The sequence below is a fragment of the Arvicola amphibius genome, chromosome 4 (assembly GCF_903992535.2).
Source record: "Arvicola amphibius chromosome 4, mArvAmp1.2, whole genome shotgun sequence".
Lineage (NCBI taxonomy): Eukaryota > Metazoa > Chordata > Mammalia > Rodentia > Cricetidae > Arvicola > Arvicola amphibius.
The window spans coordinates 136,456,399-136,527,077 of NC_052050.1; the positions used below are offsets into that span (position 1 = coordinate 136,456,399).

General features: G+C 44.4%; 1 protein-coding gene across 1 annotated transcript; it reads left to right on the top strand.

Annotated features, from left to right (window-relative positions):
* The first annotated feature begins 17,131 nt into the window (after window positions 1-17,131).
* Lonrf1 (LON peptidase N-terminal domain and ring finger 1) lies at window positions 17,132-50,878 on the top strand. Its single transcript, XM_038328756.1, is given in 20 exon segments — window positions 17,132-17,846; window positions 31,335-31,453; window positions 33,264-33,386; window positions 36,325-36,474; window positions 36,961-37,017; window positions 37,019-37,042; window positions 37,044-37,092; window positions 37,095-37,202; window positions 37,304-37,317; window positions 37,320-37,402; window positions 39,009-39,124; window positions 40,978-41,116; window positions 43,453-43,615; window positions 43,716-43,731; window positions 43,734-43,777; window positions 43,779-43,851; window positions 43,854-43,876; window positions 47,166-47,318; window positions 49,472-49,520; window positions 49,523-50,878. Coding segments are annotated over 20 exon segments (2,298 nt in total). The 5' UTR covers window positions 17,132-17,158; the 3' UTR covers window positions 49,630-50,878.
* The last annotated feature ends 19,801 nt before the right edge of the window (window positions 50,879-70,679 follow it).

Consider the following 70,679-nt stretch of genomic DNA (forward strand, 5'->3'; position numbering starts at 1 on the left):
CTGTGCAAAACAAAATTTTCTCTACTTGTCTTGCAGGTATAACCTGCTCTTTTACTAACTTCGCTTTTGGAGTCGATAGGTCCAAGTACCACCCCTCCACCTTTATTTCCTAGTCTTTTCTCCCAGCAATGCCCACAGGCCTGCAGTGGCTGTTAGGAACCTTGCTGTTTGAATCCAGCTTTTCCTTCTTATCAGCTCTTCAGATTTGTATAAGTTACTTAAGGCAATTTTCCCATTTGTAAATATGGATAATGGTACCTGCCTCAAAACCCAGAGTGGATTAACAATCCACACAAGTGTCAGCTGATGACAACTTACCAAATATATTTTTTATTGCTAGCCTATCACATGGACAAGCTACTGAAATATCTGAGTAGATTGCTTCATTATCTTAATACTATTTTTATTATTATTTAAGCAAACACTTGATTTCTAATACTTTCTACAATTTCAATTTATTAAAATTTATTTCAGTAAAGCTCTTATTTCACTGGGAAAATCTGCGATTTAATCACCTCGTTTCATTGCATTTGTGGGGGTGGGGTGCCTGCCCTAGGACTAACAGGGATGGTGGAAGACTCCAGGTCTGGACAGTGTCTTTTGTGTTATATCCGCCCCCTATGAGAGAGACCGTGAAAACAGCACACTGTAACACAGGGACCCACCAGGGACTGTGAGAGTCATGACTTAGAGTACCCAGGATGAGGTGTCTGCGGCTTTTTGCAGAAGATATGACAAGGCTTGCCTGAATAATTCTGCAAGTTGGCAGGAGGGGAACTGCCTCTGGTGCCCTTGAAAAAGAACGTTATTCATGTAGAGGACCTCATCCGTGGGAGCAGAGCAGGGAGGAGAAATTCCACTTAGACTATTCATCTTTTTTTAATTTCACCAAGACTTGGCAGCACATGGTGCTGACCCTTCATTTTAGAAATTTCAATATGTATGCCAACGTAAGACTTTACTATCTTAAAACGCAAACAAGTGCATTTGACTCTCCCAAAGATTACCACAATTTGTTAAAAAGTGTCTCTTTAAGATAAATTCTTTGTGACAGTTAGACTTGATCTTCAACTTGACGCATTTAGAATCATGCTGGAGACGAGCTGCTCGGTCTATCTGTGATGCTGTTTCCAGAGAGACCCACCCTCCATATGGGTGGTACCACCCTGTAGGCTTAGTCCCCAGGATAAGAAGAAGAAAGTGAACCTAGCGCCCTAATTCATCTCTCTACTTCCAGTCTCCAGTGGCAACACAGCCAACCACTTCACACACGTGCAGCCATGATGGATTATATCCACAGATTTTGAGCCAAAATAATTTTTCCTTCCTTAATTACTTTTGTGAGGCATTTTGTCACAGCAAGGGAAGAAGTAACTAAAATACTATGTAAGGCTGGGACTAGACAGGATTAAAAACAAGTTGCGACTGTGGGGCAGTACAAAAATCCCTTTACCTGACATATGTGTGTCATCTGACTCCTGCAGCCTAGTTTCCAGAGTATCGCTGTAGATACAGTCACTGAGGAGTGGAAGGTTTACCTGTGGCCTCAGTGTAGATTTCCTGTCAAATTATCAAAGATTCCGTAATTTTATCAACCACTATCTACTGCTTCCCAGCTCTCCCCTTCTCCATTGTTGTCCACTTTCAAGGCCAATTTTCCAAATGGGTCGTGTGCCAGTGTTCACCCTGAGCCCTGATCTTGGATCATCTCCACCAAAGCACCTGCTATAGTTCCACTGTGTGGCTCCTGGTTCACTTGACTCAGGCCTTGTAGTAGAAGGCTGCTTTTTTGCTTCCAGCTGCTCAGTCATGAAATAATCACACAGAAACTGTATTAATTAAATCACTGCTTGGCCTATTAGCTCTAGCTTCTTATTGGCAAGCTCTTACATCTTAATTCAACCCATTTCTATTAATCTGTGTATCGCCACGTGGCTGTGGCTTACTGGCAAGGTTCTGTCTGGCATCTGTCTCTGGCGGGGTTACATGGCTTCTCCTGGCTCCGCCTTCTTTCTCCCAGCAGTCAGTTAAGTCAGTCCCCCACCACCACCTCACCTAACTCTATTCTGCCTTGTGCAGGCCTAAGACAGTTTCTTTATTAACCAATGGTACTCACAGCATACAGAGGGGAATCCCACATCAAGGCCTACTGTTACTTCAGAACAAAGAAGTACCTGAGATGGTTTAGATCATTACAGTTTAAGAGTCCTTGTGCTAAGTGATACCGTGTGTGCATCAGACGGAAACAGAAGGCAAGTTTCCCTTCTGCTCACCAGCAGAGGGCTATTGCCTCACGTTTCCACCGAAAGTGTTACTGTGGGTGCTTGACTCTTCTCATCTAAAAGACAGCTCTTCTCATTGCCACATACATGTGACTTCCCTGAAGGACTTGTGCCCTTGAATTCTGCTTTCTTCATTTGCTTGCCTTGGTTTTTCATCTTCACAATGTTTTGTTTTCATTTGCTTCCTTAAATCCAAGACCACCTGACATTGAGGTTCCCTTGGCCTCCGCTCTCTGGCTGTATTATTGATAGACTTCAGAGTTACTGTCTCTTTATAGTAACAGATATGGTACCAGTGATCCCCAAACCTTGTCACACTCTTCTCACTGCACAGTGGCCTTCTGGAGAGAGGCCAGTGACACCTTCTGTTAAGGTGAATATATTCTCATAGAACAGAACGTGCTGGAAAGCACCTTTTCCAAATGCCTAAAGACTCTCAGGAGACACATACTGTGGACATGTTGGTTCTACTTTTTCCTCAAGTCACCATGGCTTCCTTGCTGCTGCTATGTGCCCTGTCTTCAGACGTGGGCACCACCATTCCCACACTGCCTGCAGGAATGCCAGATGTGATGTTTGTACTGAGGTTGCCATATTCGCTTGCTGTTCTTTCGTTGGGCACTGGAGGCGCTATAATTAGAAGACAGTGTACACATATACGCAGAGGGCATGTTGACTCAGCACACAAGGTAAGAGACATGATAGGTCGTTATTATTATATATCAGAATATAATTAGAGGATGTAGCCTCACATTAGTAACCCTGAAGGGATGCCTTTTACGGAGTTCTGTGGGCTCTGAATCTAACGCCCATGGTGTTCCCACCTGAGATGGCCTAGGTATAGATATAACCATCCCCCATAATGAACATTAGAGTCTCCCACTGAGGTAATAGAGATTAAGTATCTAAAAAGGACACAGTTTAAAATGAAAAACAGGTGTCCCTCACAGACTGCAACCCTCGTGAGAGGAGCCCTGCACCTTGCCCAGGCAGCATAAAGTGGGCCCTGCTGGCGTGGATGCCTGCAACAGATAGGAGAACTGGTCCTGCCCCCAATCTGGAGTGTGAATGATGCTGATAGCTGCCTCCAATCCTTATGGGGTGGTGTGGGAGAGCCGGTCCTGCAACCCACCTGGGCAAAGAGAGAGCAGGTAGGTGGACCAACGCAGCTACTACCCAGGCCCAGATCCAGGGTTTTGAACTAGCTCACCCCAATATCTGCCCCATTTAAGAACTTGTGGAGCATGTGAAGGGGATGGTCCCACAGAACCAAAACTGCATGACCCAGAGCAACAACAGGATACCTGAGAGAAATCCCCATGGCAATCCATGTGTGCGTGGCAGAAGCCAGAGGCCTTGAACCAGACCAGGGGACTCATTGCAATGAACGTTTGCAAGCAAAGCCATTTGGGCAAAACAATATACTGGGTGACACACCATGACACATCACAGCTTCCACGACGAGACTGCTTTTTTAAAATTCATCCATTTTTATTTTTTATTATTTTTACTTTTAGTTTCTTTAGGGAGGGAGACTGAAAGATAGGGACGGACGGGAGATGAGTGGGATTGGGTACATGGTGTGAACTTCACAAAGAATCAATAAGTTTAAAATAAATGAATAAATAAGTAAATAAATTTTAAAAGTAATGAAGAGCAGGCAAGATGGAATCCATGCTCTAAGAGCTGTGGTTGAATGGCTTCACAGGTGTCCGAAGAAGCAAGCCAGAGAGCTTGCTCTTTGTAGACGTATGGCCCCTTTTTTTGGAGGTGTCACCACCACTTCTGGTACAGCCAGGAGCATATGGCATCAGGTATCATAAGGTTGGGGAGGAGGCTGGAGCTGGAGCTGGCAGATACGAGGCTCAAAGTAACTATGCCCGTGGTACACACATGGATCAGATGGCACCCCCTCTTTTACTGGTATAAAAGCTTAGGAAGATCACTGTGTAGTTGAGGATGGAATACTGACCTTTGCTGGGTGATCACCACAGTTTTCCCATGAGTTAATTTACCAGCAAAGCCCTTTGTATGATTTTACCCACTGGCTAACATAGTAAAAGATTCACTGTCTGTGATATTTATCAGGATAGCTCTCAATAGCTCCTCCACTGCCTCCTATCTACACCTCACAAGCTATCCATGTTCTCCAGATTAGTACATGGGTTCATTTTCTCCAGCCACCTCAGGGGTAGATAGAAAAGGACAGAGATGATGATTGTCCATCTCTAGACCCTTATGCCAGTTAAGAAGTTCCTGACATTGGTATTCAGATTGAGGCCATCAAGGACACAGGGCTGTGGGAGCACAAGAGTATGGCCTGAGATGTAGCACACCCCTGCCTGGGCTTTTCCATGCTCAACCTGGGCCTCAACCCACAGCTCTTTTCCTGTGGGGTTTCCCCTGTCTGTCTGTCTGTCTGTCTATCTATCTATCTATCTATCTATCTATCTATCTATCTATCTATCTATCATCTATCTATCTATCATCTATCTATCTATCTATCTATCTATCATCTATCTATCTATCTATCTATCATCTATCTATCTATCTATCTATCTATCTATCTATCATCTATCTATCTATCTATCTATCTATCTATCTATCATCTATCTATCTATCTATCTATCTATCTATCTATCTATCTATCATCTATCTATCTATCTATCTATCTATCTATCTATCTATCTATCATCTATCTATCTATCTATCATCTATCTATCTATCTATCATCTATCTATGTATCTATGTATCTATCTATCTATCTATCTATCTATCATCTATCTATCTATCTATCTATCTATCTATCTATCTATCTATCATCTATCTATCTATCATCTATCTATCTATCTATCTGTCATCTATCTATCTATCATCTATCTATCTATCATCTATCTATCTATCTATCTATCTATCTATCTATCTATCTATCTATCATCTATCTATGTATCTATCTATCTATCATCTATCTATGTATCTATCTATCTATCATCTATCTATCTGTCATCTATCTATCTATCTATCTATCATCTATCTATGTATCTATCTACCCCTTGTCCATTGTGGTCTAAAGCCATCATCCTGTCCTTTGCTGACCTTAACCTCCTAGTAGCCTCAGTGAAAAGATAGTAGTGCCCCGCCCAGCATCTCTCCACCTATTTAAGAGGAAGCGTGTTTAGTATACTGACACAGATATTAGCTCACCCCTTTGGGGCCCATGGGTGATTTCGCCACCATCTTTCTTAAATAAAAAAAAAATAAACAAATAATTAAAACAAAAGATATTACATGTGGACACACAGAGTTTCATTTTCCTCTAGGAATTTATCTCTAGACCAGGATGCTCATCCAGATTACAGTCTCGGTGAACTGAAAGGGTTTTAGAAATGATCTCGAAACCCCCACATCACACAGCCTTCCAACAACTTCTTTCCTGGGTATACAGAATCGAAGTGGTTTACTGTCATGATTTTCAGTCTTACTTCGTGAACAGTGTCCGATTCACACCGGCGTGGCTGTTGCCGACTTTCGCTGTGCATGTGAGGGCTCTCTGTTCTTTTGCACAGATGCGTCCCACAGGTGGGATTTGAGAATCATAACAAAGCATGCTTCTAGCAGGTTGTTTAGGTAAACAGACACCACAGGTCACTTACTAAACTCATCTATTTCTGGTCTTATTTGAGCTATCTAGCTATATTTGGAGCCAGATAACTTGGCTAGATCAAATTGAGGGGAAAGCAAACACGCAGCTGTTTGGTTACCTCGAATGTACCAAGCTGCCCGGAGAGGCTCTGTCTAAATCTGGAAAGCGTCTTCTGTGGGTGACGCTTGTGTTGAAGGGATAGCGAGCAATGATAAAACAAGGGAACATGAACTTCATGACTCTGCTAAGAGCCAAAGGCGCTTGAGTCAAAGCTAGCCTGGGACTGACTCTGCTCCCAGAAGGCCTCACTTTCCTATAACTGGATTAGAAGTGTTGTCTTCTAAGAAATAAGGCTCTGGCTCAGTGGTCTGGAACTTTCACAAAGATTAGTGACCAGAATTCTGGGAGCTCACATGCACTAGTCATGTGAGAGTGGGAGGGTTCTTTCCAAGCTGGCACATGAGCTGGGATGCATTTCTGTCTTTCATATTGCCATCAGACTACTCTGGTCAAAGCCATTCTGGCTGAAAGACATTGTATTCATTTAACGTGTGTGCTTCTGTTTGGTTTCATAGGAGCCGATGAGGTTAAGTTGAGGCATAAGAATATAGAAACCACAGATGATATCAATCTGTGGACCACCTCACCTCGTGTGTTGTGTGCTCATTGAGAGAAAGGCTGAAGGATTCATGACAGAAATGCACCACTGTCTTCTTGTCTAGCTTTAGTTTTATTACAGTCCTGCTTTTCTTTGCAATGTATCTTTTCTTTATTGTAGCTATCATTCTTAAGCTGGTTCAAAGCCAAAGAGTACAACTTATTCATTTTTGTGATATGTGTCCTACTTAGCTTCAGCTATCAACTCAACACAACCTAGAGTCAACTTGGAAGGCGAAGCTATAATTGCAGGTTTACCTAGATCAGTCTGTGGCCCTCTCTGTCATCTTAATTGATGATTGACCTGGGAGGGTCCAGCCCACAGTGAACAGCACCATCCCTAGGCTGGCAGATCTGGGCTGTATACGAAACCTAGCTTGGCATAGACCTGAGAACAAACCAGTAAGCAACACACACACACACACACACACACACACACACACAGATATAGATATAGAGATAAAGATAGACAGAGACAGAGACAGAGACATAGACATAGACATAGACATAGACATAGACATAGACATAGACATAGACATAGATATAGATATAGTCTCTGCTTTAGTTCCTGTCTCCAGAGTCTGTCTTGAGGTTCCTGCTCCAACTTCCCTCATGGATAGAGTATTATTTGGAAGCATAAGCTAAAAAAAACCCTTTCCTCCCCAAGTTGCTTTTGTTTGTGTTTGTTACAGCAGCAGCAAGCAACCTCAGACACTATGGTATGAGTGTCAGTACCTTCCCCAAACTCTGGTGTTGCACCTTACTCCTGTGACGTGATGAGAGGGCGGGGCTCTTAGGAGGAACTTAGACCATGGCAGTGAAGCCCTTGTGTAACTCTGGTGTTTATGTTGGTTAGTTTGCACGTCCAGTGACAAACGTAACTTAAGTGTGAAAACGTGTCCTTCCCTCTATGGTGTTACCCGGCCCAGAGGGGAAGGCATGGCAGATGAGCAGGTCAACCCACAGTGGCAGGAACTAGTGGTGGCAGGAGTACATGGAAAGAGGGACCTGTCACTTGGAAGCGGGACCAGAAACAGAGTGAGCAGGCTAAAAGCAGTAGTGGATACGACCTCCAAAGGCTCCCTGAGTGATCTACTTCTGCCACCCAGGTGTGACTTCATAACACATTTTTTTTTTTTTTTTTTTTTTTTTTTTGGTTTTTCAAGACAGGGTTTCCCTGTAGTTTCTAGAGCCTGTCCTGGAGCTAGTTCTTGTAGACCAGGTTGGCCTCGAACTCAGAGATCCGCCTGCCTCTGCCTCCTGAGTGCTGGGATTAAAGGCATGCGCCACCACCGCCTGGCCCAGGTGTGACTTCATAAACGCTCCACCAAAGCCAGCTGAGAGTAAGTATCCAAGAACAAGAGCATGCCAGAGATATTGCAAGTGTAAACTGGTCTTCTGGAGGAGGCATGTAGAGCCCCATCTTCCTGTGGTCATGAGGGGACACAGCCAGCAAGATGTCATCTATTAACTGGATAGCCCTCACCAAACAGCAAATTGGTTTATTATTATTGAAAAATTATAATATAGTATATTCTGATCACGGTTCCTCTCCCTCATCTCCTCCCAGATCCTCCCCACCTCCTCTCCCATCCAACTCCTTCTTTATCTGTCCAGAAAACAAACAGACGGATGGAAAAAGCAAACAAACCAGAAGAAAACAAATCAGACAGAATAAAAAAATAAAGAAAAGGACAACAGAGAGAGACAGAGAGACAGAGAGAGATGAGGAAACCAGAAACCAGAAAAGATAACTGAAAGACAAATAGGTTTTTAAAAAGTGCACAACACACTAGGAGACAAAACATCTCTAAAATACCAGTGAGCTCACTTTGTGTTTGCCATCTTCTGCTGGGCCTGCGGCCTCTCTTAATCGTTCTTTGGATACCCAGTAAGACTTGGAGAAAACCTAAGTTTCCTTTGTGAGCAGTGATCAACTAGAGATGGCTTCTGGGTCAGGGGTGGGAGCTTATGTCCAGTGTCTGCCCCAACCCTTCTGCTCAGTGCTGGGACCACATCTGGTTTGCAGACCCTGCACGTGCTGACTTGGTCTCTGAGTTGATATATGCATCAAACCTGCTGCATCCAGAAGACTCTGTTTCCCTGGTGTCCTTCATCCTCGCTGCCTCTTAGAATCTTCCTGCCTTCTCTTCAGCACAGTGTGGGAGGGGATGAGTTTGATGGAGATGTCTCCATTAAGTCTGAGTGTTCCGAGGTCATGCACTCTCTGCACGCGGTCCTGTGGTGGGTCTCTCTTAGTTCTCATCTCCTGCAGGAGGGAGCTCCTCTGATGATGGCTGAGTGAGACACTGATCTATGGGTATAAGCGAATCAGACGTCAAATCTTTAGGGGCTTTGATTTCGGATTTCCCAGCTTCTATAATATGAGCAAGGTATTTATGTTTTTTTTTAAATATTTTTGTTATAGCAGCAGGAGCAGACTGAGACATTTGGTTTCCACGCTAGAAGAAAGAGCTCTTTGTGTTCCTTAATGTCATTTACATTTAAGAGGATTCTCTTTAACTACTTCTGAATAGGAGAAGAGACACAACCTTCTTTTGTCCAAGGCTCTTGAAACAGCGTGGCCTAAAGCATACGCTGGCATGAGTTATCTGGTATGTTCCTCTACTGGCTGTAGCCCTTATCTTGATTCTTGTTTCTTCTGACTTTCTCAACTACTGTTTTAGCTGCTTGTTCTAGCATTAAATTCTTGTCTTGATTCTGATCTCTACATTTTCATCTCTTGGCTATGAACTGCTATAATTTAGCCTTGAATGTACTTTGAAAAGACCATGTGAAACCTTGTTCCCAAGAGTGGTAGGCAGATGAACATTCAAAAGGTAGGGCCTAATGGAATATGTTCAGGTTGTTGGGGGTGTGTCTTTGAAGGAAATTCCAGGTCCCTTGCCCCACCTCCTCCATCTTTGCTTCTTGGGCATGAGGTGAGCCATTGCTCTGCCCTATCCTTCACCATGATAGCTTCCTAACCTATGATGGGCTGGGATCTCCAATTGCTGTAACAATGAAAGTTGACTAACACAGGGACTCTTCTACCTTGTGGAGTCACCAATGCCCTCTCCCATTTGAGCAGTGAATTTGTGGACCGTCTTGGGATGCAGACCACTTGGGCTAACGGGGTCACCGGGGCCTTTATACTTTGTATGCTTGATCTTCTCCCCCATCAAAGTCCCCCAAGCCCTGTTGACCTGCTCCATCTAATCTTTTAGGCAAAACGTATCACCAGGCACTCTCTCCATGTCACTCAGTAGCTTATAAATTGCAATCCTAAACATTTCATGATGTATCCAATAGGCCAGGTTTTTAAAAAGTAATTGTGAGGAAACTGAGAATATGCCAGCAAAATGTGCCCCATGTGCTTCCTCGTCCAAGGGAGGCAGCCCAGCCAGGCTGTACAGTCTTGCGAGTGTGTGCATGAAACAAGACCGTGTGGAATGAAGGCAGCACCAAGGGCATCTCCCAGGACATTCGGGAACTTTCCAGAGGACGTTTACTCAGTGACTTTCACCAAGGCTAATGACTCCTTTTCAAGCAGGCTGATATGGAAACTTTATGTGTAGGTGTGTCTCTTGAATACAGTGACTATCTCGTGTGTCCCGGCTCATCCTTGCCTCCGTTCACACCCATCTTCTCGTTGTGACCACGTCCTCAGCTTCCATGAGAAAAAAACTGACCGGCCAAGCAAACACGTTTCTATATGTAGTCCCGGAGTTCCTTTCTCAATTTTTCAATTTAAAAGAAAAAATCTGGGCAGATCTGAAGATGTAGTCCAGGCTGTCCTCAGACTAACTATCCTCTTGACTTTGCCTCGTGAGCAATTGGATTACAAGAACACACCTTCTTATTCAACTAGTTCTCAATATGCTGTTCTGTGTTTTAGGCACCCAGTAGAGAGTAGAGAGAGACACAGATAAAATCCTCAGTAGAATGCATATTCTTTGGGCAAAGCAATTAAGATAAAAGTATATAGTAACTTGGGGAGAGTTACTAAAGATAAAATAAGAGAAGTAATGGGCAAGGAAGTCACCAGAGGAGGTGGCATCTGTGCAAAAGGCAATAAAAAGAGAGTGGTGTAACTTGGAGGGTGTCCACAGAATATCCCAGGTGAGGGAGACCGAAAAAAAAAAAAACCCTACACAGGCCTTGAGATGTGTGAAGGATGGGGAGACCAGCAGCAGATGAGGTTAGAGACATCAGGAGGGAGGAGCAGATGAGGTTAGAGATATCAAGAGGGGGGAGCAGATCAAGGGCTGACTTTTGGGGCACGGTCATGGCTAGGCGTTTTTTTTCTGAGCAGGAGGCAGAGGCAGTTTTCTGAGGAGTGTGATCTTGGTTCAGACACTTCCAGCTGTCTTGCTTGCGGAGAAGGAAGCGGTGAAAGGCCAGAGGCTGGGGCTGGGTGGAAGGTTCTTGCAGTAGTCTGGGTGAGAGGTACTGCTGGCTGGGGACAGGGAAAGGATAAAAGGAAGATGAAAAGGAATGACATTCTGGATGCAGCTTGAGCGAGAATGGAAAGGAATTTCTGGAAAATCAGTAGGTAGTAATAGAAAGGAAGGAGTTTGGGATACTCTGAGCAATTGTGAACCCTATGGGTACCCCAACAAATCTCAAATCTTCAAGTTTATGCTAATATTCTTAGGAATGTAGAAAGTATTTCAAGATAACGATGCCATTAATAATGTGAAAGTCTTTGCCCAAATTATTAAGGCTTACTTTATTTACATTTTTTCTGAATATAACTTTCTTTATATATGTGTCTGCTGGGGATGTAAAGTGTCTTGTACCTAAACAATGACAAAATTGGTTGTTTGAGTTTAAGACAAAAGACGCTATTGTGGTGGGCCAGGATCTTTATTGGAGTTCTAGGGCAGGGCTGAGGGAAGACTTGACTCAGGATTTATCCTGAAAGTAGAGTCTAGGGATTGTCAGGCTGGCCAGATGGAGAGAGAGAAAGAGATAGAGAGGAATCACTGAGACCGGGTCTGACTCAGCTACTATAACCAAGTAACAGGGATGAGCTAGCTTGTGAACAGGGGTTCTGGATGCCGGGAGTTTGCGGTCGTGATGCCTGCACGGTCGAGTCTCTTCGAGGTTACAGACGGCCAGTTTCTTCCAACATCCCCACATAACAGTGTCAATTCAAAAAGCACAGCTTTTGCCTCAAAGGGAATTAAAAAGTCTGATTCTGTTACCAAATATGAGTGGCCAGGGTCTGAGAACACGTCCTCAGGTTGCCTCAAATCCTAGGTTCTAACATGGTAAGAGTTTCATGAAACAGTTACCATATGAGAACAAAGGAAGCTATGAATCAGGGCACTTTTAAAACACATAGCTGGACACATTTTGTAGACAGATTACGGGAAACAAGAGATCTCGACTATAGAACTATAGGACTCAGATGCTATCTGGTGATATCCTTAGCTTTTATGTTGGTGAAAGCTAGGGGTCTGTACATTCCAAAAGGGCTTCCCTAACAGTTATGAGGATTTTACATTATATACAGGAGTGGCAATAAATGGCCACTGGGGTTTAAGGTAGCCCACGATAATTTGGATTTAAATCTGCAACATTCAAACTCTCCACAATCATTGAAATTTTAGTCAGTCAATAAGACTTGTAGGCTAGTTAATGGAGGTGTCCTTCTATCTCCAGCATTGGAGCAATAACAACAACAATAGTAATACTAGCAGTTAACAATAGGAAGAGACTGCGCAAGCTCTTGGGCCGCCTATAAAAGTTCTGTCACTTATGAGGGCTCTACTGTCACGTACCAGTGACTTCCCAAACTCCCCACACCGTCACACAGAAGGCTATACTCCACCTGAATTTTAAGAAAATGCCTTCAAGACACACCTGGAAGAAAGGGGAACAGTAGGTGTTCCAGGATGTTACTTCCAAAAAATAGGTTCTTAGTGTTAACAGGGACACAGAGCATTCGATGACATCTTCTTTTTGTGTGCCGGCTCATTTAAAAGTTATCTATCGATGCCTTACTCATGCCAGAGACTCATCAGTGAAAAGGTGGGCAGAAATCCCAGATCCCAAGAGGCTTGTGCCCTAGGGGGCAGTGTGTGTGTGTGTGTGTGTGTGTGTGTGTGTGTGTGTGTGTGTCTGTGTGTGTGCATATGTTGTATGAGAGTGTGTGTTGTGTTCATATAATAGTAATAAGGAGGTGTGTGTTCAGATGATGATGATACTAAGGAGGTGTGTGTGTGTGTGTGTGTGTGTGTGTGTGTGTGTGTGTTCAGGTGATAATGGTACTAAGGAGGCAGAGAATTACCCCGGGGACTCATGGGTAGTTAGTTCTTAGAATTTAACTAGCATATGAGGTTCATCTCTGGGCTTATTTCTTTTGAAGAGCCCAACACACCCATTTGAATATAATGAAATGGAGTAGCGATTAGGTACCTACTGCTCCCGGAGTCTTTGGAAGAGTTAGGGCAAGTGCTCTTTGCAGGGATAACAAGCATTTCAGTTGTGTGGTAAAGTGGTCCTCAGAGAGGACCACATTTAGCGTGAGTGGTAAAACGGTCCTCAGACAGTTGCCACCGCAAGCCAAGGGGTTTAGACGTCTGCTCAGGATCACCTCTATTTAACCTGCTCAGGTTGTCCTCATTAGGGCTTTTGCTTAGAACATCATCGCAGCGATCATATACTGTATTTTTAGCATCTTATATAAACTTCCTTACAAATGCCTATTACATAACAGGCCCCCCTCCCCCCAGGCTTGTCTCCAGCCTCTCCCAGATTTATAGTGGGGGCAAGCAGCTGTGTTGGGGTTAGGGGATCTCTGGCCAGTGGCTGCATAACGCTCATGTCCCCGAGGCTCATCCCACCTGCTCTGAGCAGAGCTGAGGGTGCAGCAATAACATACAGCTCTCAAAATATGGTCCCCTCCCTTCCAGCCCTTTCCTTCTGTTCCGTTTGCATCAGGTGTCATGCTGCTGTGTTCCTGAGCTTGGGAAACCCTGTTCCCCGTGCCATTGCTCTCACACGAGCCTCTCCAACAAGGCTCCAGGGGTAGAAGGCAACCCAGAGCCACTTTTAGTTTGTCCTCTGTGCAGATGGCAAATAGGAGGCCAGTGAAGCCGATGACCTCCTCCCACAACCCAGGGAACACAGCACTAAGGTGTCTGGATTCCCTTCCCTAGAGGACTTCGAAGGGTCAAGCCAGAGGTCTCTCAGTTCTGCTTACATATATAATGAATGAGACTTAGAAGAAGTTGGGTTTTGAATAGGTGTTTCACCTATAGAACCACTATGGGATATGGGCTTGATTATATGAAACTTTATGGTTGAGTTTTCAGTGAATTAGCTAGATTCTAACTGCTAGAATGTTATTAACCTGAACCAGGAGATGGACTCTGTGTGTGTGTGTGTGTGTGTGTGTGTATGTATGTATGTATGTATGTAGTTAGGGCAGGTGTGTATATATGATGAATGTATATGTGTGTAAGGACTGCCTTAGTATATATTATACCTTTGTGTTATAGTCCCCCCACCCCCCCGTCCATGTGTCTTTCAAGTTTAAACTCTACTGTCTTCCTTTTTAACGACAATGTGAAAAACAAACGGTAAATTTATCGACTGGGCACACAGGAGGTTCAAATGCCCTTCTGCTGAAATGTGTGCAAGAAAAGCATTGTGTCAATGTTATTCTCAACATTCTAAGTATATCAGGAAAAGTCTTGGGGTGCGGCAGTGGGCAGGAGGGATAAGTATGGAATGATGGTGATAAGCATTTTCCAAATTAGGAAACAGATACGCTTTTCTTCTGACTCTCTTACATAACTGGTCTATTTTAGAAGACAACACACACACACACACACACACACACACACACACACACACACACAAAACCCTGAAATGAAATACAAATCTCCTGACTTTACTACTTCCTTAGCAAAGAATGAGAAAAGTCAGTAGTGCTCAAGGGAAGAAAGGAACGAGCTCTCAAAGCCCTCAGCCGCCTCCTGCCCAGACGCTGGCTTGCAGGGCTCCTCCTTTCTCATCACAGCCTGCTGGATGAGTCAGAGACCAAAGGCTAGGTTTTAGAAAATGAATGAAGCCACTAATTTCTCTCTCCTTCGAGTTTAAGAGGCAGCTGCCTCAAGGGGCAAACCCTTTTTGCTGGTACAGAAAGACAGAAGAATGACCTATTACAAAACCAGTGGTTACTGTGTTCAGGCTTCCTGATTCACGGGGAAGCTGAACTGCATACAAAGGCCACAGTGGAAGCACAGCCTCTTACATAAATAAGTTACATAAATGAGAGAGAACAGGTTATGTAAATGTATAAACCAGCAAACATGAATTATAACCATTCACAAATGCCACGGAGAACAGGATGTGGCTCCTCCTACGGTCCCCTCCCCCCAGCCTTATCATAATTGTGCCACTTCATGTCATGCCAGCATCAGGTGTATCTGTCACATTCGTTAGGGAAAGGAGCTCCAAAGGACAGAGGGATTCTTCATCTTATTTTCTGAAGCACCCATTTTCCTGTTGAGAGAAATCTCGTAACAAACCCGATTTAAACTGTATCTGGAAAGGAATACATGTTTATCAGTTTATCGTACTTTGTCTAATCATGAATGCACTTAACAAAATGTTTGCTAGGACACATTTTGAAAACTACAGGGGACAAGAATGAAGACTAAAAGTGAATTGTGTGTGTGTGTGTGTGTGTGTGTGTGTGTGTGTGTGTGGTTTGCTATACTGGTTAGATTTTTAACTCTTAAGTGAATATCTAGGCATCTAACTAAAGTCATTGTTCTGCCTGGGCTGTGGTTCCATCCTTGGGGGCTTCCCTAGCAGGCAGGAGTCGTGGGCTCCATCCCAGAGCTACACAAATAAGGTAAACACAATTGCTCTGCCTGTTGTAACTCAGATTTAAGGCTCTGCTCATGAATGCTTCCCCTGTGCTCCCACCACAGATGATGAGGACGTGCTCCTTGCCTGACTGCAGCTTTCTTCAGAGCAATAGGAAAGTCTTTGCATTAGGGAGAGAGCAGAAGCCTGAGACTTTCTTAACCCTTCTTTTTTTAACCCTTCTTTCTCTGCCTCTTTCTTCCTGTGCCCACTATCGTTTCTGAAGACAAAGTTTGTTTATTGTGGAGTAGGAAGACACTTAGGAACCTTCATTACCTGGTCTGTGTAAACGAGCGGCTATCATTAATTGTTACCTAATTTCAGGCAGCATGATCATCGACTTGCTTTATTTTGAAAATCGCAAGTAAAAATTGTCAAAGGAAGGCAGCAGTTTATTAAACATTGTGTATGATACTAGCACAGGGAGAAGATCTTAAAATTTCTTTATAAATATGACAGCGTGGGATTTTTGTACAAATGTTTCTCTTCCTGTTACCAAGTATCTGAAAGAGAACCAAAAGCCTCAAATCCCTTCCTACATTAACAATCCAGTACCCTGTAATCAAATCTATAAATATTTCCATTGAGAGTATTAAACTCGCCGCTGTCACATTTAAAGGAACTAACCCATTATATAGGAGCCAAACCATCTTCTGTCGACAAAGCTGCAGACGGCTTGCATTGTAGTGACCTGGTCTCTGTCACTGGGAAAGTATTTTTTCCCCCGTTTTCTCATTAGAAAGAACTTTAAGCCACTGTGAATTAGTGTGTATATGTAGGATTTGGAACGCACCTGAGGAACTTGGGGACTTTGACTCTCTAAGTGCATCTGTTGGTCTGTCTTACAGTTTAATGGGTTTGGGTGTATTGCACTTTTTAAATTTAAAGGTCGTACACCAAGTACCTGGCTTCATTTAGGACAGTTCACTTCTGTCCTTCGTATTCTTAAAGAACTTTCACCACAAGTCAGCACTAACCTAGCACCAGGAGAAACTGCCTGCTGGGAGGAAGCGGCCTCAGGACGTGGAGTGTGTGTGTGTGTGTGTCTTAAGTTGGCCGATTTCAGATTGGAGTCCCAAAGTCATCGCACCATGCACTCGTTGTCCTTCTGCTTGTTCTTGCCACCTTTAACCCAGGGCATCCAGAGTCACCTAAGGCTTCCTACTACCGCCAGGAGGGGCCGAGGTCCCTACTCAGGTGCAGCAGGTTTGTATCCACAGTACTGCGGGTGCGCAGACGCCCACCATATAGGCCTGGGGACTGGCTGCGACTACAGGAGGTGTCAACCGGGCAGGCCGCCCGGCAAACTACGGGCTTTGTTCAGTCACGAGCCAAGCCCTCCTTGTCAGAGAAGCCAATTAGATCCCTGCTGGGGATCATCTGATCTCTCGTCCCACTCCAGGAGGGGCTCAGAAAGGGCGGGACCGGTGGGCCCGCTCCCGGGAACTGGGCGGCCAGCAGCGCGTCAGGAGGCCGAGCTCCGCAGACAAGGCCCGCCCCGCTCGGCCTCGCCCCGCCCCGCCCCGCATGCCCAAATCCCGCCCCCGGGGGCTCCCCGGGCGCGCGCCGCCCCGCCATGTCCGCGCGCCACGCCCCCCTGCTCGCCGGCCGCGTGCGGAGCCGCGCGCCCCGGAGGTTCCCGGACCGTGGCGGCGGGCGGCGGTGGCGGAGCAGCCCTGCGCGGGCCATGTCTTCTCCGGCCGTGGCGAGGGCGTCCCCGGGCGGGAATCGGGAGGCGGCCGGAGGACCGCGGAGCCGGAACGGGCCGTGGGAAGTGGGCGGCGGCGGCGGCGAGCGGCTGGAGCGCGCGGGCGCGGAGCCGGGACGCTGGGAGCTGCTGCTCCGCCGGGGCGAGCTGCTGGCTCTGGGCGGCCACCTGAAGGGAGCGCTGGAGGCGTTCGCGGCCGCGCTCCGCCGCGGGGCCCCGGCCAGGCCCGAGCGCCTCGGGTCGCTAGTGGACTGCTTGGTGTTCAGCTACCGGCTCCGCCACGGGCTGCGCTGGAGCGCGACTCCCGCGGCGGGCGCGGCCGGGCTGCTCAGCTGCCTGGGCTGCCGGGGCTTCCTGAGCGAGCCGGTGACCGTGCCGTGCGGCCACAGCTACTGCCGCCGTTGCCTGCGAAGGGAACTGCGCGCCCGCTGCCGCCTGTGCCGGGACCGCCTGCCGCCCGCCGCAGCCGCCGAGGGGACCCCACGGCCGCCGCCCCTGGCCGCCGCCATCGCCGACTTCCGAACCAGCGTCGTGCTCAACCACCTGGCGGAGAAGTGGTTCCCGGGCCAGCGCGAACGCGCGCGGGCGGCCGGCCGCCTTGGGGAGCTGCTTCATCAAGGGCGCTACCGAGAGGCCCTGGCCGCCGCCTGCGACGCCCTGCGAGCAGGTGACGCGGGGCTGCGGTGCGGGGCCGGGCAAGCGGGGATCGCGCGTGTGGGAGGGGGCGGCGCCCCGGGGTGCTTCGGTCACGGTGGGGATCGCCTGGGAGCCGCAAGTGACGCGGCGCGGGGAGGGGCGCGGACGCGAGTTTCTTTCGTGTGCGCGCGCCGAGCGGGGACCCGGGCCCCGGAGCCTGGGCGCGGGGAGGACGGGTGGGTGGGGGCCGCGGGCTTCCCGCTGCGCGGTGTCCGGGAACCCCAGCCGGGGTGGGGCAAGCATCGCCCGGACGAGGCGGGGCTCGGGGGTACCGCGTTTACCTTGGTCTTACACTAAAGTCACTGGGGCAATTGGAAGCCGCGGGAGGGCAGAATTGCATAAGCTGGGTGGGGGGGCGTTGTGTAACGGGTGACGTTCGGTGGGCGTGGCGGGAGCTCGGCGCGGGCACCGGCACCCAGAGGCCCAGCGGAGGCCGGCCCGGAGTTGGTAGCCGGCTGCCCCCGAGGTGGTCAGTCAACTCTTACCTGAAAGCGCCGGCACGACCGCCTGTTCCTGGAACCGCCACCTGCCTATCTCAGATCCAGCTTCCATAGACTCTGGGTGTGCTCCCACGTACCCCTGGTGTTGGTGGAGAGGTAGCCTCCCATCAAGAGTTTGCCTTACACACAGTAGACCCGAGAAGGGAAGCTTTCTCCGTCTTTTGTTTATATTTTCGTCTCCAAGAAGCTTTATCCTGTCTCCTGGTTAACGTTTTTCTTAAGATGGCTTTAGGCTGCGAAAAAGGGTCATGCAAACTTAGTAAAACCAAGAGTTCCTCTTTAGATACTTGAATTCGGTTATTCTCTACCGGACCAGGGGGCCGGTTGCGGAGACTTACTTCCTGGGTATTTTACATCAGGGGACCTTATCTAGAGAAGCACCTAGAGATAAACATCCAGAGACACCTTTGGGTGGGCACCCCTTGTGGGGGTCGTGTCAGTCAGTACACACATCTAGTAACCCTTCCAAGGATGCTGTTAAACAGCTCCTAGACTCACAGCCTCCTACATGAAGGACTGATCAGGCCTAAATGTTAAGAGTGTCATCGTTGGTCACCTGCTCTTGGGCATGCTTTGTGTCTGTTGCCCGATAGGAGAAATTACTTATGGGAATAGTCACCAGGAAATCAGTGACACTGGAAGTAGGAACTGATTTTAGGTTTTAGGTGAGTTATAAACATTGTAACAGAAAGTATCGTCTGTGAGTCTTTTAGTCTTATCGAGCAGGTGACAGTAGCTTCAGTCATATCCCTGGAGCACAAATGGGGCACGGTTTCATTTTCTTCCAGTATCTTCATGAGGAGGAGGCGCTAATAAACTAGAGTGATAAACCCAGAACAAAAGAAAGCTTTGGAAGCTACAGTTCTGGTGGGGATGACTCTAGCCAGCTGGGTGAATAAAGTCAAGTGGGGAAGCTGGCCTCACCTTCCCAATCATCAGTAACAGGCTGTGGTCTGACCTTAATGAGGAAGCAGAACTAGGACAGGTGACTTGTCCAGAGTCACCTTGGTGGTGGGTCTGTGCAGCCTATACAAGCCACTACCTGTCTCTATAGTTCTCCCAACAGAAATTTTAATGTACATTTCCAGTGAAGGGTTTTTGTTATCTGTATATAATTGAGAACAAAACTTGAAGCAATATTTGCCTCTAGCATCTGAGTTAGTTATTTGATCTAAGTTAATTCAGGTCCTATTATGGGAGACTAGTAAGTACATTTTCTAAGTAGGAACTAACTTAACATCCTGTGCCCAGTATTGATTCTAGGGCTTAGACCATGATGTTATCTTTAATAGGAAAAGCTGTGAATGCCGAACTTGTTCCCAAATTTTACAGACTGCATGTAAGATTGCCTACAAGCTGTGTAACCACACTTTTGCATGACTAGAACTCAGGTCTCTTCCCTTTTGCTTTCTTAGCTTATTGGCTTATTAATTTTTTTCTTATTTGTAAGCTTGCCAAAAATCAGTAATTCTACACTGGCATATGTATCTCAATAGTACTAAGGAGAATAGTAACTTGTATCTTTTGAATTCTTTGTGTGCGATAAAGGGAAAACAGACAAAATATATTTTAGTTGGTAGATGGCAAATTTGTAGGTTTCATAATTTATGGGCATTAATAAGAGTAGGCGTATAGCTCTGGGTAGCTGCTTGCCTGGCATGTGTACTATGCTGCTGTGCATTCCTGGCCTGCAAAACAAACAGCCCACCACAGTTTGGAAGCTACTAGCCTCGCAAGTCTGCCCGTATAGTTTGTCAGAGTTGACTCTTTTGAAGTTGGTGAGGTAGCTAGGTAAACATTTGAAATGCATTTATAATTGTCCAACTGTAGTTATTAATGGTACTGTCAACATTGATAATTAAAAAAATCCCTTGCTGTAATTTTTCATGTTTCTTAAAATGACACAAATACTATTAGAAAAAAAAATCCAGTCTGCAGTTGGCCCACACACTACCAAACTTCTCCCCGTCGACAGAAAAAGAAAGCTTGGAAACTCTTGCCAAAATCAGAAGTCCCATTGAGATTACATAAGGTTCTGTTGCATTGAAATATATTTAGATAACATTTAATCCATTGATCTTTTGGTATTAACTCTCAGATGTTTCATAACTTTCTTCTTAGTATTCAGGGAGCTTATGTAAAAGTCTTTCCTGCACTGAATCTTTATACTCAAGTCTTTTGAGCTGATCCCACTGTGGAGCGCTGCTGGGTTTTTATACTGGCCTCCCCCCCCCTTCTGTGTTCCCCACTCTCCAAATGACACTAACAGCAGTGTAATTGATGATTTGAACTGGCTTTTAAAAAGTTGTGTGTGTGTGTGATGTGTGTGTGTGTGTGTGTGTATGCGCACGCGCGCGTGCATGCTTTTATTTAGCTTGTTTAAGGAAAGGAGACTTTTTGAGCTTTTTGATGTTTTCATCCATTTACTTTATTGCATGCGCACACATGGATGCTGTGGTGTGCATGTGGAAGCCAGAGGACAACTTGTAGGAATCTCCTCTCTTCCACGCTGAACCTGGGACTGGCTTGGCAGCAAAGCCTTTACAAGATGAGTTGTCTCACCTGCCCAGACTTTTGTCTTTAGTATTAATTATATAGTTCTTGACTGTCGGTAGCTTTATATGTTTAAGTGGGTCCTACAGAGAACCTTCCGAAGGAAGTTGAGACCTCTGAAGGTAAAGAAGTTTTATGGCTGGCGACCAAGCTCTGCACGCTGGAAGCAGGCTACCTGGCAGAGCCCCCGTACAGCCTCCACATACTGTGGGACCTGGGTGTGTGGCCTGACCTCTCTGTGCTCTGGTTTCCTTGTCTAAAGCGTGAGCCGCTGTGAGAATTAACTGAGTGGAAACACGTGAGCTGTTTCAAAAAGTGCTGCAGACAGTAAACTCCCAGAAAACCATAGATAGTTTGACAACATGAATGCTTTGTTATGGTTGGGAGAACTAGCTGAAACTGAAACCTAAGCCTTGTGCTTTCAAGCTCAATTCCAGTTTCTATATACATTATTACCAAGGAAAGGTTAGATCCTGATTGTAGATTGTATGTGTCAGTTAGTAGCTGCTGCGCTATCAGTTTGAGGGGAAGATACTACAGAGTTTTAGTTATAAAAAGATTGGTCAAATCAAATACATTCTGAATATGTTTAAAGAGAATGTAAAGGGGTTTTGCAGTCTACCACACTTCAGCCAGTTTAAAATGAATTTATATCCCCATGGCACAAAGAACCTACCATGGTCAGGTATGTGCATCTCATAACTCAGAATATCTTCATTTCCATCATCTTAGCTGAAGCCCATGAAATCCATGCCAGTGGGAAGGCAAGCATCTAGCTAACAGGCTGGGGAACCAGAGCCCGAGTTTTTTTTTTGTTGTTGTTGTTGTTGTTTTTTTTTTTTTTTTTTTTGGTTTTTCGAGACAGGGTTTCTCTGCAGTTTTTTTAGAGCCTGTCCTGGACCTAGCTCTTGTAGACCAGGCTGGCCTCGAACTCACAGAGATCCGCCTGCCTCTGCCTCCTGAGTGCTGGGATTAAAGGCGTGCGCCACCACCGCCCGGCTTAGAGCCCGAGTTTTAGATGACTTATAGTCAGGTAAGAACTGAACAGAAAGGAAGTGACTTGACTCTGAAAATGGAGTAGATGAAAGCGTTGGCATATAAGGGATATTAACTCTTCCTGTTGTTCATTCAACAAGTGTTGACCGAGCGTCTTTGATGTGTCAGGAATATATATGTTTTAGGTTCTGAAATTAAGGTAAAGAACAAAATAAAGCCCCTGTCATTATTGTTTTTTTTTAATTGTAGCAAAATAATATGTATTCAAAATATTAAAAAATTGAACTTATTAATTATTAAATTATAATGAGCTGATACTCTAGTAATTTAGTTAATGGAGGGCTCGAAAGGTCTTTACAGTGTAGTGTCACTAAAAAGCCTGATTATAGTAGCAGTCTTATAGTAGCAGTCTTTTTGTTGTAGAAGATGGAAAAACCTGATCCTATAAATATCTTTGGAGTGTCCTGTTTTAAATAGTACTTTCCATATTTTGCCTGTCTTTTAGTCATGAAATAATGCAGAGTATACCAAAACATTGTTGCCTTGGATTAATAGTTATTTGTACCGTAACTTTTTGTCAAAATTGTTTCTATTTCATTTAAAATAGCATTATTTTAGAGATTGGTTATTATCTGTTATATGCATCAGTGTGACCAGTGCCTTCAGAAGAGATGTCAGGTGCTCTAGAACTGGAGCTACAGGCAACTATGAGCTGCCCGGTATGGGTGCTGGGACTCGAACCTGAATTCTCTGCAAAAGCAGCAAGTGCGCTTCTTAACTGCTGAGCCGTCTCTCCATCCTCCTCAAGTAACGTTTCAGATGATGTTGTATAACTATATCCCATTTCTTTTATTGCGAGGTGTTTTTCAGAATTGGAATTGAGTTGTCATGGAAGATTAATTCCCTCAGAGCACTCGAGTAAGTGAGGCAGCAGCATTCTTTAACTCGTCTTTTCCCCGACTCTCGCGGGACAGCTGTAGGTCCAGTCTACATTACTGATCCCTAGAGACGTTTCTCATCTAGTCCGGGATTTATTTGGGCAAATGACAAGGTGGGATATCCTGTTCTAAAACACGCATGGAGCGTAATCCACTGCTTTTGTGACATTCTGAAATTGTTGCGGTGTCGTCACTGCTTGAGTACTTGTGTGCAGACCCATCTAGGATATCTTTCTTTCCTTCACATGTTATTTTATTCAGATTTATTAGATTTATTCAGCATTGTATACTATGCTGGCCTTGAACTCCCAGAGATCCTCCTGCCTCTGCCTCCTGGGTGCTGCCCCCACCATGCCCTCCAGTGTAACTATTTTATAGAGAAGCACTTTCTAGGTGGGGAAACGCAGAATCCGAGAGATAAACTGTCTGAAGGCAATCTGACCCCACATCTTGGGATCCACATATCAGTTGGGATCTTTCTTCTGTGACTACTCAAAGAGTGATAGAAAAGTTTGTATTTCTTGTTAATCATTGGCTATTTTGATAGTTTGATATATAAATAAGAAAGAAATATTAAGGCCATCAATGAGGACATGTTGTGCATACATAGAATGTAGAAACTTAATGGCGGGAGTCGTGTATCACATACAGGTGGGTCTTTAGCCTGTTTCGTTGTATTTTGTGTACATACCTAAGTGGAATAGCCTACACAGCTAGGTGAGATTTAAATTCTACAGAATCTCCATCAGAATGCAGATCTCCTTTTTATTGAAATGTCCAATTTAATGTGGCATAAGATGTTGAGGGTAGGGCATTATCTCCCCATTATATGGCTTCATGAATCTTTACCTCAAAATAAATATGATTGGTAAAACTGACTCAGAGTTTTATCTGACTATGCTTTAACACTTTGTTCTCCTTGAAAAATAATTCAACACTAGTTTAATCCACAGGGGAAAATGTATAGATAGGGACTGGCCAGTGGGCCCAGCTGTGATCTATTGAAAAACTTCTGAAATCTTAGGACAAAGTAGCATGCTTAGATTTTGAACTGTGTGTTTAATTAGAGTTTTAAAAATCATTGAAACCTTTTATAGACTATATACTTTGGAGGTAAATAGTATGATCTATCTAGGGATAGATGTAACCAGTAAGTTTTCTCAAAATGCTAATAAAATGAATCACTGCTAAGCATATTTTCTGATTACCAGAATGTGCATAACCTTTCCAACTTGAATGTTTTGTCTCAAACACTCTGAAATGATACATTTACAAGAGATTTCTTTCCGTATAATAGATAATATATTTTATATTTAAAATACTTATTCCATAATACAGCTAATCTGTACGATTCACCCATCCCAAGCCGTCTGAAATTGTTAAGAATTGTGGCACTTTCTATTATGTAAGTCCTTTTCATAAAAACCGCAGATGGGGCTGGGAAAATGAATCGATAAGTACCGTGCTCGCTGCACAAGGATGGAGGCCTGAGTTCTGTGCCCGGCACCCGTGGAGAAAGCTGAGCAGCTTAGTTTATAGCTGTAGACCCAAGGCTGGGGAGGAAGAAGGAAACTGCTTAGTTTTTGCTGACTAGCCAGTCTAGCTGATTTGGTGAGCTCCAGGTTCAGTGAGAGATTGTTAAAATTCAGACACGTGGGTGGATGAGTTGGTGGGGGTGGGGGGTGGATGGTTGGGTGGCTGGATGAGTGGGTGGGTGGATGGTTGGCGGATGGTTGGTGGATGGGTGGATGTTTGGTGGATGAGTGGGTGGATGGTTGGTGGATGGGTGGATGGATGAGTGGGTGGGTAGATGTTTGGTGGATGGGTGGGTGGTTGGTGGTGGTGGGTGGGTGGGTGGGTGGTTGGCTAGATGGACAGATGATGGGTGGATGGATGGATGGACGGATTTCAGTATTGAGAGGTTATTGGTGTAATCAAACTAGAACCACAGTTCTCATTTCTGTATGAAACTAGATGTGGGTTTTAAAATTTGTATAAAGAAACGTGGAACTTTGTAAAGCTATTCTTTATAGATTTTCAAAAATAATTCAGACCAATTTAGTCATAGGGCCTGAAATGGCCATTTAATAATATTGCTGGGTTTTGACACACACCCCGAGGTGGCAGGCACTCTCTTTACTAGTCTCTATATGGTTTCCATCGTCATGACTCCTGTCTTCATTGAAGAAACCCTCTCTGCCTCCATATAGACTCATGCTTATTGTAATACATGATCGGGTCACAGCTGACTTGCCTATCTCCTCGGAAGGGTGAGAATTTTCCCTGGCCATGCTGTGACGTTGGTGTACCTGGCTGTACTATGATGGAGGTATATTTGGCACCATGGGGAATTTGAAGACTGATTAACCTGAAAATCACGAAACTCCTAGCTGGTGCACATGTGGATTCCCAAATTCCTACCATGTGACTGCTTAGAATCCTTCGTTTGTTTCCTGGAGGAAAGACTAACTGAGTTATGGGTGATGATGGAGACATGTAACCCTTAGCCCGTCAGTGCTGCTGGAACAGGAGCTTGTCTGTCACTAGGTCACTAGTTTCCTGGTTGCCCAGAGTACCACCTGCCCCCTCTGTCGCCTCCATCCCAGCTTGCTCTCCTTTCTTGGGATGAAGGTTGCAGCCAATGCACCTTAGTTTTGTTTTTTGATGGTTATTTAGAGGTGATGTGGAGTGAAATGGTGTGTGTGTGTGTGTGTGTGTGTGTGTTGAGGTAGTTTCTTTCTGTATCATGTAGGCTAACCTTGAACTCATTTAGTATAGGCTGACCTCAAGTTCCCCATTCTGCCTCAGCCTCCCCACATGCTGAAGTTAATAACATGCACTGCCCTTCCCAGCTTAATTCCTAATTTTCTTTATTTTTCCATTTCTCTATGCATTTTAGAACTTTTGTAGTACGGCAAAAAAAATCTTTCAGATGGGTTAAAGAAACAACTATAAGATTCCTGCTAATGTTGTGGGTCTCTGAAGACAGACACAACGATGAGGAACCATGGCTAGAGAACTCCTTCAGCCCATGTCGTGCGTGGGCAGCTCGCCTAGTTTCTTTAGCTGTGCAGCAGAGTTTAGCTGTCTAATGAGGACAGTACCAAGTGCAAGAGGAAATGAGAACTTGACCTAGGAGTTCAGATGGGTCAGGTCTTAGTGTTTCCCGTAGGTCACAAAGCACCGTCGGAGCTGGATCCACAGAGTAAAAGTGATGGAGAGAGCACTTATCTCCAAATGGAGCCGCTTTCAAATGCTGTGCACATACAGTGAAGGACCACAAACAGTGTAGCACGCCACATCTTCCATGCGACAGTCCTGTGCTAATTTCTCATTACTAGCAGCGTAGAGGTAAATGGTAAGAACGCTGAATTGAGAATCTTGAGTCTGTCATTCCCAGCCTGGGCAAGTGACATGTATTACAACTAGGGTCTCATGCGTGCTGGGCAAGTCCTACAGCACCAAGCTTTGCCCCCAGCCCTCTTCACTTTTTATTTTGACAGGCCTCCCTAAGTTACCTAGGCAGGCCTTGAATTTGAGATCGTCGTGGTTCTGTTTCCCTAGTAGCTGATATTACAGGCCTGAGCCCCCAGGTCCAGTCTCATAAGAGTGCACTTCAGTGGTGGTGTCATGTCTCACTAGGTGCAAGCGTGAGGGCTTGAGTTGGAATCTCTAGTAGAAGACTCAAGTAGAACTGGATGCAGCACCGTGTGTCTGTAATCCTAGCATTTCTATAGTGGAAACAAGAGAAACCCTCTCTTTAGGAAGAAGCTGAGAACTTGATGTTTGAGCTTGTCCTCTGACTTTCACATGGGTGCTGTGATATGTATACACCTGTTCTAATGCACACAATTCTTTTTAAGTTTTAAAAGTGCAGTCATAGGTAATGAAGTAAAAGATATTTGTCATTTGCCCCAGATGACAGCGAGTAGGGGCCATCCTAATGGTATTCTGTAGCAAGGCAGACTCCAGTGGGAAGCATCCTGGGAGGAGGTTGGAGCTGAGTCATGTTGGATGGAAAAGTCATCCGAAGAAGAGGGCTCTGTAAGGGATAGAATAACGAGGAAGGAAGACTGAGCAAAGGGAGGAGTTAGGACAGAGAATGTCATCCACAGAGCAGTCCTCTCTAGTTGGAAATTGAAATGGGGGAGGGGGTGATAATAAGACGAAAGACCGCAAGAGGCAGGGCCCTCGGCAACACCTCTGTCTTGTGGATGGCAAAGACAGGGTGAATGAAGCTAGTGGCAGGAGAAAGCTGGCTTTTGTAGTAACCCTGTAGAGAGTCTAGAAGCCTAACTTAGGTCTACGGGCAGAATTGGAAGAGAGAAGAGAGACTTGGCAACGCTGAGAATAGCTTTGATTTGGGGAGTCGGCGGTATCACCGGTATCACTAATAGAACAGTGAGAGTCCTTCTTGATGGCGAGCAAGCTGATTTGAGGATAGCAATAGCAGGTGGATGGAAGTACGACTGTGGAGTTAGGCTGGAAATTCAAGACTGGGGGCACAGACCCTAGAGGTAGATAATGACAAAGACTAGATCCGTGCCTGGTCCTGGCAGGAAGCAGCTGGGTTATGTCAGAGTTCAGGACCACCACACCTCTTTATTTATTTATTTTTGGCCAGGTCTCACTATGTAGCCCTAGAATTTAGCAGGTAGACCAGGCTAGCCTCTAATTCCAGGTCTTCTAGACTCCCAAATGTTGAGGCGACAGGCGTACGACACCACACCAGGCTGAAAGAGCCACAGCAGTTGTCCTCAGTGTGGTTAGCCCGAACCATGCCATCCCAGTGCCTCGCTGTTGAACAGAGTGCATACATCGTGTGCCAGGCGTGTACTCGGTGCCATGGGCCCTGCAGTAGTGGACTAAGGTGCCTCTGTGATGTCACAGGTGATAAAGCCCTTTGTTTACACTGGGGTGTTCAAGTGCAGAGAGCAGGTGGTTCATCATGGTTGACTTTCAGACTTGGGTTGATGGTATAGCCTGTGCAGATTGCTATTTTCTGTTGGCTTTCTTGAAAGTTTCTCTGGAGAGTGAACATTCTGTGTGTTTGAGTATCCAAAGGGCCTGAAGTGGTGTGCTTGGCTCCCTTGTAGAATTGAGTATGGGACATGAGCAAGTGGGGTGGGCCGCTCTCTTCAGAACTGATGGAAGCGTAAATGCTCGAGTCATTTAGAATAATTATTCCATTAACATTCGACCTACAAGGAGCTGGGCAGTGTTTTAAATTCTGAGCTCTTATTCGAAGTACACCCACTTCTTAGGGCTGGGTTTGGGGACTTACGCAACTGAGTGTTTGTAGAGAAGATGTGGCCCCCTTTCCACTTTTGACAGAGTGAGGACAGCTTCTGCTCTTGTTTTATAATGGCGTTTGTTTATGCATGGTGACTAGGAGGGCCTGGCACTGGGTGACTTCATGGTGGTGGCAAACTAGGGCTGACTGCACTATACATGACACCAACCAGAACCATCTCTGGCTGGAAACAGGCTAGCTATACCCCTCTAGCCCCACCCCCGTGTTCCAGTAGTATCTACCATCTGGACCCCATGTGCAAAACCCTCACCAGCTTCCCCAAACTGCCAGCAGCTGGAGACCAAGTGCTCATGGGAGCAGGAGGAAGCCGCTTCACATTCCAGTCCTAGCAGGTGGATGGGAAGATCTGAGTGTGTACCATGTGCCAAGCGTGTGATAACTTGATGTAAACATGTGGAAGTAGAAGAAGCCCACCAAGGGGTCCAAAGACAGAGTAGGCTGTGCGTCCGCTGTGAACTCCTAGATGGGTCTCTGCCCGCTGAGACAGCTGGAAGCCCCTGATCTGTGATGAACATCCCACTTCCTGGATGCTGAGACTTTGCTACTCGCTCTCTGACCGTGATAGCCACACAGTCTGTTACCCAGTCAGTGCTGCTGGTGTGCTTCCTCTTTAGTTGTAAGGTGCCCAGAGGCAGGTGGAGTGTAATGGATGGAGCTTGAGCACTCACAGATTCAAACTGTGTGCTAGGACCTCTCTAGTTCTTGGTTGATTCATCACTGGGCTTTTTAAATTTCTACACAGTTTTGTTCGGAGATCTGTTTTAAGTTAATGCTCTAAGAAGAAACATGGAATTTTTGTCATGTCTTTTTCAAAGTACTTTTCTCAGGTCTTTCAGAATTGCATGCCCCAAGTTTGGGTCATAGTTGCCCTTTCTTCCAACTCCTCCAAGATCCCCTTCTCCCTCTTTTGTGTCCTGTTTTCTTCTTCCACCCACCAAATGCCATCATGTGGCGCATGGAGTCATGGATGTGTGACCTTACACTGGAACATGGTTGACCTACCCTTGGCAGCAGTCTTAAAAAAAAAAAAAATGGGTTCTTGTCTGCCAGCAGCCAGTAGCTGCCAAGCTCATCCTCCGCTGGGGAGGGGCTTCATGGCCACCTCCTCCCTCCTTCCTGGCTTTGCTCTGGCTTGAGGATGTGGGGCTTGTGCATGCTGTCACCACCATTGTGAGCTCATATGCGCAGCTACCATTTCTTACTATTTAGGAAGTATTTCTCATGAAAATATTAATTCAAAGTTTTTCACTGATGTAGAATTGAGGGAACAATATCATTCCAGTTCTAAAGCCTGCTGCAAAAACTTAAAAGTGCCTAATTGAGTTGTTAAAGTGGGGGCTATCTGTAGAAAACATTGACTTAAAAACTAGAGTAAACCAGGAGTGGGCTATCGGGTTTTATTAAATGTATTTTTGGAGGCATTAAGAGACACTATGTCCTTTTTACAACAAATGATTTATTTTATTAACATAAGGTTTTGAAGGCTCAAAATGAATAGTTTTAAAAGAAGGCTCAGCTGAACTTCATCAATAATTTATTAAATTTTTGCTTAGATTTCAACTGACAGTTTGTCTGCCTGTAGTACTTAATTACAGTATTAGAAGAGGACAGCTAAGTGACTGATTTCTAAGGCCATTGGATAAGTTTGGTTTCTCAGGCATACGCATAGAGGGAGTGAAGGAAACAGTGGTAACTTCCAGGAGCTCTTGAAACTAGATGTGTGTATTTAGGTACAAGTCCTGCTGTGGCTGGGAATGAAAGATTTGACCACAACATAATTCTTTCAGTCCATTCCCTTTAGGGTCCGAACACTCAACACTCTCATAAGACAAACCTTGGCCACTTCCCCATGCCTGTGCAGCTTTTGTCTGAAGTGGTTTTGTTTGTTTTTATAAACCGTAATTTACAAATTCAAGTTTTGGGGATGAGGAATATAATTCTATTTTAATTGATAAAGTCTCAAAAAATAGGCAAGTTTTCTAAACAGGTAAGACATGACTTGAAAATCTTTAGAGGCTACTTTTTTGGGGGGAAAGTAGGTTTCTTTCTTTTCTTTTTGGTTTTTCGAGGCAAGGTTTCCTTGTGTAAAAGCCCTGGCTATCTTGGATTCACTTTGTAGAACAGGCCAACCTTGAACTCACAGATATCTGCCTGCCTCTGCCTCCCAAGTGCTGGGATTAAAGACGTGCCAGCTAAAAGTAGTCTTCTTACAAGTAATTTTTTTTTCACAAAAACATTTTCAATAGTCATAATTATAATTTTCACCAATAAGATAATCTTATGATAAGACTTCTGTTCAACTTTTGACATAAGAAGTGTGTTGCAAGAATGCTATAGTTGGCTTAAAAACTTTAATTTGGTAGTTATTGGCTTAGGAATCAGAAATAATTTTTTTCTTTTTATTGATTTTTGTTGAGCTCTACATATTTCTCTGCTCCCCTCCTTGTTTCTCCCCTCCCCTTCAGCCCTCTCCCAATGTCCCCGTGCTCCCAATTTACTCACGAGATCTTGTCTTTTTTTACTTCCCATGTAAATTAGATCTATGTATGTCTCTCTTAAGGTTGTCATTGTTGTCTAGGTTCTCTGGGATTGTGATTTGTAGGCTGATTTTCTTTGCTTTATGTTTAAAACACTTATAAGTGAGCACGTGTGATAATTGTCTTTCTGGGTCTGGGTTACTCAAAATGATGTTTTCTAGCTCCATCTATTTGCCTGCAAAATTCAAGATATCATTTTTTCTGCTGTGTAGTACTCCATTGTGTAAATGTACTAATTTTCCTTATCCATTCTTCAGTTGAGGGGCATTTAGGTTGTTTCCAGGTTCTGGCTATGACAAAACAATGCTGCTATGAACATAGTTGAGCACACTTCCTTGTGGCACGATTGAGCATCCTCTGGATATATACCCAAAAGTGGTATTGCTGGGCCTTGAGGAAGGCTGTTTACTAATTTTCTGAGAAATCGCCACACTGACTTCCAAAGGGACTGAGCTTGCATTCCCACCAGCAATGCAGGAGTGTTCCCTTTACCCCACAACCTCTCCAGCATAAGTTGTCATCAGTGTTTTTGATCTTGGCCATTCTTATGACAATATTTTGCGGATTAGCATAGTAATCTTTCTTAAATAACCAGATCCTTGTGAACTGTTTTTTTTTCAGAACCTAGCGACCTGACTCTCAAGATCTACAGAGCAGAGTCCTATGCTGGCCTCCAGGAGTTCAAAGCGGCCATCGAGGATCTAAACGCGGTTCTCTTTCAGCTTCCCAACTGGCCCGAGGTAAAGCGACTTCACATCTGCATGGGTTTCAAAGTGCAGCTCTGAGGGACTTCAGTTAGAGCAACAGGTCTTAGCACAATGGGTGGTTGGCCTCAGATGAAATACATAGTTTGGAGCTAAGTCAGTGATATGTTTGCCAAACAAACTTAAAGGCCTGACTGAGTTCAAGCGTCAGAACCCATATGTAAAAACCAGCTGTCTTGGCACAGGTTAATAATCCAAGAGCCAGGGAGGCAGAGACAGGCAGAGCCCTGGGGCTCACAAGGTGGTACCTGGAGGGTGCCAGAGGTTGACCTTTGGCCTCCGTGCATACCTGCCTACACAAGACCACATATACACAAAAGAAAATTATTTTTGAAAAGAAATATATAGCGTCCTAGAAATTTAGGTAAGATAAATATTTTAAGTCAATTTTCTTATCAGAAAACAAATTGTCAAAAAACTCAAAACCTTTCTTAAGTAAATTACAAGTGTTTCATGACACAGAAAAATACTATGCAAGGTTTTTAGTAAAAATTTCAACTTGCTGTATTGTAAGATGGATTCAAGCTTGACTCCTCAAAAGAGTTTGTAATGTGAAGAGCATGGTCCTTGAAGCTGGGAGATGCTGTGATGTGATAGAGTTGCAGTGGGGTGACTGGACAGCGAATTTATACAAATTGGCCATGCCTGGATAGATTTTAGAAGGACCGAGGGAGGTGTATAAGATGTGATCCATTTACCTATTCTCCTGATTTGCTCTCCCGGTCATTCACACAAGACAAATAGCATTAAGACTTAAAGGGAACAATCTCTGGTATTTTCATTGAAATGGTGTAATAAGAAGTATAGTTTTCATGCTGGAGAGATGGCCCAGTGGTTAAGAGCACTGACTGCTCTTCCAGAGGACCTGGATTTAATTCCCAACATCCATGTGGCAGCTCAGAATTTTCTGTGGCTCCATTTCTAGGGTATTGATGCCCTCTTCTGGCTTCCATAGGCACCAGGCATGTGTCTGCTACACACACATACTGTAAGCTGAATTCCATATACATAAAATAACCCAAAATTATTTTTTGAAAAGAAGTGTGATTTTCTTCACGAGTTGAGATAATAGCTAAGAATGGATGTGAACAGTGTTTAGGTTCCTTTAATGCTGCTTAGTTCTTGTGATCCTGTGACTTGTAAGACCACTTCCTTTTGACCACATAAGATGTTTCCAAGCAGCATGCTGTGGAAGAACCCACACACTGAATCTTTGCAGAATCCATGTGGTTTCTAGGACTCACCTATTGTAATAGGACTCGAATTCATATAATGGAGGAAAGTAAGACAGGACAAGGATTCTGATGAGGCTGTGTCTATAAGTACTTTCTTAAGGCAGAGGAAAGAGAAGATACATTCTGTAGTTTCCAGCACCCATGGAAGGCAGTTCACATAACCTGTTAACTCTAGTTCTTGGGGATTCAAGTGCCCTCTTCTGGCCTCCTCGATCACCTGTGTATACACACACACACACACACACGCACGCACGCACGCACGCACGCACGCACGAACGCACAAATAAAAGATGAATAAGTCTTTACATCTGTAATCTCTCCAGTGAAGATGTATCTGGTCTTGAGAGGCACTCACTGCTATGAACATCGGTCCATTCATTTTGAGGCCTCAGTTTCCCCACTAGCATTTCTTCGGAGTAGCACATAGGCTTTCCCCATGCTTTGTCCTCTCAGTTGTAGAATCCACATGTCTGAGAATCCTTTGTTTGTTTCCTGGGTTGTTTTGGCCAAGAGTTCCATGCATAAAGTTTGGTGTGTGTGCTTTGTTGAAGGTCTACTTCCGGAAGGGGAAGGTTCTGCAGGACGCGGGGTTCCTGGGCGATGCTTTACAGCTCTTCCTCCAGTGCTTAGCCCTTGATGAAGATTTCGCGCCCGCAAAGCTACAAGTGGAAAAGGTAATGCAGTACGTTTGCCAATCATCTGTCGCCTAAGCCAGGATGACACCCTCTAGGGTCTTTATAAAACAGCGAGGCAAGGGACTCAGGGAGGAATCTTATCTGAGGAGCAGTGGGACAAGCACGGTTTTATCTTCAGATACTGAGTTCTTGATGAAACCAACGAATGTCATTCACAGGTATTTCAGTGTAGTAGCTTAGCTTACTTAATACAGATGCTTCCAAATGTAGGTTCAACATCCCTCATTTGAAAATCACACGCCTGACACTTTGGGGATGGAATGCCGTGCCTTGTGTGAAAAAGTTCACACTTGATCTTGTGTGACTGATTAGTCACACTCACACACAAAGCACAAGAGCCCTGAAAACATGACACAGAGTTACTGCCAATGCGTGCAAGGTGCTGACGGACAAGTTTTGTATTTAGACTTGTGTAAGTACAGGCATAGACTGCCCTGTAACGGTTGACATGGCTGTTATTTTAGTAGACAGTGGGGACTGGGAGGAGTGGAGAGTGAGAGACGAGAGTTCCCTGATCAAATGACTTCAGAGGGAAGACCGGATCAAACCACGTTAGACAGATGTCATCATGGGAAAAAAAGGCAAAAAAAAATTAGCTCTAGTCAAACTGACAGAGCATATGAGAAGAGAGGGTCTTTGGAAAATTCTTTGAGAAAAATCCCCTGATTTAGAATCTAGCCATGTGACCTCAGTGCTCACAAAACATGCCATGTCACTTGTCCTTTGTGGTGTTAAGAGTGTGGCCTTTCATAAGGATTCCCCTAGGTCTGTGTCAAGTACAAGGGGCCCTGAGCCCCATCTCACAGAATCAGCATCCCTGGAATTGGGGAAATAGTTTATCAGGCCAGTTTGGAAGCTTTGTATACCCTGAACTAGGAGAATTTTGAGATTTTTTTCTCCATCCTCTCCTCCCTTAAGAATCCAGCCAGCAGCGAGGTGCGCACATACCTTCTAGCCCAGCATCTTCACAGACCTTGTTCTCTGACCCCATGTCTGTTGCCATTAGCTCCTGGTGAGACTACAGACACTTAAGGAGCTTGAACCTTGCACCTTCCATGCTGGTAGGCATCCTCCTCATTGACAAGGATAGTCTATACACCGTGGAGTACTGTGCATACAAAGTAGGTAATGTCCAGTTCAGTGAGAGTTTAGGAACGGACACAGCAGTGTGACAGCACCCTCCCCGTCCAGGCTTTTCCCAGCATCCCAGAGCAGTCAGTCCCTACCCCATGCTCCCAAGGAAACTGCCATTGGGATTTCTGTCCCCGCGGGAGAACTCTGCTTATTCTAGAATTTTGTGTGAGGCATGTGATGTATACTCTGGGTTTCCATTTGCTTACATACTCTATGTGGGAAGCTTTTGTTTTTGACCCACGTGTCCCATTACATGAGCACACCACAGTGTGTGGTTTTCAGTTGGTAGCCATCTTCATTTGCTTTGTTTCCGTGGTACTCTTTTGGAGGTGGTGGCGGCGGTCGCGGTGTTTGTTTTACTGTTGTTTCAAAGCATTTCATTGCAAATACCTGGGAGAGGAGTTGTTGAGCTCTAGGGTAGAGGTGTGTTTAATGTTTTCTTTTTTTTTAATTAGAGGAACTATAAATGTGTATGTGTATAGATTTTTTTGATGTTTTAGTTTTTCAGTATTAGGGCTCACACTGAGAGTGTTAGTGCCACGTGAGAGCTCCTTACCAGTGAGCTTCATCTCCAGGCTCTACATGGGTTTCTATTAAGTGGATATTGTTTGCGTGCCTGCAGAAGACTTGCTTTATGTTACATGAGGAACGGGCGGCTTGTCGTCCCAGCTGATCTGCTAACTTACACCTGAAATAACCACACTGAAACTGTATTCATTTAAACACTGCCTGGCTTATTATCTCTAGTCTCTTACTGGCTAACTCTCACATATTAGTTTAACCCATCTCCATTAATGTGTTTTGCCACTTGACTGTGGCTTACCGGTCAGGCAGGAGAACCATGGCGTCTGCCACACTGCCCTTCTTCCCAGCATTTAGTTCAGTCTACTCCACCTATCTAAGTTCTTCCCTATCAAAAGGCCAAGACAGTTTCTTTATTCAATCAATGAAAGCAATAAATAGACAGAGGAACCTCCTACACCAGCTCTATTCACACTGTGTATATTTCCTTACACTGATTTGTGGATAACAAATTCTGTGTGTTTGAGCGATGGTACACCCAAGAAACCTAACCCTGCTGCACATAGAAATATGACATTTTATAAAACGCCTTTTTCTCTCAGCCAGGCATTCCCTCCATCTGAAAAACCTGTTTATTTATGTGAGTGACTGGCATGTATTGCTCACTGAAGTTTCTGTCATGCAGACAGCTTCATTTGAACTCCTGGCTGTCGCAGGGCAGCTCTTTGCTCCCAAGCAAGTGACCAGCAGTGCAGGCTGCCATATGGGTAGCTGGTCAGTGACAGGCTAAGTCCAGTGTAAACATGGGGACCTTTAGCGTTTTGTGCTTGAGTCCAGGTTCCTTGATTCACACAACACCACAGTAGTCAAGCTCCAACCTGAAAACACACTAGTGTGGACACCTCGGTCTGTCTGACGGCATCAGGCTCACTGATAGACTAGTTTCTGCTTCTCATAAAATCCCTTCCTTTATCATCCTTATGTAAAAAGCCAGCCTTTCCGTTGAATGCCTTCTGGGCCACTTTATGTCTTCCTTTCTTGCAAAGGTTTGACTCCCGCTCATTTTTTTCTTGAAGTGCTATTATCCCTGCTGAGACATACCTTGGTTTGAGAAACTTTAAAATATGTTTATTTTTTCCCCGATCACTAAAAATAATGCCTGCTGCTGCAAACACCTCCCAGAATTTGAATAGGTAATTTTGTTGTCATCTTCAGCAGATAGTATATATTTTCTGTTATACTTTTATATTATTTCTTACAGATTTTGTGTGACTTACTGTCACCTGACAACTTAAAGGAAGGCCTGAAGGAGTCTTCCTGGAGTTCCCTACCGTGTATTAAAAACAAACCTTTTGGTTTTCCTTCAGTAGTGGAAGAACCTCACTCTCCTGGTGAGCTCAGCCTGAAGCAGGTAAGGGGTGGAAAAGATGACAGTTTGCTCTGTACCCCCAGCCTCCTTACAGCTAAGACCCCACTTTCTCGTGGTCAAGCATTAAGACCTGCTTAAGCGTGTGTTGCCTATCTAGTTATAGGATCTTGTCTGCAGCTGCTGACTTATACTAAAGCTTGGTATGTAAAATGTTTTCTCTTTGACAACCATTGTAGGCCACTTAACTGTCAGAGAATGGACAGTGTTTTAGCAGACACAGGTGGCTGTACATATTTTATTCTCTTCTCGGAGCATCTGTCTCCCCTAGCACCACTGCCTTACGCCTCACTGTGACATCAGCAGCTTGATGTCTGAGGCCGTGTAAACACTGACAGAAGTTATTTCCCTGCCCAGTATTAGAACTAAAAAGTTTTATTAAATGAGTTAAGAGCTCACTTCCATGTTTCTTCTGGCCAAGAAGAGTAAAGGGCAAAGAAGAGAGTTACCTTTGTTTATTGTGTTCTGTAGACGGGAGAACGGCCAGAGAACGCCCCAGAGCCTGTCAAAGGGAGTTTAAATCGTGCCTCAGTCAGCACAAGCCATCAATACCCGCAGCAGTGCCTGCCAGAGAAGATGGTTTAAAGCGCGTGTCCTCGGAGCCTTGCTGTCCGCTCAGGGAAGCGGTGTTCTGCTGAAAAGGAAGTTGTCTCTCTTAGAGCAGGATGTGCTTATTAACGAAGATGGGAGGAGCAAGCTTAAGAAGCAAGGTGGTGAGGCTTCCTTCCTCCTCTCCTCCCCGTAAAGTACTGACTCAGAATGGCCTTCGAGCCTTTTCCCTAAGTAGTAAAACCCTGTCTGTTTCTCTGAATAGAATCTCCCAGTGAAGACTGTGTGTGTTTTCGTTAGCTTATGGTGACATCCCAGAAGAATTAATAGATGTCTCAGATTTTGAATGTTCTCTCTGTATGAGGTAAGTGTATCACATTTTTTAAGATTACTGTATTGATAGACATGTCAAATAGGTAAAGGTAATGTTGGGTAAGATAAAGTCGTGATGTTGGTTAAAAGATCTGAGGTAGAATTTTTACTCCTAGGTTTAGCTTTTTACACCTTTGAGGAAAGAGATCTCTGAATCTCAGATTTCCAAGTTTGGACAGTGAGGCAGTGTTTGCACAGCCTGTACCTCAGTGTACCTCTGGTTGGTCAACTAGAAAAAGAGTGTGGGGAATTGTAATGTTCTGAGATTTTAGTAAGAATACAAATTATGTATTTTATGTATTGTCCTTCTCATAGTAACCATCAAGTCCTCTTAAAATAGCATGGAATAAGATTTCCATTATGTAAATATTTATGATTCTGACCATTAGAATCATTTGAAAGGACTTCTCTCATTTCCATGAATTATGGTAGACTCGAGGGTTCACAGCCTGTCCAAGGCCTGGAACTGGCCATACTAAGAAGAGGATAAGAATCTGTAAGCTCCTCTGCAGGTTGAACCTCATTTCCTTATCCAAGGATGACACCAGATGATTTCTAAAGTATATACAAATCTGGCAATACACTGGGAAAGCCAGAGGGTTATTTTATGAAACAATTATAGAATAAATACAGTTTTTCTGTACTGAGAGTCATATCTGATATTACATTCTGGTCCTTCCTCAGTCATGTTTATTATGTTTTCCTTTTGTGAAGCAGGATCTCACTGTGTAGCCTGTGCTGACTTTGAACTCATGATTGCTCTACATCATCTTCTAGAGTGCTAGGTTAAAATAATTGGGATTAGGACTGGGAGATGGCTCAGAGGTTAAGTAAGAGCACTGCTCTTCCAAAGGTCCTGAGTTCAATTCCCAGTACCCACGTGGTGACTCACAACCATCTTTAATGAGATCTGGGACCTTTTTCAGGCAAACAGGCATATAGGCCAGAGGGAGAACACTATATAATTAATAAATAAATAAATAAATAAATCTTTAAAAAAAAAAGATTGGGCTTAAATACCTGCTCCTCCATGCCAAGCTAGGTCCTTCTTTCCCTGAATTAAATTTGAAGTTACTATGCAAAGTGAGTTCATCGTGGCGTCTTCATACTTGTGTCTGTACAGTTTGCTTAGAACATCCTTTTTTTAGTTTATTTTACGAAGCAAGACCTTTATCAAACTATGAAGGACCATTTTTAATGAGTCTGTATAAAAATCTGATGACCATCAATGGCGTACTTCATTTATTTATTTATTTTTTAACTGTCTTTGACATCTGCATTTACTTTGAGTTTGCTTTCAAGGCTCAGTTTGGATTGGCCACGCTCAAGTGTTTGGTGGCCACTGGTGTCCATCTAGTGGTTGCTGCAGTAGTCAGCACAGTTCTGGGCCCCTGGAGCATGCTTCTGTTGATGACCATCTGTCAGGAGGTTAAGGAAAGCACAGTATACTTAGCACTGCCCTCTTCCTCCTCCCCTGACCCCTAGCTTGGCCTCCTTCCTCCTCTAGTAGAGATGTGTGTTGCGGTCCATTATTAACAGACGCTTTTCCAATGTGAAGGCTCATGGCGTGAAAGCTAACATGCTTTTTTCGATTTCAGGTTGTTTTTTGAGCCAGTAACAACCCCTTGTGGACATTCATTCTGTAAGAATTGTCTTGAGCGCTGTTTAGACCACACGCCATATTGTCCCCTCTGCAAAGAGAAGATTAAAAGAGGTTCGTGTGCATTTGTATCTGTTTATTAGCCTTAAGTTTGACAAGCTTGGTTTGGTTTCTGTTTAGCCACAAAAAGTGGATTTCATTTTCAAAGTGACGTGTGTTATACATTCTGCTCTGACTAAGTACACACTGCTTATTACCCATGTACTGACTGGTTTTGTGTGTCTGTTTGACACAAGCTAGAGTCATCAGAGAGGAAGAAGCCTCAGTGAGGAAATGCCTCAACTGAAATGACATCCAGCTGTAAGGCCTTTTCTCAAATTAGTGATCAAGGGGGAGGCCCCAGCCCATGTTGGGGTGCTGCCATCCCTGGGCTGCGGGTCCTGGGTTCTATAAGAAAGCAGGCTGAGCAAGCCAGGGGAGCAAGCCCAGTAAGCAGATCCTCTTCATGGCTTCTGCATCAGCTCCTGCCTCCATGATCTTGCCCTGTTGAGTTCCTGTCCTGACTTCCTTCAGTATGGACAACAATGTGAAGTTTAAGTCAAATAAATCCTTGCTTCCCCAACATGGTTTTTTGGTCATGGTGTTTGGTCACAGCAGTGGGAACCCTGACTAGGACACCCATGTTGTTTAGGAAAAGAGAAATTGAGAGTGGGAAGAGATTAAAGGCTAAGCCTGTTCAGTTGCCTGGTCAGGGGAGGGAAATTCTGCTGGCCTGCATCTCACCCAGACTGGGGGCCTGTTCCAGAGCCCCCATCAACCTGGAGCAACTGTCTTGTACAGCTTCTGCGTGTAGAAATGGCCGAGCTTTCCTATCCAGTTAGTGGCCACTGAAGCACTTAACTTGGTGGCTCGGGTGGCTGAGGGACTTGTTTTCATTTGTTTTTGAACTAAAACCTGAGGCCTGGTGGCCAGTGCTTATTGCACCGGGCAGAGCAGCTCTAAGCAGGGGTGGGGTAGAAGAAAGCAGGAAGCACCCCCTTGTCTCAGAGCCGGAGGTCAGCACTAGCACCCCTGGGATGGGAAAGGTGGCCAGTTCCCTGGCCCCCCTCTCCATCAGGATCAGCAAAGTGGGCAACTGCAGTGGGAGCACCCATGGGAGCATGCCTCCCTGTGTCCCTGTACAGAGAAAAGCACCCTCCACAGTGAACTCAGACATGGATAAAACCTTTTTGAATGTAGTTATTTTCTGTATAAAAAATACCTGTGTGGAAAACACAGTGGCATGTGTTGCTACATTGATATGTATCTTACGTAGCAAGCTGGTATGTTGAAAACAGACACAAGCACATATATGTACACCACAACACACACCTGTACACACACCCCCATATACAGTGTTTGCAGTCAAGCAATCTAAGAAGGGTACACCAATTATAACAGGCTTCTTGTGTTTCGAGATAAACTATGCTAACTATGCTATTTTCCCAGAGTTTAGATAATCTGTATTATAGTTGCTCTTATTTTCAAGTTACCTGCTCAATACGTTGCTTTCATTTAGAAATATTTTGTCTTTGTTGACAAAATGACTGTAAATGACTGTAGCTATTTGACAGCTGAGTTCTTGGGAGGTGAGCCACTGCATCCGTGGCTATATTTTCATAGCACTCCTAAGAACCACTGTGGACTCGTCTAGTCCTGTGGCTGCTGCACGTATTTGGACTCCTCCCAGGGCCGTAGGACACTATTCATCAGCTGTCAGAAAGGAGCTTGGTTCTAGCTGTGTCTCCCAGTCTTTCGCACTGGAGCAGAGGCCCAGGCAGGTTTCTTGTGCTAACTGCACGAACGCAGGGCTCCCCTCACTGATTAAATGCAGTCAGAATCGAGTATGTCAGTTCATACCAGAGGCTTTGATCTCTGTTACTCTTGCCTGCTTTATACAGTAGATAAGCATCTGCTGGAGTGTGAAGTAATTCTGTTCTTTCAGTATCTAGCGGACAGGAGGTACTGTGTCACCCAGCTGTTGGAAGAGTTAATAGTGAAGTATCTTCCGGACGAGCTGTCTGAGAGGAAGAAAATCTATGATGAAGAAACGGCTGAGCTCTCACAGTAAGTGTTCTTATTAAATTAGCTGAGATTATGAAAACAGCAAGAGACCCCTTCCTGAGTGAGCAGGATTCAGCCAGTCAGTCTTGCACAAAGATGTATCGTAACCAACTATTGATCAGGGTTCCTGCCTGAGTAGATGGGATCGAGGAAGCGCGATCAGGAGAGTCCAGGTGTTCTGTGGAGAGTCAATGATGCAGCTCTGGACTGAAGCAGTGTTGGAGGTATGCAGAGATTTCCTACCCTGACAGCAGATGGGAACTGGTTTCCCACATCCCAGAGCAGGAGGAACATCTGCCCACATTAGCAGGCATGTTAAAGGGCTAGAGCCGTGGTTCTCACCCTTTCTAATGCTGAGACCCTTTAATACAGTTCCTTGTGTGGTGGTGGCCCCAATTATACAATTGCTTTTGTTTGATAATTTCTTAACTGTAACTTTGCTACTGTTATGAATCATAATGTAGGCTATCCGTGTTTTCCAATGGTCTTAGGCGACCCTGTAAAGGGTTATTGACTCTCAAAGGGATCATAACCCACAGGCTGAGAACCACTGGGAAGCCTTTGGGATCAAACCCTTAGTAGAGATAGCAGCAGGCAGAGCATGCAGGTTGACAGAGGAGGAGGAAACATCCAGAGGCGACTCTGGGGTGTCGCAGCTGTGCCCACTGCCGTGGACCCACATGATGCTGGGTTACACTTGCCCACTCTGCTGCCATGCACTCTTTCTTTCTTGTTCTCTTCCCCCTTTCCTGAACATATTTGCTGTTTTGATCTTGGATCTTTTAATTTCTTGCTGGATTTTTAATTTCTTAACTGTTTCCTTCACTTCTCTTAACTGAACACTGAAGAACTCTGCTATTTTGTGTGTTGTTATACTGAGCAACTGTTGCTTCTATTGTTTTTCAAAACACAAGTAGACAATGCTGGATTTCTCAGTCTTAAAACAGAAGGAATTATGCGTGTGCCCTGTATTTTCCCAAGTGTGCCCATGGAAGTCTTCCCAGGCTAGTGCTCTCAGCATAAACGCTCCTAGCTCCTCTTTTACAGCCCGTCAGTTATTTGTTCTCCCCCACGAAGCTGATGTTTTATTGGTGAGTTTATGATAGAAGATATGAGATGAAAAATCTGCCTCCTTTTGATACTCAGCAAGAAGCCTAGATTAGAGAGCTGAGGTAACACTGCAGAATCTGGAGCAGAGTAGCGCAGCCAGCCGCCCTCAGGAGAAGAAGTCAGCAAGTGGAAAGCTTGATGAGCGGGGTGGCGAGAAGCTGGGGACAATCCGTGCTTGCTAGCAGGGCTGTTTTACTTAACTGGGCTTTCCTGTTGAGCATCGCGTGTCCGTCCTTAGGTCATTATTGATCCACGTGCAGCAATATGTAGGGAGTGGGAAGGAAGGCAAGCTTGTAGGCCATGGAAATGCACCCTCCATGGACCGTACCAAAGCAGACACTTACTTCAGCAGGCACGGACCATGCTGGCTGCATATATCCCTTTCTCCTCTCCCACAGTGCCGTCCACACTGTAAGTCAGTGCAGCCCTGGGCCTCCTGGTGGGCAGCATGGCCCTCCATTTTTCGCCATTCCATGCTTGCCCCATACTCTATGGTCTCCTCCTCTAGCTGCCAGCTTCCAGCCACTCTCCACAGTGCTGCTGGTGACTATCCCTTTCTGCGTCTAAAGGCTTTCTAAAAGGACAAGACCTGAGTCCAAAGAAAAAATGAACATTTCCTACCTAAAAAAACCTGTGGAGCCAGGCACTTAGATGTGCATCTCTTTTTCCACTGCCCCTACAAGGCCAGGCTTTCTCAGCCTTGCCACCCAGGCATTGCCCTTTGCCCTCTACTGTTCACAGTCTGGGAGAAAAAAGGTGAACCGTCATCTAAGTTACCTGACAGAACATTATTTTATCTATTACCCTTCTGTTGATAGCTTGAAAACACCGTGCTTAAGAATTTTTGCTCCACTTAGGAACAAATTTTCTCTTCTCGATTGTCTGGGATAAAAGCTATAACTCTGTCCTATGTTGGAAGTATTTTGAAACAAGTTCTTCATGCACAATGTTAGTTATGATAAATTTCTTTTGGATTCTTAAAATAGTTAGTTTCTATATGGTCCCCACTGTTTTAGGGTTTAAGGCTTATGACTAAGAGGAACAAGGATACGGTAGTGTGCACTTGAGAAGGGGAGCTGCCTCCTGTTCTAGCCCGGAGTGGAGGACACATACTGAAAATAGATCTTGCTGTTGTTTTTGTATCCATTTTTTTTTTTTTTTACTGTCGTAAGCCTGATATATTTTTGCCATTTGATTTAGCCTATAACAATGAAACTTCTTTCTTTCAGCTTGACAAAGAATGTCCCAATATTTGTTTGCACTATGGCCTATCCCACTGTGCCTTGCCCTCTCCATGTATTTGAACCCAGATACAGGCTCATGATTCGAAGAAGTATACAGACTGGAACCAAGCAGTTCGGGATGTGTGTCAGTGATACACAAAACAGGTAGGCAGACTCTTTGTGACCTTTGACATCTTTTTTACACTGGATCTTTCTTTGTGTCTAGATGAGGCTGCACACACTTTGCTCAAACACTGGCTTTCTTTTAGTTTGCAGATTATGGTTGTAGTTACAAATTCGAAATGTGCATTTCTTACCTGACGGAAGGTCCTGTGGTCGACACGGTTGGAGGAAAGCGTTCAGAGTCTTAAAGAGAGGAATTGAAAGATGGATACTGCACTGCAGACATGAGTATCTGGAAGATGTTAAGGTATTGAAAATGTTCTTTCTCAGGTTGTGTCTGGGCTCCGCATCCTAGGGCTTGGTACTTACATGTAGGGGAGGTTTTCTAGGCACAGGAACCAGTTCTTCTAAGTCACCATTGCTGCTTTTAAGGATTAGCTCCAGTTGCCTTTCCTTATCTTAATCTTGAGTCAACTGCTCATTCAGGAGAACATGGGGATGAGAATATACAGCCTCCTCAGGTCCCAGGCATCCCTGGCAGTACTGTGTTCACAGGAACCACTTAACAGTAGCAGTTGACTAAATTGAACTTCTAGCTCATCCAAGTTTTAAGTTTGTCTTTACCTTATTTTATTTGATTCATTAATAATTAAAATTATTATCATTCATGGTTTAAAATTTAATGTGAAAGTAAACACAAAATTCTTTCATGGTTGCACTGTGTGTTGGGATTTTTCCTATGTCAAAAACAATCTTAATTTTAAAAATAAATACAACCGGATACTAGTTTAAAGCAGTAGGATGTCCTAGAGAAGACTTTGCCAGTGTCTGTGTGCTGCTGATAGCTTTCCTAAGGAAGGTTATAGTGACCGACACCTTTCTACCCGGTCGATGTGGCCTCTCAGTGTTGTCAGGACCTAGTTTACCCAACTGGAATTGTATCAGGTTGAAGCAGTTTCTATGGGAAAGGCAGGGTAAAACATAGGTCTTACATTGTCACTGTTCGCTGATGTGTTTCGGCCTTCACTCCAGTCGACATTTCTTGACTGTTGGGCTTGGACACCCGCACAGAGTCCATGGAGTTTTCACAGTTAGCATCTAGGGAGAGGAAGTGAGCGCACTTCGTTGGCCAGGGATCTAGGATGTGTAACAAAAGTGATTGACAGCTGACTGACTCCAAATGCTGTGTCTTGTCCTTGCACCATGCTGACGGCCTCTCTGGTGACAGGCATGACTGGCCTGGTGTTGCCCCTTCTCTCTTAGAAAGATGCCGTGTGGGAGGAGGCAGAGGCAGGCAGGTCTCTGAGTCTGAGGCCGGCCTGGTCTACAGAGTGAGTTTCAGGACAGGTGGGGCTACATACACCCCGTCTCAAACAAAAATAAATGTTATGGGGAGATACTTTGCTCTGTCAGTTAGGGAAGAATATTGAATGAATTGAAAATTGATTGATAATCCTTGTCTTCGTATGCTTGGCTGACGGAATTGTTTACAAAAGACAGTGTTTTTGTAAAACTTTGAGCCTATTTTAATTTTAGATAAATTTGGTATAATGACATATCACATTTTATGAAAAAGTCCCTTGCGTGTATAACTGAATGTATATGGCTGAAAGGCTCATATCTAGGAGAGTAACGTATTAGAAGTGTGTTTAGAAACTGCTGCCATGTTTTAGAGACAGGGCTCTTGGTCTTTGGCCATAACGAATGTCTAGGGATTCTTTTTACCCTTTCATATGTTTTGTGGCTTTTTGCATTTGTTTTTGTCTGTTCTGTTCTGAAGATCTCATTTTATTATTTACCTTTTCTTTTTGTGGTAGTAATTCTATTTCTGTAATGTCTAATGAAATGTTAAGCTCTATTTAATTGTTGTAGGCAATGTCCTTAACCTTAAAAAAAAAGCTTGTTTTTGAATTTCTGTTTGCCTCTTGGCTGGTTTTGTTTTTGTCTCAGACACAAAGCTCTCCATACCATTTTAACATTTTAAGCACAGCTCATGGATATATTGGTCATGAAAATCATGACCGATTTTAATGCTGAGTTTCAAGTTTTAGTTTAGTTTCTTCGGAAGTCAAACGAGTGGCCTTTTATGTCTTGTGTCTTGTATTTTAAAACCTCCCTGAGTCCCTTTGTTGTCTTGTGTTAGTCATCCTTGAGACTTGAAAGTTTGAGTCATTCTGCTTTTTAAAAAATATTCCATCCATCCATCCATCCACCCATCCATCCACCCATCCATCCATCCATCCATCCATCCATCCATCCATCCACCCATCCATCCACCCATCCATCCATCCATCCACCCATCCATCCATCCACCATCCATCCATCCATCCCATCCATCCATCCACCCATCCATCCTCCACCCACCCATCCATCCACCCACACCATCCATCCACCCACCCATCCACCCACCCATCCAGTCCACCCACCCATCCAGCCACCCATCCATGCCAGTCGCACCCATATCCATCCATCCATCCATCCATCACCCATCCATCCATCCACCCATCCACCCATCCATCCATCCACCCATCCATCCATCCATCCATCCATCCACCCATCCATCCACCCACCCACCCATCCATCCATCCATCCATCCACCCATCCATCCACCCACCCACCCACCCATCCATCCATCCATCCATCCACCCCATCCATCCACCCACCCACCCCCATCCATCCATCCATCCATCCATCCATCCATCCATCCATCCATCCATCCATCCAGTGTGGGGACAGGGCCACTCATGTGCCATGGTGCTCATGTGAGGTTCAGAGGACGACTTTTAGAAGTCCGTTCTCCTTTTCACCGTGTGGGTCCCCAGCCAGGTTGTCAGTTTCTGCAGCATGCCCCTTTACCCAGCAGACTGTCTTGCTGTTTGTTCGGATGAATTAATGTGCCATAACAGCCCATCCAGGCACACAGCCAGTGGGACAGGAGCGCGGTAGAGCCTATAAAAATGCATGAGTTCCTTGACTGTCCACCTGTGCTCTGTGAGTCTCCTGGCTAGAAGATGCCTTTCACTTCACAGTCACCATCTGGGCTCTAAAGGGTTCATGGAGGAGTTCATGGAGGGACCTACAGCTTTTATGGAAGAAGCTGAAAATTGTATACTCTGTTCTCTGCCTTTTGGTTTGCCAATTTTGGGGCAAGTATTTTTGCTGCTTTTTGTTTCTGTGTTTTGACCCAGTTCTCTGGTTAAAGATGTGTTTATGGCTGCCCTCCTAATACTGCTTTCTGCCATGTGGTTTGTACCTTAGGTGACCCATTTTTCTTCTTATTGAAGTAACTATTTTATTCTAAATCTATGCAGCCCTTCAAACCAGAACTCATTGTCCACCATACTTGGTTCTTCTCAGGCTGTCGATCAGGCTGCTGCCTGCTCTCGGTGGAGATCAGGCAATGCTCTGCCCGGTGACCTCCCAATAGGACTCTATAGGGTGGAAAACACCAGCTGTTATTGCATGCGGCTGTCACGCTGACAGTCCAGCGCTGCTGTGGACATTCCTCCGTTCATCGGCGCTTTTTCGTGTTCTGTGTGGTTGATGATAAGGGCTGGGAAACTGGACCCAGAGATCTTACCAGCCATTCTTTCTAGATTGAGAATGGAGATGAAATCCAGAGTCTGAGAGAGCTTCATGACTTGGTATACTCGCAAGCCTGTAGCTGGTTTCAGAATTTAAGAGACAGATTTCGAAGCCAAATCCTTCAACACTTTGGATCAATGCCTGAGAGGGAGGAAAACCTCCAGGTAAGATGTTGCTCTACTGACGGTCTTACTTTTTCATAGACCCAATAACTTTACACATTTCCTTGTGTTATTTTCTTTGATCCCATCTTTCGAATTACGAGTACATTCTCTAGAGCAATGATACCTGCTACATGCAAGGATGCCTCGAGGAAAGGGGCACGGGGCTGGGGGGAGGGCTTGTGTGAGGATTTCTAGAGGGATGCGGGCTTTCAGATGGAACACTGGCCTCCATTAAACTGTGACTGTGAAGCCACTGTACCTGCAAGCTATCAACTGCCACTTTGACCATCGAGAAATGTATGGTTTTCCCATCTTTTAGAAACTCTGCTCACCTCTCCTTTTATCCTTATGTCCTTTTCACCGCTTCAAGTCCCTCTTGTCTGTCTGTGTTTGACATTTCTGTTATCATAACTATCGTTCTTGGGGTCCACTCAAGTACTGGGGTTGATGTAAAGCTGAACCTAACTAGTAATGTGGTTCAGTTACCCTCCGTGCGTGGAGCTCTGTAGGAGCAATTGCAGACACCATGAGGAGTTCCCTACCTTGGGGAATCCAGCCACAGACCCACGAGGAACCAGTGTTAGGCACAGCCTTTTGAGTTGAATCAGCATAGTTATGGCTAGAAGATAATAATGCCACAGTAGAATAGATGTAAACATCTGAAGATCAAACAATAATAGATCCCCTTGTGAGGCACCATCTCTCCTTCCATTCTTCAAAGGTTGGTCTGAGCCTGTCAAATCCCAGTGGTTTTCTCTTCATCTGAGGACAGGACCCATGCTGTGTTTAGTGTTATGCCATGTCTTTGCCCATTTTTGGTGTTGAATCTGGCTAAACAGTATAGAAATGGCTCTTATAAGACAAAGTAGAAAAGTACATTTAAAATCTTTAGAAAGTAACTTTTTTGAAAATCTGGTGGTATTCCCCATTGCCCTCACTTCTGTCCTGTAGTTCAGTCACTGCCACTGGTTTCCACTAATGATACTTTAGGAGCCAGGGAAACAAGGCAGCCACTGAGTGGAGTCCAGGAATGAGAGCGCTGTACGATGCACAGTTAATACAGCTGCAGGAGACTGGAGGAGAGAAGGTCAGCGGGAACGACACCAGAGGTCACACAGCATGTCACAGTGATTCATCTGGAATGGCAAAGCACCGGGCTTCACACACTTGTGAGGAAAGTGCTACAGCTTGAGGACCCAGGGAGTGCCCATTGTCCATCAGCATCAGCCGAGTGGGTGGTTTTCTAGAATCCTCTGGAGTGCCGCCCCTTACATACACACTTTGGAAGAGTTTCCAGTTTTGGCATGTGCTAAGAGTGCCATTGGCCTGGTTGAGTCTAAGCTGGGATATGTGGAGGATAAGGTTTCTGGGAAGTGTTGTCTGGGATGTAGAAGGACACAGACATGAGCCAGGTTGAGAGCAGCCAGTGAGTGAGCCGTCCCGTCTGCACTGTCACGGTTCCTGTTCTGAGAGTCGGTGTTTGTCTCGTTGCTTTGTGAAACACCAGCACAGTGAGCGGTAGGGAGGGCTCTCAAATCCTGTTGCTTAAATTTGTTGTCTTGGTGGCTGCTCCTGAAATGGACCAGGAACTGCCTTGCCAGAGACATGTTAATCTTTCAAATTGGGAAAGCCAAGTTTTTTCTTTCTTTTTCAGGATTCTAATTTTGAATAAAAATTTCAAGTATCAATTAACATCCTGCAGTGCTTTAAATACCAAGGTTTGGCACCGTGAGGCATTTGGCAGTACTGGAGACATTGGTGACTGTTGGATGGAGAGGTGCTGGTTGATGTCTAGTGGGCGGAAGTCACAGAGACCTGCCGAAGGACTGCAGAGTCAGGACTGTGACACTCCAAAGGGTGCCCAGGCCCCAAGTGGCAGCAACCTGAGGCCCCGAGCCTGACCTTGCAGTGATAAAGGAAACCGTTTGACTGCAGAGTCAGGGCTGGATTAAAATCCTGACTCTATAGCATGGGAGCTGAGAGACCATGGGTTGATTACATCACAGTTCCCAGCTTCAGTTCCTCAGTGTCTGTGGGCTTAATAATCCCCTGCTTTATATGATGAAGACCACTTGGTAACACCTAGCATGGTTACTTTGTAGTGTTTACCTATTATATTTTCTTAACACTATGAACTGTTTGGTTGGTTTTAGGCGACCCCCAATGGGCCTGCGTGGTGTTGGTGGCTGCTGGCAGTCCTTCCTGAGACCCTCGGTATCAGCTCTCCGTACTGTCAATGAAGTCTCTGGAAGAGCGGCTAACAAAGATACAGCATATCCTGACTTACTTTTCTAGAGACCAATCTAAGTAACGAACTGCTTGGATCTTCCTTAGCTTGCTCTTAGCCCCAAAGCTGAGAGCAGTTGGATCTCATTTTAAAGTCACCCTAATCTGGCTCCGTCGATGGCCAGATTGTCCGCTGCCTTTGCACACCCAGTGCTGGTGTAGGAATTAAGGAAACTCTTTTCTTCTTCAACCTCCTGAATCTTGTGGATCTGCAAATGAGGTAACCTTCCACTGGGTCCTGGACCACTAAGGACTTGCACAGAAAGCACACACTGAATGTGTGCTAAACCTCTACGTTTGATGAGTTGCACTATGTACCCTATTCTAATTGAGCTAAGTACTCTTGTGTGTGGATGCTGCGTGCGTGCGTGTGGTGCGTGCCGCCTGTGTGAATGGGCAAGCGTGCGTGCATATGTGTGTTTGTATGGGTAGTGTGTGGCTTTTACTCTCTGGCTTAATAAATTTTAAAAGACAAAAAAAGACCATAGAGAGTGAACTTGCTGAGGGTCCTCTGTTGCCCACGTTTACAACGGTAGTCCTAGGAGTTTTCGCAGATCGAACTTGCCTCAGATTTCTTTGTCCTGATGCTTCTATTTGCACAAGTATATAAACTATGGTACAGAGAATCATTTTTTTTTGTTGTTGGAAATCCTGCTCTTGCTGAACTGTCTTGGCCATTGACTCTGACACAGTTTCTTATTTATGTAAATACTTGCATCCCCGTGGCCGACAGGCAGGGATGTAGAATCTAGAGCCAGTCTCCAGGGACAGCTGCAGACCTGACATGGTACTGTGCATCCATTCATAAAACACTTAAAACTGTGAAAATATGGTTTACATTACAATGTACATAAAGGTAGATGGAGAACTCGGTTCACCCAGTTAGCTTGTACATTCTAGGGGGCTTTTCACATTAACTGCCCGTCTCCGTCATTTAGAGTCTTGACATGATAACTTGTATTTAAGGAATTAGGTAGTGTATAAATCCGTCAAGGATCTGGGGGAGGAGGAGCTTAATGTAGAGCTAAGCTTGTAAGGTTTGTTTTGTTTTTACTCTGGTCTTGGTGCCAATGTTAGTTATGCCTTATTCATATCACAGTTAGAGTACCGTGCTGTGACATGGTTATATCCGTGCTGCCCTACCCTTTGGTAATTATTTGTTGCAGATTTGTGACTGTCTCTATTAACTTTCTTTTATGTAAGTAATTTGTACAAGTTTCTTAAAATTTTTGCTTTTGCTTATTTAATTTTGAATAAAAGCTAAATTCATAATACTTTTTCCTTTAAATTGTAAAGTGATATAAAAAAATCAATACAGGGACCAAGCTATATATATAGTAGAACATACGTGTTTGGTTTCCTGTTTTGTGGCATGAGGCTTAAGTTGTAGTTTTTTTTTTTTTTTGTTTTGTTTTGTTTTGTTTGTTGGTGGGAAGTGGGGGTGGTGTTTTTGAGACAGGGTGTCTCTACATAGCTCTGGCTGTCTTGGAGCTCACTGTGTAGACCACATTGGCCTTGAACTCACAAAGATCCAATTGCCTCTGTCTCTGAGTGTTGGGATTTAAAGGCGTCGGCTACTGCTCCAGCAAGATTGTGGTTTTAAAACACTTTATAAACAAGAATTGATGTCATGAGGCTTCAGATCCAACAGCCTTTGTCTAAAGTATTGTTTTTTAACCTTAAAAAAAAGTCCCTATAGGATAAAGATAATTCTTTTTAATACGCAAAAAAACTGTCATAATGAATTATTAAAATTTAAAATTTTAAAGATAAAATTCTGTCTACATTCTTCCCCATCAAGACTCCTCTTTGTTGTACCACGCTTGGCCATTTTTGTCCCCAGGTCCTTAAGATTCCCCAATACTGCATTTGGTTTTGTTTGCAGATGAGATTTCACTGTGGCCCAGGCAGATTTTCAGACCGCTGCTCTCCTGGCCCAGACTCCAAACTGCTGGAATTACAGGTTCACATCCCCATGCCTGTAAACCACACCTTCTGGGTTGGCTGCACTCTGCAGGAAAGACTTAAAAGCCCCCATTCAGACCCACAGTTAACAGGGACAAACATCCCCAGCATCTGTTGGTACAGGTCTATAACTCAGCTGCTCTGGAGGCTGAAGCAGGAAGATTTTGAGTTTAGGCCAATGTGTGCAACTTAGCCTCTGTTTGAAAAATAGCATGAGCCAGGCCCTGGCTTTGATCCCTGGCACCATTAACAAAGAAGAACATTCACAGAAAGCTTGCCAATGAATGGATAATAAATTACCCAGTGCTACTTATTAATAGTTCTTTTATCATTACTAGTACTTTATCAATAGTTTTGGATTATTAAAAACTTCTTGTAATTAAAAATACTGCTAAGTGCTACTAAATGGGAATGTGTGTAAATGGTCTTACCTCTATGTTTCTCAAAACACCAGACAGTTGAAAGTAGTCTCCTGGTGTTGATTTCACATAATGGTGTACATTGTGCTACACACGAAGGTGGGCTTTGAATGGTTTCTATATATGTATGCATATATACACCAGTGGAAGTGTGTGGCCTTGTCTATCATTATTCTGATTTTGTGGCAGATGCTCTATGGCCGTTTATAGACTTTTTTAAGTCTAACTTTGTTCTTTTTTTTTCTTATATATTCTATATATCTATCAAAAGGAAAGCAACGAATCAAATTGCCTTATCACTTTAGGGTGCTTATGTAACATCATAGGTATATATTTTTAGCTAAAGTGTCTAGGATGCTGCTTTTTACTCCTGTCTTCGGTTTATTCTTCTAGGTCTGACTCAGCTGCTCAGACCAGGGGACGATGAATGCCACAGCAATTCTCCTTGTATTTTTGCTCCCGAGACTTGTGGGAGTACGAGGATTTGTTCACAACCCCCACTGGGGCTCCCCCAACTGCTCCAGCAGTTCAGACAGCTTTAGGGGTCAAAGACTGACCTCTGAGCAGAGCTGAAATAAGTGCTTACGCACTGATTGTGGGGACAGTCATCTGCCATCTCATCACTCAGGATCACAGGTTCAAGGATGACCTGGGCTACATAGTGAGGACTCTGTTTTAGAAGGGAAGAAAAAAAGGTTCCAGTTGAGGAAGGGAGATTATGGATGAGCAAATCGCTGCCTTCTCCCCAGATTTAAATAATGCAAAGGAAAGCCATGAAGGCTGCATATGATATCAGAGCCCTCAAAAACTGGCATGTGCTTTTGAAGAATATCTAGGTCTAAGTGAAAGCTGGCGTGTTTGGCCAGAGGAAATCATGGCTTTGCAGAAATGGAGAACCAACTGTAGGCCAAGTGCACATAGCTCAGGGACCCCCGCTCTCCCGTCACACACATTCTCTCTCAGAGATGATCTTGGCAAACATACTTAGGGAGGGGAGGTGTGAATTTGAACTTGTCCCCCACCCTGGCTGTGCTGTAGACAGAAACAGCAGTTGTTGTCAGGCCAAAGTATTGAATGTTGGGCCGGAGAAGATTCGCCATACCTTGCGTAGCTACTGATCTCCTGTGGGATCAAGAACCGTGACTCGGAGATAAGTTACTAGACGAGACCTCACATTGGGCGGTATGTTCCCAAATGTTCCATGGTCAGCATAGCTAGACTACCTCCACTGGACCAGCAACCCCACATGGCTTATCTCCAGCAACGATGAGCGACAAGCAAAGCCTCGACGTTTAAAGATAATGAAGAAGACAGCAAGGTGCTGCGATCAGGGGTCGCAATCCTCCCAAATGTGGGAGAACCAAGAAAGCTTCTCAATCTCTGCCACCATTAGGGACTTCGGTAACATTCAACCAATGAATTAATCAAAGCGAAGCCTGTCGTTGAGCCAAATAGAAGGCTGAATGCAGATAATGAATCCAGTGGAGGATGGGGCGAACGCCTTTCCCGTTACAGATGTAGACTTCAAGAGATTGAGAATAGGGGTGTGAAGGACAACCGACACGATCAATCGGTAGAGGAAATTTAATGCCTGGCTGGCTAAGTTTCTTACTGTAGGAAGGAAAGAGAAAAGTAACTTCCCATGAGTCGTGTTGAAACTACTGCAACATTCTATCTGCGTTCTTAGGGACCAGATCCATCCACACAGTCAACCGAAGACTGCACATAACAGATAAACAGAAGACAAACAATAGTGATATGTCACCTAGCATTGACCAGTGATGAGTGACAGGCCCAAGGGCACAAATTTAAGAACATGCGTTTTCTGCATAAGCCAATGTTAATATGACAGTCTTGAAAAAATTGTCAGGGTTGGTGAGACAGTTCAGCAAAGGCACTAGCCACCAGGTTTGCTGACCTGACTTCAATCCCCAGAACCCATGTGGCAGGGGAAGAGAACTAACTCCCATACGTTATCCTCTGACTGCCACATACATGCTTTGGCGCATGCACACATACACACACACACACACACACACACACACAATTATAAATCAGTAAACATTTAAAAATTGTGGTGTTTCATCGCAGCAATAGTAACCCTAAGACGTGGGCATCACAATTGCTCTCAGAAAAATCCTGTAAGGAAGGTGTTCAAATACAGCTGAGGAGCCAGAGTGTTGAGTATAGTGATTATCTAACTGCCTGAGGATTGTAGAACTGCCAAGTGGTCGGGGAAGCTTTGAGTCCAGGCAGCCTCGATGTGCCTTGCTGCCACATCAAGTAATCAGATGGGAGTGAAGGTTCCAAGTGATCAGTGGCATAGGCTTTACATGTGAAGGGTGCATTCTGCAGTTATGGAATTAGGTCATGTTTGTGAACTCTATTGGGAAAGGCTCGAGACACATGCACCCCTGTATTTTGGGAAGCAGGATAAATTGATACGCTCTTTAAACAGCAATAGTTCATAAATGTATCAAGATCATCAAAATGTCCATACTCTGGAGCCAGTAGAATTTGGGTGGGGTTGAAGTAATTTAAAAGTAAATAAGCCACATGCATGATAGGTGGAATATTTTTCAGTGGCTCTAGAACAGCAAAGACAGAAATAACCAACACTTAATTTAAATAGCAAAGAGAAACTTTAGTATTCAGTCGGGGGACTAATGAACAAAAACGTGTGATTTAATTTGTTGTTATACCATGGTTACCCTGCAGCATGTAACACATGGAGATTAGAAGATGGGATGCAAACCGAAATGTAAGGATTATTCTTGTGTAATTTGGCTTCTCTGTAAGAAGCCTTATGAAGGTAACCGGAAGCTAAGATGGAGACTGTCGTGTCTGAGTCTGCATTGTGGTCACTGATGAGTTCACTGTCGTTGAGGTATGTCACAACTAGATGGCTAAGAACTGAATGCCTATATGCCCGAAACAGTGACTTTGGTGTCATGGCTCAGTAATAGGATATATGAAGAGAAGTCAGTCTGAAGACATTATAACAATGAGGATGCTGAACTTTGGAGGCCAGGACATTCTTACAGTTAAAATGTAGATGATTAACAGAATATTAAAAATAAAATGAACTGACTTTGTAGTATGGCATTTTTACTACCTAATTGTCATCAGACCTATAGACTTCCATAAGATTCTAAAGATTTTTATAATGCTAGCTGTCCTGGAACTCATTCTGTAGACCAGGCTGGCCTTGAACTCAGAGATCTACCTGCCTCTACTTTCCAAGTGCTGGGATTAGAGGTGTGCACCACCACCGTCTGGTGAAATGCTGTAACTCTTAAGTGGCTGTATGTCAGAGGACGTCACTTCCTGTTTCAGGAAAGGTACTGAGAATCAGGTTCCACTCCCAGATTCCCCCTTTTCAAAATAAGAGTTGAAGACAAATACAATGAAAATCTGCAACAGAACCAGCAGTATCTGAAACAAGAGGCAACTTTGGCTGCTGTAGGCAAGTCTGCCAGATGACGCTCTGGAGATGGTTCCTTTGAACATTAAACAGCTGTGTACTATAGGGCGGGAATACAGAGGAACCGGATATGGAGAAAGTGACACATATAATCTGGGATTTAAGAGGGGGAATCTTGGCTTTGGTTTGCAGCACTTTACTCCTAGGAATCACTGGGGAAGTCCAGGATTTACCCTCACAGGTAAATGACAGCAGGACAGAAGAGCATGCTGGGAAGGTTCCAATAGTTACTAGGCAGCAACACCCTCAGCTTTGGTTTTCCTGACATCCAAGATGCTGGCGCTTCTCTGGGCTTAGCTTGCAGCAGTTACTAAAGTCTCCACGAGTGAGTGAGCTCTGTCTGGAGTTGGATAAGAAGTGGAGAGATTTGAGTTGCATTTGAGTTTTGCGTTTTGTTTACATGTCTCAGAAACAACTCTTGCTGTCTTAGGAATCTGTAGTCAGGATGCAAAGTAGTGCTCCTTCACACTGCCACCTTAGAGCATCATGTTGAGATGATGATTTTGTCCACATGAGAGGCTATATGTAGGATACGCCCTGTTTGTGTGAAGATCTATAACCAAATTTTCCATACTGTGCATAGGTGACAGGGTAATTAATTGAAATGTTTGTATCCCTCACTACTGAGTGGCTGCACGCTCATAATTTATATAGCCATGGTGAAGCTTTCTGGAAGTAGATATCTTAGTTTTACATTTCTGGCCTCTGGAAGTAGCCTGGCATGATACAGGGAGACCGTAATGGTAGCTGTTCTGTTTCTTGTTAAAACTGAGCCAGGTGGTGATTAATTAACCAATGACATCATCAGATAGATAGAAGACACACCTACATCATTTCCCCTTTTTCTGTTTAAACAAAAAAGAAAAGCTTTCACTTTAACATAGTAAAATTACATATAACAAAACAGTTATCAAGCAAGAACACACAACTTTAATCCCAGCACTAGGGGGCAGAGTGGATCTCTGAGTTCAAGGCTAGCCTGCTCTACAGAATGAGTTCCAGAACAGCCAGGGCTACACAGAGAAGTCCTGTCTCAGAAAACAACAGTCATCCACCACCATCACCACCACCACCACCATCATCACCATCATCATCATCACCACCCCCACCATCATCATCATCATCATAACCACCATCACCACCACCATCCTCACCATCATCTAAGCAATTGAAAGATTTTGGGGAAGGTTTGAAATGATGAGAGAAACAAGGGCTATGCATTAGTGATGAAAAAAACTGTTTCTGAGATCTGGGTTCTTAGGAGAAAGCGGAACCCTTTGTGTCACGCAGGGGCGTTTCTTGATTAACAAGCCATTAGAGAGTGGTGGCTGAGAGTATAACCAAGTAGACGGGGACCACAGGTTGCAATATTCCACTTTGTTTCCTGTGCCTCACACCCCAAGAATAGTGTAGAAGCAACAGTCTCCCCAGGCCTGAGCTTGTTTATTTTGATGTGAATAGTTATTACATTTGAGCCCTGCCACCCGCAAACCCTGGGTGGGGTGGAGGAGAATCAGCACAAGTAATATGTGTGGAAGTCAAAAATCAACTTCCATGAGTCTGTTCTCTTTCTCCACCATGTGGAACTCCAAGATTAAATCAGGTCTCAAGACTTGGCAAATGCCTTTCCCTGCTCGCCCATCATACCACCCCCAAAGTTTTGTGGTTTGTCTTTGTCTTTTGAAGGAAAGAAGTGTTTGCCTCGGCTCACAGCTCAGATGAACACAGTCTCTCGGGGTGGGGTAGGCCTAGCAGCAGAGTCTGGTCTGTATCACCAAGCAGAAAACAGAGGCATTCCAAAGACTTGCTTTATTTATATTAAGTGTTAAGGACTGAACCTAGGACTTTATCGGCTAAATATACTCTCTACTACTGAGATCTGTCTTCCCCCCCACCCCCGAAGACCTGGATTTTAGAAACCTAACAACTTTGTGGTAGGAGAAGGCAAACATTTATAAAATGATAGGAGTTGATTCCCTCCCCCACACCCAACAATCCCACCACGGTGTAAATTCAGAGTCAGCATTTGATGTTTTGTTAAGATGAAACGATGGGAATGTTTGGTTCACACCTGAGTTTGGGTCCCGAGGCTCAGATCCTCTGTAGTTATGTTCAGGAGCCAAGGGAAGGGGAGCAAAGGAGCTGGATCAGAGTGGCAGGGGGTGGGGTGGTGGGCACCTCAAGAGGTTATTAGACAGCAGGAACCAGGAAGTCTCCTGGCTGGTGGAGCAACAGAAGATCAACGGGATCAAGGATTCTAGCATAAGCTGGGATCTCAAACCTGGGAGAGAAAACCAAAGCAGTGCTGGCTTGCAGAAGATAGCGGATATGTGATCCTAGCCATTTTCCAGCCTAAAAGATTGTTTTTCAAAGCTAAAAGTATTTTTGTGATAGATAAGATACACCCTGGAACTTGTCATCACGTGGAAGAGGCAGGAGGTCAGCAAGGAAGGTTGCTTGGGAGTTTGCTTGTTTCCTCCTCAGGGAACCAGAGATAATGAAGAACGCTAGGACCCAAATCCCTCACAGAGGCCTTAGGGATCCGCCACTCTGCACCTTCCATTGTGATTAGACGAGGGAGTTGCTTGGTTTCTGTCCTAAAAATAAACACAAATAACTGGGGAAAATATCAAGGTCTCCTATGCTTCTTCCTCATGCTGGAAGTTCTTAGTTGTGCTGTCAGGAATCCATTCAGGGTTCTGTGGGTGCTAAGGAGAAAGCTGGAAATAGGTGCTTTCTTGCCCCTAATCTTCTCCCGGTCATTGGCTATGCATGGCTGCTTACTCATTCACACTTCCCAAATTCTGTGCTGGGAACTCAGAGAAGAAAGCAAAGGTGGAAATCAGGAATTCAAAGTGTTAACATCCTACAGTCGGGGAAGAGGATGTTTGCAAAAATTCTTCCCGCTTACACAATTGTTCCGAGAACTCTCACATCTGTGACCCCACTGAATTGAATGACAGGGTCTTCCAAATCTCCCAGCCAGTTGTCTCGTGAAGATGGGGGAACAAAATTTATCTTCTGGGAGGCCCATTTGAGTGCTCCACAAATTCTATCTACTAAAAGCAAGTGGGGTCAAGTCCTCAGACATAATGACTCTCCTGGATTGAAGACATCCCCATTGGCCTAGAAAGTTTGAAGCTTTTCTGTTTCCTGTTATTTTAATTACATTTCTTATTATCGTAATAAAACACCTGAAGGGCAAACCCTGTGTTCGTTAATAAAACTTTATCTGTACTGGCTACATGGACTGACTGGGACAAAACTCTATTTCATGAGTAGACACATTATCAAAATCTACCATGTGTATCTAGAATTCTGATCAGTTCTAAATTATCACTACTTCCATGTGTACACTCAAGCCAGAAGAAGCACAACCCAGTAGGAAATATTCCTTCTTTTTAGAGCTTTGTTGCCTAGGAGATAAACATTTGTAATATGTAAATAAAATATACACACTTCCTGTTACAAAGAAATATATCATGGTACTGGAGAGATGACTCAGTGGTTAAGAACATTAGCAGCTCTTCGAGAGGTCCTGAGTTCAATTCCCAGCAACGACATGGATCCATCTGTAATGGGATCTGATGCCCTCTTCTGACATGCAGGTGTACAAGCAGATAGAACACCATATACATAAAATAATTTTTTTAAAATGCCAAAAAATAATAGACTTTCAAATATTAGACATATGCCCATAACATTCTTGAAGGAGAGTGGAGTTGAAATTTATTCTGCTAGGTACATGTAAGTGATTATATGTTATTTTATTCTAAACTGTGTCTAAAATATGCTGAAAAGTGTGTTTTGTCATTTAAATTTATAATAAAGAATGTATACTCACCCTAAAAATAGACAAGGAAGAGCATGGTCTTAATTTTGCTTTAGAGAAGTCGCAACCAAATGTGTTGGCACAAGAGACTATTTATTTCAGCTGTTCCCTCAGCCCTGAGTTATTCTGAAGGCCCCTCCCCACATCCTCTGTCCTCTCCTTTCCAAGAATGATCTTTCCTCGTGCAGTTCTCATCCTCTCTCCTTGCTTCTCTCTACTCGCTCGCCCTTGTCAAGGGCAGGAGGAAGTTCGACTGGGCTCTGACCTCAGCCTGCCGCATATCCCACCTGTCCTAAAACAGACTAAGGGTCTTTTACTTCACCCTGGTTTTGTGGTCCGAAAGCCGTGTTTCTTTGCCCTACGTTGTAAAATTCTAGTTAGCCTCTAATGCTGAGCTAAAAACACCAGTTCCCCTGTCACACAAACGTCTCTGCCCTCAAGCAACGTGAAATCCTCTTATCCACTTTCCTCTGCAGCTCTTAACTACCTGGTTTGATTATAGAGTTCATCCCACTTCCTAGTGGGCATGTCCCTCAAGCCCCTGAGCTCTGCAGCAGGGTGGAACTGTGGAATGTGGGACTTACTGGGAAGAAGTTAGGACAGGGAGGCCTGCTCTTAAGGGAGATATCGCGACCCAGCCTCTTCCTTCTGCTCATTTTGTTTTCCAGGCACCATAAGTGAGCCATTTCCCTCCCTCATGCCCTTCAGCAGTGGCATGTCGCCTGGCCACCCAGCAACAGGACCGGGTGCTTATGAACTGAAAACTGGGAGCCAAAAACCTTCCTCCTTGCAAGGTGATTTGTCTCAAGTAGTTTTATCCCCGTGATGAGACGCGAGCCCCAACAGGTATAATAATTATCTCGACATTATTTGCATGATCCAGTCAAATTTCAAGGTGGGTATTCTCATCTCCGTGGAATTTCACTTGGCAGAAATCAAAACTTAAAAACAAAACCACAAACAGAGCCATCATCTATAATAATTACACCAGAAAAAAAAATCTACGATCTGTGCATATTTGAAATGTCGTCTTCACTCTTCAAGATTATTAAGGAGAGCTGAATGAATGCGTCCCTATCTTAATTCACGTGGCCTCAATATAAGGCAGAGCTCCATGATTCAGTTACTCCAGGAAGCTAAGTCAGACTCTTCTAAGGGAAGACAGGAAGGCTGGAAGGAGGGAGGAGAATGGGAGGGAGGAGGGAGGGACAAACACACCTAGGAACAAATAGAGCGTGGAGATAAAGAAGCAGCAACCAACAGACGTATTGTTGGCAAGCAGTGTAATTGTTAAAGCACTCCAAAGGAAGAAAACAAGATATCATAACAAAGGGCATTTTGTTTGTTTTTCAAAAGGCTTTAAGAAATCCTATGCAAGACAGGAGAGTGAAAGGGAAGTGTGCCTTTGGTCTCAAGAACACTTCCATGTCAGCGGGGCGAGAACAGAGCCATGCATTACCCTTGGTGCTCTTGCCATTAACCCGGCTGCCACCAAGAACAAGAGCTCCACGGGAAACCAGAAGTGGTGATCCGAATGTGGAAAATTAAAACCCTGATAGTCTATTAATTTAGGAAATGCAAAATGGTGCGATCACTTTGGAAAATTCTAGGAGTTCCTTAATCAGTTTAAACAGGGTTCTCATGGGACCCAGGAGTCACAACCCTCCAGAGAGGTAGCCATCTCTACATAAATATGTTTTCATAGACCTGAAAATTAGGCGAATATTAATTGTTTGTTTGGGAGTCGCCAAGATGCCTCAGCAGGCAAAGACACTTGCAGCACAAGCCTGACAACTGAGTTTACTACCTGGAGCCCACAATAGAAGGAGAGGTTCAAAGGCTGTGCCCTGGCCTCCACAAGCATGCCATGGTACATGCCCTCTCCCGTTTTAAATGCACATAAACAACAACAACAACAACAATAATAATAATAATAATAATAATTAAATGCATGTCTAACCTTGTAAAAACCTGGCAATTAGTTATCTAAAGTGACAATACCATTTATTCTCCCTTTAGTAATGCAGTGCTTGGCTCTTTCCATCAACTGCTCCAAGTGCATGCCAACCCTTGTTTTGTCTGTTTTGTTTTAGCTGTTCTAAAGCGCTCTCAACATCGTTGTTGGCTTGCCGTCTACAGCTCCTTGGTGTCTGTTTACTGTGAGCGTCTTTTATGCTTATCCATTTTCAACAATACTTGCTCAAATCTTGCTCCTTGACGCCATTGGTTCTCTGACTGAACTCTGAGGATTCTTTAAATATCCCAGAGAGAACTCCTTTGTAAAGCGTACATAAAATGTTGGTGAAGCTCGATTTTCTTGTCTGTCATCCGTGTCTGTCTGTCTGTCTGGTCTCCCTCTCTTTAAATAAACTCTGCTTTTCATATCACATCTAAGAAGACTTTACTTTTCCTAGGTTGTGAGGACTTTCTGTTTTCTTCTAGAAGTTTGGTAGTTTTAACTTTTACCTTGAAGTTAGTGATCCATTTTAAGTTAATGTTTGTGTGTGAAGGTGTTTAGGGTTTCTTTTGCTGTGAGGAGACACCATGTCCACAGCAACTCTTATAAAGGTAAGCATTTAATTGGGACTTGCTTACAGTTCAGAGGTTTAGCCCATAATCATGACAGGAAAAAAAGGCAGTATGCAGGCAGACATGGTGCTGGAGAAGGAGCTGAGTGTTCTTCATCTGGATCCACAGTCAACAGGAAGTGACTGAGACTTTCTCCAGCAAAGCCACACCTACTCCAACAAGGCCACACCTCCTAATAGTGCCACTCCCTATGGGCCTATGGGGGACATTTTCTTTTTTCTTTCAAATCACCACAGTCGAGGAAGTGTGTGTGTGTGTGTGTGTGTGTGTGTGTGTGTTTCATATGCGGCTGTCTTCTCCAGTTTTTACAGCTAAGAATACAATACCATAGTATAGGTAAAGCCTATTTTTGTTGTTATTGTTGTTTTGTGTGTATATGGTGTGTGTACATGTGTGTGTATGTGTGTGTATATGTATGCGCATGCCCCATGGGGTCCACATGGGGTTTCTGACTCAGTTCCTCAGGGTTGCAAGGCAAGGGCTCTCCCCCACTGAACCATTTCCCTTGTCCCTGGGTAAGCTTATTTTGGCTCAACACTCTGGTCTACGGTTGAGGGCCTACATTCAAGATGGCATGAGACATACATGACAAGAGATGGGGAACGTATACGAGACCGAGCCAGACTGGCTTCCACAGCAGAGTGACTCTCTAGATAACCCATTGTGCTACCATTCTATCGATCACATGACCAGACTCACCTATGGAATGAAAGCAGAACCCCAATTACCTCTTCAATTTCTCTCCCCAGTCCCATTTCTGCATGATGAGAATTCAATTTCAACAGTTTTGGGGGGAACAAGCTATATTTGGCCCATAGCCATTGATACTCAGTTTTCCATATACCATTGTGGGGGGATTGGCCAAACATACTATGTGTAAGTTGCATACGTTCAATTCTTCCTTTTGGGGTGCGGTTCTATGGGTTTTTACAAACAAGTACATTCATAGAGCCAGCTTCAATGCCAAGATGCTGCTGCTGATAATTATCAGTCCCAAATCCCTCTTGAAATGTTTTCCCCATCTTCCCTGTATCTGGGAATAGTGATATTTTCTGTCCTGTGTGTTTCCTTATACACAGTGTTGTAAGCAGCAGCTTCTGCCCCAATGCTGAATGTGGTTCCCCATTTAGCACGAGGCCCTTGAGCGCCATCCAAGGCTCTATATGTATCCGTAAATCGTTTGCTTGTGTTTCTGAGTAATATCCTGTTGTATAAAAATACCATGTTTTGTTCATTCATTTCCAGGTTGAAGGGCATTTGGGCTATTTTTAATGTTTAGCTTTGCTGACTAAAGCTGCTTGCTGTAGCCTGAGCTGCTTGTCACCCAAAATTTCTATGTTGCAGTCTTAACCCTGAGCATCTGAGAGTCAGCTCTATACGGAAATGGGATCTGTGCAGTTGTGGTTACGTTAAAACATCTTCAGAGGTCCCTCCGAAGAAGGCATCTTTAATCCAGTATGATTGTTGCCACCCCATGGAGAAGAGAGGCCACTGAAAGGCAAGACCAGACAAAAACCAGCAAGCCCTGAGACTATAGAAGCAGAAGTGCAGAATCCACAAGCCTAAAAATGTTAGGGCGGAAAATTCTCAAAAGGATCCATCCCCGGGGGTGGGGCGGTGGTTATTTCCTAAATAGAGAATGAGAGACATGAGAGGCATGAGAGGGATGGAGGGGTGGAGGGAGGCAAATCATTTCTTAGAGAGAGAGAGATGGGACAGGGATGGGGGAGAAGAGGAGGGAGCCAGAGAGTGAGAGAAGAAGGGAAAGAGTCGGGGGGGGGGGGGGGGGAGAGACAGACTTTGGACTTGTAGCCTCAACCTATGAAGGAATGATTCTGTTCTTTGCGGTGATTTCTTCTGGAAGCCCTAGAAAACTCGGTTATACTTTCAGACTGGTGACAAAGACGTCGACACAGCGGTGAGGAGGAGTGCAACGAGGACCATGCACTGTAGTTGATGGTAGGGACCTGGCGCCGGGGGATTTTCAGGTACAGAAAAGGTTGAGGAAAATGTGGAGTCCGGGATGAGCAGCACCGCAGACTCTGAGCCATCACGCTTTTGGCTCCAGAGATGTTCCCACAAGTCCACTGAGAGGAGTTGTGAGCTGTGAGACGCTGCATGGGCAGCCTGTGCTCCCGCCCCATGTCAGAGTATCTGAAGGGCTCCGGTAACCAAGGCGCACAGGAATCGGTCAACCAATGTCTGGAGATTCACCAACTGTGACTGCGTGGCTTTCACACTATCGGCAACCTCCTCATTGTCAAGATAGAAAGATGAACGGGTGAAAGAGGCAAGAATAAATAAAGAGAAAGTTAAAAAAGATGAACAGATTTTACAGGAGAATGGAATTTGAGGAGGCCAACGTGTACCCGTATCTTTATTTAGGATAATGCAATCTGGTCATTAAGTTATTTGGATTCTTACACAAGCTTTGCAAGCGACGTTTGGCAATATCACGAGGTTGGCATTTGGCAACAGGGAGAAAACTTAGATCCTTTAGATAAGCTAACAGCATTTTAAAATTCGGGTCTTTGGTCCTTAAAATTACTTGTTAGAGTCTGCCCTGTGCCCGGCCCTCACACAACCGCTTGGGTGTTAATGTCACTCCTTTGAAACTTAGCTTCATAGGGAAATAGATATATCGCACAAACATTACCAAAATTCCATGAGAGCTGGGAAGCAGTGGGAGCTATGAGCCAAGAGGCAGGGCTGAACAAAGGCTTCATAAATGATAAATTATGCAAACATAAGTTCAGGAGGGTTCTGCATCTGCGTTACAGCACTCAGAACGATTATGTCCAGATTCGCTCATTCGCTTCGAATTTCACTTTTCTTAATAGCTGACTAATATTCCATTATGTAAATATTCCACATCTTATTGTGGACATCTGGGTTGCTTCCCTTTGCTGGCTACTGCAAACAGAGCAACCATGAATATGGATGAGCAAGTTTCTCCGTAGTAGAACACACAGTCCTTTGGGGCGATGCCCTCAAGCGCTATAGCTGGATCATATAGTAGATCTATTTCTAGCTCCTGGAGGAAGCTGCACACCGTTGTTCCGTGAGCCTTAGGGACATCTTGCCGTGCTGGCCATTGTTGCAGTTCATGGATGCCACACAGTGCCGGCAAGAGGCTTTCGGGTCAGATTCAGCTCAGAATCCCCAAGTCCTGTGGCTAAAGTGGACACCATGCACAGTTTCCTTACAGGAATTACTTGTCTGTGATCTTAAATATAAATTTAGAGTTCAAACGTGGGATGTTTAGACAGAAATCAGATGTCATGTTTTCCTGCAAAGAAAGGGGAATTTGTGGAGTTTGCTTTTGTGATCACGTAACATTTTGTCAAGAAATACCTATTCTTATTTTCTTTGTTGAGTTAGGTTGGAGATTCGTTTAACTCCCAGATTTCTAAAAAAATTCTCTTAGAACCAATGCCGCTCAGAATTGGTTTCCCTTGTAGAGACACGAGCACCACCTAGTGGTGCTGGTGATCAACTACAGAGTATAATACTGAACTGAAAGCCTTATTCAAGCCTGTGTAGCTTGAGCAAAGAAAGATGTGAAAGACACAGGCAGGTTCAGAGTATGGTGGCTCACACATTTAATACCAGCACTTGGGATACAGAGGCAGGCAGATATCTGAGAGTTCGAGTCCTGCCTTGACTCCATGGTGACTTTTAAGCTGGGGAGAGTGACATGGTGGGAGGCTGTCTCAAAAACAAACAAACAAACAAACAAACACAAGATTTAGTTTTCAATGTCCAGATTTGGGTTTCCTTTCTTGCTTCCAACTGCTAGCAAAAAAAAAAAAAAAAAAAAAAAAAAAAAAAAAAAAAAAAAAAAAAAGGTGGGGGATTTAAATGCTATCACAAATTGTAGACAGATTTCTCTTTGGGCAGCCAACTTGCAAAAATAACACGGAGATTTATTATAAATTATGAAAGCTCAGCCTTAGCTCAGGCTTGTTCCTAACTAGCTCTTACAACTTAAATTAACCCATATCTTTTAATCTATGCTTTTTTACGTGGCTCAGTTACCTTTACTCTGTATTGCCCAACCTGCTTCCTCTCCATCTGGCTGGAGACTCCGCCTTTCTCCTTCCCAGCGCTCGCTCTGTCCAGAAGTCCCTGCTATGCCTCCTACCTGACTATTGGTCACTCAGCTCAGCTTTTTATTAAACCAACCACAGGGGCACATCTTCACAGAGTGTAGAGGAAAGTTCCACATCAACAAACACCAAAAAGCTGGGTCCTAAGATGTGAGGGAGGGCAGGCCAGGTGACTCTCCGTCATGCTGCTCTCAGGGCCCAGATGCACTGAGATTAAATGGTTATTTTGTTACATTGTTTCTTTCAACATACCTTCAAATAACAATATATATCCTTTGAAAACAAATGCAGATTCACAAAAAGCACAAAGCACATCGTCTTCCCATTCATCCTCACTGTTCCTGTGATCCAGTCCCATTAGTGGTAAACAGCTATCCACTTGGACATGTCTCTAGATCAATGCGGCTTGCTGGAAGATTAGTCATGCTAAATTGATAGAAAACCGGACAAACACAAACGCAGCCGGAAGTGCCAGACATATGCCCCACTTTCTCATTTGTATAAAATGTCTCAAATGATAAAGCCAAAAATGCTCCTACACGCTTTTAAAGATCCCAAATGCACAGCAATCGATGATAACATGTGAATAAAAACCAAACGGTCAACCGCTTGCTGGATATGGCCCACGCCTATCCTGACGGGATCCTGGATGAATGAGTCGCTTGTCAAAAAGAACCTTTCATGGGCCTCTGGTCTTATAAGACATATGCCTGTCTGACAAGTAGGCAAATGCCAACAATTGTTTCTTTTTGCTAAGGCAATACTGTTGACCAGGTACTGATCTCAGGCTGACCAGGGTTATCCCTTCAGTGGTCCATAGTCAGATTTTCATTCACTTGTACCTCTCAGAAAGTGTAAACTCAGATTATCCTCCTTCTCTATTACCTCACAATATCTGTTCATTTAAATTTAAGTCATCCTCCCGCAAGCTTCTCCAGTGCCTTTAGTTTGCAAAACTAAAGGCTGTGGGTTGCACAGTCTGGGGGTGAGCTTCTTTCCAGGGCTATGGTAAAACTCAGTTGCTTCCCTGAGCTCCTCTTCACGCAATCAACATCTGGTACAATTGACCCTCCCTTTCCACAGACTCAGCCATATAGGGATTACAGGGCCCGCCCACTGAATTTAGTGCTTCTAGTCATTTAAAGACTTAAAGCATATGGAAGGTGTGTGTAGGTTATATGCAAATAAATGACATTTTTCTAGAAGACGCTTGAGTCATATTATGTGTGTATGTGTAAGCATTAGCCGCTTGCTTAGAGAACCACGAAGAAGAAAGAAACAGAAAACCAAACTGGCCCCTCCTCAGCCTTAACAGCAGTGATGTAAACTACAGGAAGAATAGGAGATGTAAGTGAGAAAGAAAAAAATACGAGGTTATTCTTCAGCCTGCTAGGTTGTAAAGCAACCAAGAGGGTCATTCACATTCAGTATTGGCTGAGGTGTGCAGACGTGTTCCCTAAGTTCTGCTGTTGTGTGTCATGAGAAGGGGGCCATTTTGTTTTGGGTTTTTTTTTTTAAAGTTTTAATTTAACTGTTTCATGTTTGGTGATATAGAAATCTTGCTCTACAGTAAATCCCTTAGAAATATTCAGGCACTGACAAAGAGAAGGACTTCGCGGTATGAACTGCGGCATGGCGGTGTCGCACAAACACAAAAATCAGGAGAGCGCCAAATCTGCTGCCGGTGGAAGGGTGGGTATGAAGGGCACTATTGAGCTCTAGGCATGGCGTCTAAAATAAATGATAAACGGAGCCTGGTGGACTCTGCTAACTGGGAGGCGCTTCAAGGACGTCCCTGAGAAGGGAAGGACCCAAGGCTTCAGTGGAAGACCAGGTAAACCATCATAGCACACAGTAAATACTCCCAGGGAGTCAGGAAGTGAAGTTGTTTCCCTCCCCTTTTCCTTTGCCAAAATCTTCTGTCAGTTTTCTTGCTTAGGTTTGTTCTCAGCTTCAAATTTTTATCTGTTTCATATAATTTCTTTTCTGTTGAGTGTTCATAGAATTTCCTCAGCTTCAGCCTTTGAAACATAATAAATTGTTACTTCAGTCAATTACTGTAGGAGCCAGCCATGATAAGCTAAATAGAAACAGACTCCATCCCAAGGAAGTTCTTTACTCCCAACCATTATCACCTACCAGAGTAGCACTCAGCCATGGGTAAGTTTAATGGAGGTCTGAGTCTCAGTAGTTTACCCTGAAGCAATACCTGGTTACAGGAAGAACCACAAACTGAGATTACCCAAGCACCATCCAAGAACAGACCATCCAAAGGAAGTGCCTAACATTCCAACTGCTGTCGATAGGATCACCTGCCAGCACAGTCACCACAACACCCCTAGACAAATGTCAGCCAATTAGGGGTCCTGAACCTCAGAAACCTCTCACCCCCACCTTTATTACTTTAAAAACCCAACTCTAACTGAGCTCGGGGCTCTCCATTTATTCCAGTACGTTGGACATGTGGAGAGACCGAGTTTGCAAACTTGCATAAAATAAAGGTTCTTTGCTTTTACAAACAGGACTTGGTCTTCTTGTTGTCTTTTGGGGGACTTCGCGGATCTGGGCATAACAGTTACCATTTTTATAAATTTCAGTTCCTTTTTTTAATAAATTTTCTAAATTTCAAAGAACTCTCTTTTTTCTAATTTGTTTGGTTGTGTATAACATTCTCTTTCAGTAACAAACAGTAAAAAGGTCATTTTTCTCCCTCCTCCCCAGTATTCTGTTTCTTCGGTCTCCATTTCCCTTTTGTTAGATTGGGTCTTCATTTTTCCTGTTGGCAATAGTCCTGGAATGAGTAATGACCTTTGGTTCTGGACTTCTCCATTTTTCTATCTGAGAAAGAGGGGGGGAGGGGAGGGGGGAGGGGAGAGGGAGAGAGAGAGACAGAGAGACAGAGAGACAGAGAAGCAGATACAGGTCAGCTTGCTGGATGCTAGTCTCACCTAAGACTCCCAGGCTGGTCCTCTGCTCCAGGACATCAGTGAGAGGTCCTTGCTGTTTTAGCCGCTGTTACTTTCACACTCTGACCAAAAGCAGCTTGGAGAGAAAAGGGTCTGCTCATCTTATCCTTACAGATTTTGATCCATCACTGAGGAAAGTTAGAGCAGGAAATGAAACAGAAAGCACAGAGAGAAATTGCTTTCTGGCTTCCTCCCAGGCTCAGTTAGCCACCTTTCTTAAACAACCCTGGCCTACCTGCCTAAGGATGGTACCACCCACAGTGGGCTGAGCCTGCATATCAACTAGCAAACAAAAAATACCCACAGACATCCCCACAGACCAATCTGATGGAAGCAATTCCTCAACGGGGGTCTCTCCTAAAGGGTGTGCCAAACTGACAACCAAGACTGGCCACCAACCCCTGCCATCTTTTTCTCCTCTGTACAAGCAGAGGATGGGAAGGAGGTGGAGATTTAGCGTTCTGTGTGTGGATTACTCTTTGTCCTGCTGGCCTGTGAAGGCCAACTGGCTGTGGGATCAGATTCTCCCAGCGTACCCACCCCTGACTCTCAGCTCTTCTTTCATTATCTCTGTTAGGGAATTTTCCTAGATAGAAGATAAGTGTGCATTATCATTTTATTTTAGTTAAAACCTAAAATGTGTCTCTGTCACTCATTTTTGGTTGTTTGTTTTTATTTTATGAGATAGGGACTTTGGAATCGGAGGAAACCTAAACCTCACTCTGTGGCCCAGACTGATCTCATAGTTAGAGCAATCCCCCTGCTTTAGCCTCTGGGCTTAAAGAACTGAGTCACCATATCTAGCCTTTATCACTCTTAAAAAAAATGGGATTAACTGTTAAATGAAGGAAATCACTCTGTGCTGGTCTACATCTGTTATGCCACCAGGGGGTGGTGAGAGGTGACAGGCATAGCCCATCAAAAAAGAGATGGGTCTGTATTTAAAATGACTAAACCACTTTGCTCTCCCTTGGACAAAAACATGATCTTAGAGATGGCTCGTCTGTTTCAGAGAACACTGTTTTTCTTATTACATTAGGAAGAGGACACTCTTTGCATGTCTTTGGAGTCTCAAGCATGAAGGATAATCCTTCCTAATACAGTCATGCCTCTTGCTTAAAGGTCAAGACTCATTCTGAAAATGCATGGTTAGGAGATTTTGACACATCATCGAGCATGCTCACATAAACATAAATTGGGTTGTCTGCCTGCACTTAGTCTCTAGAGCAGACCTTGATACCCTGGGGCCAAGGTGAACAGAGCAACATGAAATTATCTCAAGCCCAGAGAATGTGATGCAGTCAAGAGAGACTGTTGTCAGGGTGACATAGCATCCTCCTTCGCACTAAACCTGTTTCAGTAAGTAAACGGGATACACGGAAATAGAAATACAGTGAACGCATAAACCTATAACATAACCGTCTGTCATTGTCAAGTGTTCTGCTCTGGAGATTTATATTACTTGAGTCATAGTAGTTGAGGCTTCCACTAGCTTCACTACAGACATGGGAGGAACACACTGTGCTTCTTGACACCTATCAGCATCAGTGTGTGATATTATTGATTCGTCAGCTCCATAATGATCTTCTGCAACCTCACTGTAGACATAGATTGCAACTGGCTGAAATGTCACTAAGTAGTGGTGTGTGACTATTTGTAGATATGATTGGATTCGATTATGGTTTAGCCATAGAAAATTCCCACAAAAGGT